Genomic DNA, 60,948 nt, shown 5'->3' on the forward strand with positions numbered 1-60,948 from the left:
GACCACAATTGAAGTGACAGGTAGCTCAAGCAATCTTCCAGCCCTGAGGTTAAGCTGTGGGGGGTTTAACTGATGGTGATGATGGGTGAAGAGTGGCAGCCTGTGGCAGCCTAGTCTATGACTACATAAGTGCAAAATAAGAATTGAAGCTTAGCAAAAGTTCAGTCAGGGAGACTATCTCCTTGCAAATGCTTTCTAGGCCACAAGTGCTGTTTGCTGCTATCGCTAATCTCCACCATCTCATTCTTATCCTCATCACATCCTAAGATGTCAATTAGCCAATCACTTGTAAACTGTCCAACTTTATGTCATTACAGCTCCATGTGACCCCCCACGGCCTGTCAGCTGTGGGGCTGGCCCTCTCCAATCAAACCCCTCAATCAGGAGTTTGCTTCATCGCTGCAGCACCACCATCAACGTTTAAAGGCTCTTGAAGTTTCCTTCCTATAAGCTCACTTTCCATGGTAACACAGTCTATTCTTCCTGTTCACAATAGCTTTTAATTTCACTTAAAGCAGAAGTAAGCGATCCGGTCGTTTTGGCTAATGCGCTGCGCTCCAGGCAGGCTTTTGAAACCGTAAATTACAGCTTAATGTCACAACAGGGTTTCCCGCAGCGCTTTCCTGTTAAGGCGGCCGCCTTAACAACAAAGAGCTGCCGCCTAAACTAACTTCTTAAAAAAATAAAAATGTAGCGATATTCGCGGCCGCCGTCACCCCCCCCCCGTCGGACGAGCGCCTTCATTCATCTCCGCATCCTCTCAGACACATACACACCACAGAGAAGAAGTAAGTGATATATGTGTGTTAATATAAGTCTTAAATAGTTATATCTTCCGACAGCAATCACTTACATAGAGTGTTTGGACCGAAACACGGGTCTGTCAGTCCCTCTGCTCTGCTCTGAGCCGAGGAGAAAACATTTATCGTATCCTACAGTTTTTATCCAATGAGGAGAGAGAACGGCATGCAGGGCTGTGTGTGCAGCCAAGGGACGCCGTGAATGCGGTGACGTAGGGACGAGGACTGTTATGGTGCGTTCAAGGAAACTCGTAACTCGTGTTTTTCCGACCTGTGAAGTCGTACCAGTTCGATCTGGTACGAGTTCACGGGTCGGAAGTTACTAGTGGCCGTTATAGTGACTTTCACAGGTAAAACAGGTCGGAAAAACACGAGTGGGTTGCCTGGAACGCTACAAAGTCGTAAGTTGTGACTTGAAGCTGTAATTTACGGTTTCAAAAGCCTGCCTGGAACGCAGCATTAGCCAAAACGACCGGATCGCTTACTTCTGCTTTAACTAACACATTTTCTGGGGGAAACACTGCACAACTTACGACTTTGTAGCGTTCCAGGCAACCCACTCGTGTTTTTCCGACCTGTTTTACCTGTGAAAGTCACTATAACGGCCACTCGTAACTTCCGACCTGTGAACTCGTACCAGATCGAACTGGTACGACTTCACAGGTCGGAAAAACACGAGTTACGGGTTGCCTTGAACGCACCATAACAGTCCTCGTCCCTACGTCACCACATTCACGGCGTCCCTTGCTGCACACACAGCCCTGCATGCCGTTCTCTCTCCTCATTGGATAAAAACTGTAGGATACGATAAACGTTTTCTCCTCGGCTCAGAGCAGAGCAGAGTGACTGACAGACCCGTGTTTCGGTCCAAACACTCTATGTAAGTGATTGCTGTCGGAAGATATAACTATTTAAGACTTATATTAACACAAATATATCGCTTACTTCTGCTTTAAAATCTTCTTATTTCCTCTTTCATTCCTCTCAAAAGTCCCTACTGCCACGTCGCTAATGCACTTTATTTTAATTCGGTTTAGTATCTGTTCTGTGGTAAACTGGGTCTTGCTGGACACCTGTCGTGTAAGGAGCTGATTTGAAAACATGTTTGGTAGAAATTTCAAATTGGAATTTCACAGTCATCACAGTGCTGAGTGGAGCTTTCCTTGAGTTTTATATGAGCTGCAATTCTGGGTGCGTTGATAAATAGCAGTTTCATACAGAGCTGAAATCAAATGCTTTGCAAGTTAATATTCTGTCCCTCTCTGTGAGCTCTGCTCTGTACTGTGAGGTGACAGTGTAAACTAAATGAAGGATGGACGAGAAGAGATAGTGTAAAAAAAAAACCAAACATTTATGTCCACAGACTGCATTTTCTGGTGACTTGATTTACATGGTATCCTCGATTTTCATCTGTATTCCATATAGATTAGTTGTCGGTCTGTCACGGTAAAGCAAGTTTTTTTTTTCCTTCTTTTTGTTGCTCCTGCTGCTGTGGCGATGGCACCTTTTGAAAGAGATTCAGAGTCTAACGGATGGACACTTCTGAAATTCAATTAAGTTAATCTGGCTTGCAGAGCATTTGGAAAAGTGAAAGGTCTGTTGGAATGACACCAAGTTTGCACCACGGAGGCATTTTTAATGGAGTTTTACACTTAACAAATAATTAAAAAGTTCAACTAAAGATAATGAACAAAGAGTGTGACGCACGTGGAGAGGAAAATAGCAAAAAGTAGCGCAGTGCTTGTGTGAACAAAGTCCATAAGGATTCTGAAATACTGAAGTACTGCACTGTGTTTGGTGTTCTTCCTCTGGCACCAAGTAGCTTTAAATTTACATGTCACTTGTCTTTTTCCTTATAAACTTGATTTTTACAACACAAAAAGCTGATAAACATCCACAACTCAGCAAGCAATACCAAGCAAAAATTTGTCTCTTTTTTTTAACATTGATTTTCTCTGCTGGAGTTTGGAAGATAGGGAGAGTCGTGCTGTTTTCAGGGTGTGTTAGAGTAAATTAAAGGTGCATTTATTTTCTGGATCAGATGAACCCATTAATCAAGTCTCTAATTAATCTAACATGAGGTGTCAGTCAGTCAACGACCATGCAGAATACACCTGATGTATGTGATGATGCCAACTGTTTAATGGATCAAGTTTTTTAGGTGTAAAGATCTGCTGTTTTGTTAAAAGAGATTTTGAATCTATAGTGTTTGAAAACCAGATTTCACATTCACGTTTTTGTTTTGTTTGTTTTTTTTTGTCTTTTTTTACATTTAGCTACATTTTAACAAAGGACCTTTCATTGCAGCCTATTCCAATTCAATCTTAGTGATGAAAACTGTGATGGAACCGCTCTTTTGTTAATTGTTTTTCCATCCAGCCTTTTCATTGTGAAGCCTCTCACAGCCTGGGCATGGTGCTAGTGGACATGCTCTTTTATTGTATTCTCTGTAGTTATTGAGCGTAAATAGATTTTTTTAAATGTGCCCTGCTACTCCCTGTGAACAGCATCGATTCACAGGATCAAAACTGTGACTGGCAGCACTGAAACTATAGGCAAACACAAGCACGCTTCGTTTTCAGTGCAGAGAATATAAATGGCGCTATGTAAATCTATTCACTGAGCCTTTGGCTTGCACCAGCTGTCTGTGGCCAGGGCTCGACAAGCCTGCAGTCAAAATTGTGAATGTGTTTTTTGGTGTGTCTGTGTGGTTTTTTGTTGTTTTTGTTGTCTTTCCACAGACAGCCAGCCTGCAAAAGCTTGTACTGATATAATTACACTTGACAATCCCATAAGCATCTTATGTCATCTCTGCTGAAAACAGAAAAACACTGGACTTTGAAATTATGGAACATCATCGGATACAGATACACGACACCATACAACTCATGTGGCTTTTATGCAGCTAGAGGTAATCCACTCTGCTGGTTTGATATTGGAGGGGCCACAAAGGGGTAAAAAAAAAACTAAATCATAAACTGTAACAAGTCCTGGTTTTGTATTAGAAGTTTGCATGCACGACAGTCTTTCCACTTATCCTTCTACTGAACTGTCATGCTTTCATTGCTCCATGAAAACACCAAGTCCATGCAGATGATTCACCTCAGGAGACTGTGCACCCTGACGCTGTGAATAGAGATTAGTCTGTCTGAGTAACTGCTCCGTGTAGGAAACACAACATTTTTAAAGCGACCTTGTTTCTTAATGACACTTTTCAAACTGTTGATACCAAATGGCCACTTTTAGTTTGGTAGTGCCGTTCTTTTTACCGTTGGGCACATGCTGCGTTGTGCTGTTACAAGGTCTGACATTAACTACAGTTTACTAAAGACTAGTCCATATTAAAGGCCATAAATCGTTAGTGCTGCAGGTTATTATGACCTGTAGTTACATTTTGTTGTTAGGTCATATCTAATGGCCACAGTAATGATGACAAAGTCGACAAAAAAAACAACCTGTACATATGGCCATGTATTGTTTTTGCTCAAAAAACCAACCAAGACATCACTGTTATTAGAGTAACCATGGCGACAATTGGTACACCACTTTGTTCATCGTGGTAACCATGACAGCTGAAGTTGTCGCTGTTTAAGGGGATGCTCCTATGGATCGTATCAGTGGCTTGAAGAAAACGACCCGTGTGATTGTTTTGATTGGAGATCTCGTTGGCTCCGAACGACTATTGTATTTCTACGGTAACACGAGTTGTTAGAAGATGTGACATCTAACTCCCACAAGCGCTGTTCACTTCCAGCCAGCTCTGCACACGTTTCATTGTCCTGCATTTATGTTGCAGCTGGTGTTCAGTTTGGACCAATGACCGTAAGACAAAGTTAAATTTTAGGTGAACTAAAATAAACCAACACTGACGGATTGAAATGTTCTCAAAATGTCAATATCCGCCTCGTCGTGTCAAAGCCGGCGGTCCATCTTCAAGTATTGTGCAAGCGCCATGTGAACCGTTCAGAGCGAGGAGAGATTCAGATTTATTGTTTAAGTTCTCCTCTAACTTCCAATTTGATCCCCTCTGAAGTCATTTTTCTTCTGGTCTCAACTCTCTGCTGCCCCGCTGCTCCTGGACATCTCTGTTGACTCCTTGCAGGTTAAAAAATGTAACGTAGCAGTGAACCTGACCCTCCACAAACAGATATTGTATTTCACATCAATATTTGACTTAATATCTGATAGTTGTAGGAAAGAAAATATTGTCATACATGCTACACTGTAATTGTCCTGACACCGGACTATTTTATTAAGCACTAAAAGATAATGGAGGGGTATAATTTGGGCAAGTTTTAGTCTTTTGGCAGGTGATATGGAGAATCACAAGCTGCTCATACAGATGTGACATAACTAGTAACGGAGCAATAATGTTTCCATTTTAGCTGTCATCCCACTGACAGTTGGAGGCAACTGAACAAAGACTTTCTGCAAAATGACTCTTATACAGCAGCACAGAGATTTAGAAATGGAGCAATTTCAGTTTGAGTCCCAAGGCAGCTCCTTTTAGGCGTCCTTGGGGAGTGTGTTCACAGTACAGATCCTTCTGTTAGCTTTAAAACACATTGTACTGTATCTTAATAAAAGTTTAATAGATGTTTAGGGTGATATTAAAAGCAGAAAGGATGTTAAGTACAACACTGTGGCTTGTGCAGCTGTGCATCTTTTTAAATTGTGGTATTTTAGGCTGAACCTATGTGTTAGACCAACACATGGGCATTGCTATCCTTAAAAACCACGCTGTTGACAAAGCTAAGAGTCATTTATCCATCTTGATGGTGTTGTAATCAACTTGCCTCCTTGAGAAGGGATGGAGGGATGATGTGCCTGGGATCCCCCAAGGAGGGCCAACATGACCAGGATGATCCTCTGAAATTGATGTAAAGAAAGACATCCTGACTTAGTGATCGATACGATTGAGAGCTGCTAAAATGAGCAGATAAGACCACTGATCAGATTGGTACAGTAAGAACTATTTTATACCAACAAGACATCAAGTACCACGTTACTGAAATTGAAATTCAAAAGTTCTTCAGCCATAGCCTATACTCTTTTTTTCTCTGCACCATGTTAAACCTCAGGTCCTTCAATTACAATCGAAGGGCATAACCATTTTACACTCCAGACAAATACTGATTACATTGGGGTGAAAGGTGAGGTCTTGGTATGAAATAGCCTTCTACTGAGCTAATTTCCCCCCCGGGAGGTGTGAGTGAGTAGCAGATATCTGTCAAAGATGGACACATTTTTTCTCTCCGGCAGCTTGTGACACTAATCCACATACAGTAGCCAAAGGCATGGACGAGCTCTGGTGGAGGATGATACAGTGACTCTGATATTTTTTTCTTTTTTCCTACAGTCACATCATTTCCAATATGCTGGAACAATTATCAGGACAGTGTTGGCCATTTAAAAGCAACTTGCACTGATTGTGGATCAATATCACACTGTCTCCCTTTTGCATCCCTTTCTACTGATGTTAGCAATACCTCAGTGAAAAAATGTTTTTTTCCCCAGCCTTCAGCAGCCTGATTGTTTGTTATAATAATTTCATAATTGCAATGTACGAAATTATGAAGAATAAAACAGGTGAAAAGAGGCTTTCTGTTTGTCCTTGAAGAGATGGTGGAGTCATCCCACCGTGTATGTTCACATACGTCACTGCTGATTGTGTTTGTGTGTTCTGTCACCTCTGAAAAAAAGGTTATTATCAGTGGTGGAAAAAGCATTCAGATCCTTTACATGAAGCATTAGTAAATTATTATTAATAACAACATATGAACTGCAAAACTTTGTGTATTATCATATGTTAGATCGTAAAGATAATCATGACAGGTGCATTAAATAATTGAATGTATCTGACTCTTACAAATGAACAGGTTATTCATAAGAACAATGTACTAAACATTCATACTGTAGGTTTTGCTGGGCTATATGGCCAGTGGCTAATGTTACCTAATGGTAATAAACTCATGTCATTTTTCCGATTTCCTGTGAAGCATCCAACAAATGTGTATGAGCTAGATACACACTTTCTTAAAACAAGTTCCACTTATTTCTTTTTCACTTCACTTCCACCACATCTCAACCACAGTTTTAGGTTAAAGTAAAGCTTATCCTAGCAATACAAGACCAGTTTAATTTACATTTAAATAGTGCATTATATTTCAAATGGTCACAGAAGAATAAGTAATCATAGTTGCCAAATAATTGTGGAGTAAAAAATGCATTTCATCCCTGAGTTCAGCTGAACTGTGGTGTGCAGAATCATAAAATGAATATTTAAAAAAACATACATTGACTAATATTGTCCAAGGCTACTGCACTTGAGAATTGTGCTTTGGCTTTGTCCTTTTGTTTGATCAGGAAGCATAGACTGAACACAGAAGCAGAGAGAAGTCCACGCTGGCCAGGCATAAATGAGAATGCATTGTATATCCATAGAGAATAAAAGATGACAGCTGAGTGGCCGTACCACAGCTGGCAGCCTGCTCTTCTGCTTTTCCATAACTCACCACTGAGAAAATCAAGTTGGCTGTCACCACTTCCTTTATGATGCATCATGTATATCATGTTTTCACCTTTCCCCTCTTTTTCTAGCAGTGATGCAAAAATGTTTAGAATAGCCTACATCCCCTCTGCAAACAGACACAGCAGCCAAGCTAAGTGCAAACCGACCTTAAAGACACTGAGAGCCTGTGATGTGATCCAGTTTGGATTGTTATATTGTGTTACACCACAAGGTGTCGCTGTGTGCATTGTGGGCTCAGAGAAGTGGGGGCTTCTGGGTAATGCTAGTATCGTTGTGGCTAGTTAAAGAAGTAGCAACAGTATGTTTACGTGTTGACTAACTGTGTAGCTCCTGAATAAAACCGAGCGTGAAGTTACAGCAAGTGAGTCCGTGAACTTCATGACATGGTGTCAGAGTGGTTTCCTAGCCGACTGAGAGAAGAAACAAGTTTGGAGCAGCGGCATCATGGCAAAGTTTCATGCGCCAGAGTCGTTTGACTTCACCCGGCCGTCGGCATGGCCGACATGGAGACAGCGTTTCTCTCGATATCGGATTGCTACTAAACTTGACCAAGAAGACTTTGAAGTGCAAGTAAACTCTTTGTTATATGCTATGGGGAAAGAGGCAGAGCCCATATTCAGCACGTTCGCATTCCCAGAGATGGAAGAAGAGGATTTTGACTATTACGGAGAAGTAGTCAGAAGGTTTGATGAACATTTCGTGCCTAAGAGGAATACTATACACGAGCGCGCATGTTTCCACAGACGCTCTCAGCGACAGGGGGAGAGTGTGGAGGCGTTCGTGAGACATCTTTATGAAATGGCCGAACACTGCGACTTTGGAGCTACAAAAGATGAACAGATAAGGGATCGGATCGTCATCGGGATCGCGGACAGTGACGTGTCACAGAAACTACAACTGGAGCCGGACTTAACACTGGAAAAAGCCATCAGCATTGCTCGACAGTCCGAACTCATTAAAGTGCAAAACGCCCGTGACAGATCGACTGAAAATGAAGTAAGTGCTGTTACAAGTAAATTCAAGAAATTCAAGCCATTCGGAAAGAGATATGCTAAAGACAGAACAAATCCACAGTTTAGAAGTGCAGCAAAAACAGATTATGGAAAAGACTGTATGAGGTGCGGCAGAACGCATGATTATGGTGCCTGTCCTGCAACAGGAAAACGCTGCCGTAAATGCAACAAGATCGGACACTTTGAGATGAAGTGCAAAACAAAGTGTGTAGGAGCTGTAAAGACTACAGATAGAGACAGTGATGACGGCAGTGCGTGGTTTTTAGGGGCTGTCACAGAAGAGGACTATCCTGATGATGACAAATGGCTACAAGATCTGTGCATTAATGGGACTACTGTGCAATTCAGAATTGACACAGGCGCTGATATAACTGTAATATCAGAAAACACTTACCTGAGCCTGCCACAGCGCCCTCCCTTGAAAGCTACTAAAGCTGTTTTCACAAGTCCTGGTGGAGAACTCATTTGCAAAGGCAAATTTATGACTGATTGTGTGAATAAGGGAGTGAATTACACTTTCTGGATATACGTGATGGGAGGACCATTCACCACTAACCTGCTTGGACGGAAAACTGCTATCAAAATGGGGCTTGTGCGCAGAGTGGAGAGACTTGAGTCATATGAGGATGTTTTTGGGGACATTGGACTATTGAACTGTGACCCTGTGAAAATAGTGCTTAGGCCTGATGCCCAGCCCTACAGCATCACTACACCACGGCGTATTCCTTTTCCCATCCTGCCACAAGTGGAAGAGGAGATAAAACGAATGCAGTCACTTGGCATCATTGAGGAAGTAAAGGAGGCGACTGACTGGTGTGCGCCTATGGTGCCAGTGATTAAAAAGAACAAGAAACCAAGAATATGTGTGGACTTAACAAAACTTAACAAAGCAGTGAAACGTGAGAGGTTTATTTTACCCACACTGGAGGACATTGCACCACAACTCTCGGGCGCAACAGTTTTCTCCACTGTTGACGCCTCAAGCGGGTTTTGGCAAATACCGCTCGACACGGAATGCAGAAAATTAACAACTTTCATCACGCCTGTGGGACGATTCTGTTTCCGGAGGCTTCCGTTCGGAATTACCTCCGCCCCGGAAATATTTCAGGAAAAGATGAGCACTCTCCTGAGAGATCATCCAGGCACAGTGGTGGTGATGGATGATATCCTGGTCTTTGGTAAGGATAAAGAGGACCACGACCAAAACCTCAACACAGTTATGCAGACTATTAGAGCTTCAGGACTGAAACTAAACAAGGACAAGTGTCAGTTTGGAAAAACTGAAATTCAGTATTTTGGACATATCATTGGAAAAGATGGCATCAAGCCCAACCCAGGAAAAGTCAGAGCTATCACAGAGCTGACTAGCCCCACTAATGTGACAGAGCTACGCCAGAGGATTGGGATGATCAACTATCTGGGAAGGTTTCTCCCAGACCTTTCAACTGTCATGCACCCAATCAACAGCCTGCTGAGAAATGATGCTGTGTGGAGTTGGGACGTTGCACAAGAGGAGGCATTCAAACAGGTGAAAGCCATGTTGACCACCGCGCCAGTTTTAGCGTACTATGATGCAAGCAAACCAACTGTGGTAAGCGCGGATGCCAGTAGTTATGGCCTGGGGGCAGCCTTGTACCAGGAGCAAGGAGATGGGCTCCGGCCGGTTGCCTTCTGCTCACGGACATTGACAGAGACTGAGCAACGTTACTCACAGATCGAAAAGGAATGCCTTGCTAGTGTCTGGGCATGTGAGCGATTTGTGAGGTACCTACAAGGCATGGAAAAGTTTTGTGTGCAAACTGACCATAAACCACTTGTCCCGCTGATTAACTCATATGACCTCGACAAAGCACCTGTGAGAATTCAGCGTTTGTTGATGAGACTGATGAAGTTTAATGTTGAAGCTGTGCATGTTCCAGGAAAGCTGCTGGTTGTGGCTGATACTTTGTCCCGCAACCCTCTGCATGATGATTGTATGTCTGACACAGAGCACGACGTCAAAGCTTATGTGCAGGCAGTGATATCTACAAGACCAATAACAGCTGATCGACTGGATGCTATCAGAGAGGCTACGAGCCAGGATGCGGATCTTCAAGCTGTGGCTCGCTACATCAATGCGGGCTGGCCTGCAGAGGTATCACAAATACCACACACATTGCACAAGTTTCATGTCGCCAGAGCTCATCTATCAGAAGTCGAGGGACTCCTTCTGTATGATGACAGGATTGTTGTTCCTCTCTCACTGCGGGAGACTGTGCTCTCTCAGATTCATGAAGGTCATCAAGGCCTCACCAAGTGCCGCAGGAGAGCAAATATGTCGGTGTGGTGGCCAGGTATTGGTAGAGACATTAATGAACTGGTTAAAACATGTGGGTTTTGCCTGAGAAACAAACCTACACAGAAAAAAGAGCCATTAATGACCACACCACTGCCACAAGGTCCATGGCAGAAAATAGCAGCAGACATTTGTGAACAAGATGGTAAACAATATCTCGTTGTTGTGGACTATTATTCCCGTGATATTGAGATTGCACATCTGTCGACCATCAGCAGTCAACAAGTTATCACTCGCCTGAAAAGCATGTTTGTCAGGTGGGGGATCCCATTGGAGCTGATAACTGACAATGGCACCCAATTCACCTCAGGAGAATTCAGAGAGTTCAGTAAGACATACAACTTTGAACACACAACATCCAGTCCACACTATCCCCAAGCTAACGGCGCTGCAGAAAGGGGTGTGGCTACAGCAAAACGGATTCTGCGCCAGCCAGATCCTCACTTGGCCTTGATGAGTTACCGTGCCACTCCGATCGCTGCTACAGGTTTGAGCCCTGCCCAACTTATGATTGGTCGACAGCTGAGGACTACAGTTCCCATTCTACCTAAGCAGCTGAATCCGAGTCCAATAGACTACAAAACTGTCAGACGTAAGGACCAACAAACTAAAGCTGCCTATCGCTTCTTCTATAACAGACGCCACTCTACACAACCATTACCTGCACTACAGCCTGGTCAGAGTGTCAACATCAAGCTTGATGGAGAGAAAAGCTGGAAAACTCCTGCAAAAGTCGTTGCTAAGGCACCAGAGCCCAGGTCTTATTATGTGCAGACGGAGCAAGGCATGCTTGCCCGCAGGAACAGGAGACACATTCAGGTGGTGCCAGAGTCACCTGTGCCACCTACAGCAGTAGAGACTTGTGACTTAAGGACTGACTCTTCCTGTGACATGGGCCAGGCCTCGATTCCTCCTGGTGCCCTTGTCACTGCAACTCCTGCTGTGCCTCGCAGCCCCAGGTCTACTCCAAAGAGGACCTTGGCTGGGAGAGCAATCAAACCACCTATCAGGTTCAGAGACTATGTTGAAAAGTGAAGTTATAAAAAAAAAAAAAAAAGAGGAAAAGAAGTAACAATGTTGATTTCCTATGTCATGTATGGGTTAAATATGTTTTGAAAGAAGAAAGAAAAGAAAGGAGACATATGTGAGGGCATGTAAAATGCTATTTTTGTTTATTAAGAAATATAGGAAATGTGTTTGAGTTTGAACATTACACTGAACTGTTTTGACATTAATATAATTCATTTTCAATTAGAAGTTACAGTTAAAGTATTAAGTACTTTCTCACAGAGCTACTTTAAAAGGGGGAGATGTGATGTGATCCAGTTTGGATTGTTATATTGTGTTACACCACAAGGTGTCGCTGTGTGCATTGTGGGCTCAGAGAAGTGGGGGCTTCTGGGTAATGCTAGTATCGTTGTGGCTAGTTAAAGAAGTAGCAACAGTATGTTTACGTGTTGACTAACTGTGTAGCTCCTGAATAAAACCGAGCGTGAAGTTACAGCAAGTGAGTCCGTGAACTTCATGACAGAGCCTTTAAGCAAAGAGAGCTCCTAAGCTGCCAGACCACACTGAATGCTGGAAAATGGGGTTTGGCATCGATTATACAAACGAATGCTTTCAATACTGACAAGTAAAAAGCCCACTATAGTAAATAATTCCAACCAATCACCACAGAGCCAAGTGCCTTTAACCATGTGTATGGAAATATATCTCTTTTGTAAACCACACAAAGCCTTATAAAGTTCATGGTACAGCAGGGAGAAAAGGCTTTTGTGTCATTCACTGTCCTCCGGAAATATGAGCATATTTATCACTTTAGCTGGTCCTTTGACAACGAGTTTCACTGAGGTAGACTGTCCACTGGAGAGAAAAATGATACTATTCATCACTATCGCATCCTATAACTGTAGAATAAATTACTTTAATTATGTAAGACCAAAGACATGAGACAAAAACATACTGATTCAACAATGTGACTAAAATGCAGTATTTCTCTGATCTTTGGATTCATCATAAACCCTGAGCCCCATGCGATTCTTCTTCCTCAGTGTTTTCTTTTTCCCTGCCTTCAATAAGGTTTAAGTTCTCAGTTTGCAGTTCAAAATGTCAAGGAGCTGGATGAATCGAGAACTGATTGGTAGCAAAAGTTATCTTTACAAGATTTGTACACAATGTCAGAATGTGGAGACGCATAAAACTAGATGCAATTTGACAGTAAAAACCTGAGAAGCAATCTTGAGATAAAGAAAAAAAAAGGAGCTCTGTCTTGCTGTTACCTTTAAGCTGTATTGATCTGGGTCTCAGCTCAAGCTGTGTTACAACAACTGCTATCACTGCGCTCTTTTGTGTCTCTGGTCAACTAATGAAAAACTCTGCCACAGACATCCTCGTCATTTTTCTCCATTTAATTCACCCCATAATTGAGTGTCACATACTTGACCCGAATCGGCAACAGAATACTCATTATTTCCTTTTGTTTGCAGATAACAAAGAGGCATTTCTGCTGTAAAATATCTTTGTGATCACCAACAAAAAAAAAAGAAAGAAAGAAAGAAAGCACAGGTTTCCCAATTCCCTGTGGCCAGGATCAGCTGGCAAATATCCTGCCTGCACACAGTCTGCATGTGAATCATAAGGCAACAATGCCACATACTACGCTTAAGCTCCCACCTTCACCCTGGGTTAAGGCTTTTTTTTTTTTTTTTTTTTTAATGGAGGCAAGAAATGTTGCTTAGTGCTTTCGTAAATGGCAGCCACAGTGGGAGGATTGTGTGGTCATAATAGCCGAAGTTACAATGGTGACAAATGTATTGCAATGTTTCTCTCTGGTAATTGTCCCCAGCTATTGTCTAACAAATTAAATATGGATCCACTTTGAAGGAAAAACCCTAAACACGTTTTCTTAATAACATCAAACCTATTCATTCCTCCTTTCTCCTGGGCATATGGAACAGTTTATACATGTTAATAATTAAGTGCTTATATTCATTGGATCTTCAGTGTGGACACATGCAGGCAGTCACAGATGTATTCAGTAGCAAAAGACTCTTGACCTTAATAGGATAGAAATCCTTTGTGGGGGTCCTTCACATTTCCATAGTCTGCTAGACTAATACATCACCTTAATGGATGAAGGGGTCAAACCTGTTATAATGCAGTCAGGTTAAAGAAAATATTGATCTTCTTTCATCAGCCGACTTAAGAGATTGTCTTTTTTCAGCACTAAAGCTGCTCTTTGTTTTTTCATTTCATTTCCAAACCTGAATTTGTAAAAGAACAGGTTGCACAGTACTTTATACCTCTTGCACTTTGTCAAATATTAAGCATTTATTTTTTTAGATGTATCACATGGTACTTGTCAACATGCTTTGTCCCAAGCAGCCTTATTATAATCTATAGTATACAGTCGAGATGCATGGGAATAGGTGTCAGCATGATGCTCGAATGAGACTTGAACCATGACGGGACCACACAAGAGAAAATAACCTGCGACGTCACAAGAGAAAATAATCAGGGTTCTTCATGTTGTTTCATGTTGTTGTTGTGTTGTGCTGTTTTCTGCGAAGCCTATTTTTCCATCAATATTAATGGGTGGACTCATGCAGGGAAATGCCTCGCAGGGTGAGCTCAGCCAGTCACAGGGACCGAAGATGTGGCTGTGCTGTGAGGTCCAGTCAGCTGGGAGCGGAGGTCGATCGAATGACAGCATGAGAGTGGGACTGGTTGAAGATGGAGGAGATGGACGTTTGATGTTGTAGCCACTAGCCCAGGATGGATGATGAGAGAGGGGTTGAAGAGGTGCTACAAGGGTCAGTACAGCAACCTGTTGTCCCCTGTCACCATCTTTCTCTAATTGTCTTTATACAAACCTGCATAAAGTCATCTGTCTATTGGATATGGATTTCCACATCTTATTTTTTGATAACACCTTTCTCATCTTTATGTATTAGCAATTATAAGAGGATGTGCTTGTGTAATTTGGGTAATGGGCTTTTTATCATGAAAAGCAGGCAGCTGTTTTCGTGAGCTCCTCTATACGTATATAGCCTATCTCTCGCTCCTCACAAATTATGATGTTTTATCCCCATATTATAATAAAGAGTAAACAACCGTCCTTCTCTCTGTGTCTTAGTGTCATTGTGGTCCATAAATCAAACCATGTATTACTGTCACAGGAAATGCAATGTGTTTGTCACCTAGCTGAGCACTTAGCACAATTGTTCATTAAGTATGTGTTCACTAAAGAAGCATTTGACAGCGGATCAGTTTGATATATTGCAGGGAGCGGAGGAAGAAAGAGCAGCCAGTCCACAGTGAATATAACCACGTCCTTCCTGTTTGCAACGTTCAATCAGATCACAGCTACTCACATGATGGGATAAAACCAGTTGTTCTCTGATGTGTTTTTAGAGTGTGATTTATTATTTACTTGTGTAGCCTTATTAAGGTGTTGAAACACACAGTGTGGATGTCGTCAGGTGCTGTCTAATGCTAATGTGACCAGTAGAGGTCCTTGCTTTAACAGACAACTGTTCCCCGGCACCACGACATCAACCTCTAAAACATTTTTTCTTATTGCATAGTGAAAAAACACATTATCTCTCTTTGCGTAACGCTTTTACAGAATTGCCACACGACCCTTAACTTTTATTTTTGAATATTTGACAGTCTTTGGAAACCAAAATTATAGACCCTTTCTGATGTTGTTGTTTTGAGTTATTTTTTTCTTGACCTTGACTTTTTCTCATGGTCTAAAAAGAAAATATTAACTGCGTCCACTTCCTTCCAAACTGCCTTTGTTGTCACCACCAGCAATTACAGGACTTGAATCTTTAGATAGCCAAATCAATGTAATTTGTAAATATAACTAAAAAGTCATTTTAGTGAATAACAAGACAAAAATATGAAACAAATACATATATACAGTATATATATATTTGTGGAAGGTATTTATGTAGCTATTTCTATATTCTGGCTACAGCCCTGCAGAGATAGGCCTATAGGAAGTAGGAAATAGGCCTACAGTATGTCACGACCACTTCACCAGTTATCACGAAGGAGGAGTCACCGAGACAGCAGTTAATTAGCGGTCTTCTTCTTGCTCTGTCGTGCACCGTCCTCCCCCTTCACCCAGCAGCCCGCCCGCCGGTCGTGTGAACTGACAGCCCGCCGGGACAGGCGGTGTGGAGTTGTGAATGGACGAGGGGCGGGACCAGTGCAATCAAACGGATGGAGCTGCTCTCTCCTGCTGGAGGAGCGCGCACAGAGAGGAGCGCAGTCCGATGGAGCGGCGGCAGCAGCGCTAAACCTCACACATCTGAATTCACACTCACATCCTCTGCACACATAATACACACATAGCCGCCGCTTTCCTCTCACACACTTGAGCAGGTTTACAGAGGAGTTTTGTCAACATCGAGGAATCTTGAATAAGAAAACTCTGAAAGTAAAAACAGGATGGATGCTTCACAGCTGTCCCCTCTGCTGCTTCTGCTGCTGCATCTTCACCTGCCAAAAGTAAGTCTCTGTTACTCTGAAATCTTATTTCAATAGGCTACTTTAAGGTTGAACAGAAAAATATATGTAGGCTGTACTTATATATTTGTTCTTTGCTCTTGATCAACATTTTGAAACAACTGCGTGAAATATTATCATGGGGAAAGCAGAAGGAGCTGTTGCAAACCTATCTATCTATCTATCTATCTATCTATCTATCTATCTATCTATCTATCTATCTATCTATCTATCTATCTATCTATCTATCTATCTATCTATCTATCTTGATAAAATGTAAAAAGGTTATTAACCATTTATCATCATAGGTTTGCCATAAGTCTTTAAAAAATGTATTTCCTACAGTGATTTTTAATTATCTAGACTTTTAACTTGTTTAATCGGGCATTTTATTCTTGTTTTGTTCAGAGCTGTCCTTGTCCCTGGCGCAGCTACATCTTTTCCTAAGCCATGTGGTTTTTATGAATTCAGAAACGTACAGTATATTCACCCTTTGTCCTCATCTGAGTCAGTATTTGTGAAGGTGAAGTTTCTTCAATAGCTGGCAACAAGACCAGTCTGCGCTTTACTGCCATGAGAAATAACATCAAGCAGTCAAACTGATTCAAATGAGACTCTTCAGATCGAGGCGGCGTTGCTACAAATCTGAGTAAAGATCACAAATATGATTCATGCTCAAATTCAGATTTTTTGTTCTGTTAAAAAGCAGATGTCACTTCAACAATCCCCCCAATCCAGTCCCTTTGGATTGAATTTCCTGCTTTTCTATTGGGCTGCTTGTTATGTGAAACATTTCCATAGTGAATGAAATATCAACTTTTATCTGATTGTCTCTTTTCAACTGGAAATAGATACAATTACTGAGTGTGATACTGATAGACTGACTCAGATAAACATATTTAATTCAATACTGATGATAAATGAGCCTCTTGTGGCCTTATGTCAGTATACCACCCTCTAAAATATAGTATTTATGAGCACTAATATGTCATAGACTGCAGACACTGTCTCCCAAAGGTATGTGCAGTAAATGAACTCGACTAAATTCATGACTTTGCAGAAAATAGCTGTATTCTCTCTGGGTTTCGATGATTGGATTTGAATGTCTTTGAGCATTGATACCAGATATGTCACTGTGCAGTGTTGCTGCAGGCAACTGAAGTGACCACTGAGGGTCCTGGATGTTAGTCCTCTGTGTTTTCAATTACACATACGTCTTAAGATACTGTATGTCTTGGGAAGTAAATGAACAACCAACATGGGCATATACAAAACTCCACCTGGTAGCAAGATAAACTGATTCGCCTCATTTGTTTTTTCTTCATTTGGCATGTCATAGACTCTTACGCCTTATTTTTCCAGAGATATTTATCTTTATTAAGAGATGTCAGAAATGTTTTGCCACTGTTCCTCCCACAGTTTTGAGAAATATATGAGAAAAAATGAGTATGACTCTAAGAAGCTTAACATTTCAGATTATGATAATGGTTATGTCTTGGGTGGATTTTAGTCATTTGACAGTCAGCATGGCTTTCTTTCATACCTACCGGTGAAGCTCCTTCCAGACAGAATGACTGTGAACACTGAAGTGACTATGTGAAAATTCATTCCTCCTCACCTCTGACAACTCTCAGATGTCTGGCCCACCCCGCGGCTTTCAAAGATCCACCAGATACGTCATTGTTGACATATTTTAGTGGCTCTTAAACGCACCAGTGTGGAAAACATTTAACGGTTTGCTCGTGTGGTCTGATGTGCTACATGTTCTAGGTGGCTGCTTCACAATAACACAACCTGACATACGTCAATACATCCAGAGAGGAAATGTGGTGGTTGAGAGAAAAGTGAATGTTAATGACTCGATGTCACTGTTTTCTGTTTAATATATTGCAGAAGGAGGGTTGGGGGTAGCCTACAACCTCTCCTGGTCTTCTTCCAAACATTAAACTACCTGACAGAAACTTTTTTTTAAATGAATCCGTTTTATAGGAAAAGCTGGACACTTACTTATTTGCTAAGCTATTGTGCTGATGAAATCAATACCACTGAACATTAAGCTTGAGCAGGAGGTTGTTGTTTATCTTACCTTAGCTAGTTATACTGATAACTTCAAATAGCAGCAGTTCACTAAATCATGAAGTAAAGCTACAATATGTTTTTACATTTTTGTTTGTGCACAGATCAAACGATGTTTCAGTTAGTTTTATCAGAAAGTAAACAGTTTCTCTCCGATGCCAGTCTTCATGCTCACTAAGCTAACTAACTGTTAGTCGTTTGTTAAAAAAATGAAAGATATTAGCTATTATTATTCAAATCATATATTGTATGATGTTATTGTATTAATTTCTAGCTCATGCACGGACATGATAATGAGTGGCGATCAAGATAGTGTTGATCTCATCATCTAACTCTTGGACAAACAAGATGAAGCACATTTTACAAGATAATTCTTGAAGACATTTGAAAGACGATTACTTCTACAGCAGTTTACACTTCTAGTCAATATTGCACTTCCTGTTTTGTTAAAGTTTGTTTGGCTGGAAAAGTTAATATTTACCCCGGGTCCAATAGTGCTGCTTACTGATTATTCAGCCTCATGCTGTAGATGTTGATTTCAGAACAGACACAAGTTTCCCTTTCATTTTCCTGTCAGCTCTGCTCATTTTTTATTTGATCGTTATCTTTTACTCAAACAAGACAAAGCTGGCAGCCTTCCTAAATGACAACACTCACTAAAACCTTGAAGCAACAGTCTGCTGGCCTTTATGGTCAACTCTGCGCTAATAAACTTTAAAATCTAATAGGTATTTTTACAATGTTTTACACATGGATACTCCTATGTGTGTATAAGTTTTAAGAGTTCATTTATTATTTTGGTATTGTCATTTTGGCCCATCACTCAGTTTTCGATACTATAGGAATGTTTTTTAGTATCCTGGACTAGAAGACACTTAATATTCATCTCCAGCATTTGAGTTTAAGCATAAATCAGTGTCAGGACCCGTCCCTTCATCTCTTGTATTTTCCTGGATGAGGAAACCTACGGTACATTCAGCCGTTCCCATAAATCATATAGCTACTCTCTGAACCCCAAGCTTGTTTTGTTATCATTGATCTCCATCTTTGTGTATTTTGGCTCTATACACATGCAGGGTTAAGTTAACTAATAAACTATCTCCTTGCAATGAAGAAGTTTGTGCACGTATTCTGTCAGTTTTTCACCCAGATAAGGAACACTGTAGGTTTCTGACTATGTCTGCAGCATTAATGGTTTTCACAAAACTTTTTTTTTTTTGCCTCTGATTTGCATTTCCCATAAGCCAGAAAACACAAAAACAATCCACCCCTTGCATATCAAATTAAACTTAAAATCTGTGCTGTCGGTTGAAATTTTCTAGTTTGAAAGAAACCCCAGCTCTCGCCTCTATCAGATTCTGAAAACTTTATTGATCCCTGCAGGGAAATTGCTTCTCTACAATTACACAACACAACAGTCAATTACGCTAGCAGAAATAAATCAGGACAACAACAGCAATAATTCATGTGAGAACTGAGGAAAGATTACAAATGCTAATGTACAAAAAGTTCAAGGCAGAATCTCTGCAAGTAGATCCAGTGTCCCGTCTCCTCTCACATAGAGGAAATAAACAACCATCAAGGGGCGGTGTGAGTGATATGGTCCCACAGTTGATAATGCTCAGTGAAGAAGCTTCATGGGGTTACTCGCTGCTGTATCAGCTGGTCCCAGGTCTTAACACTACGAATGCAGGGATCCTGTGTGACAAGGGAGTGGCTGAAGTAAACAAAACTCTCTGTTTCGAGAAAAAGTGCATCTCAGATAAGTCACTGGTAAATATTTTAACACGTACAATAAAAGAAGAAAGATAAAAAGTTGGAAAAACAACAAACCCAGCATAAGCAACAGGCCGCGTTGGTGCATTTTCAGTTTTAATATAACAAAATGTAAATGTTCTATGAGAAGCAATTCATCAACATGTGAATCTTTTGAGCTGTTTTCTGCTTCAACAGCCAAAAGTGTTCATTACAGGACATTAGCGCATTTATTTTCTGTTCTGACTTTGAGTTGTTTCAATACAAACCAGCAATCACACTGTCTATACATGTCAAGCCAGTCAGTATATCACTAATCCAATGTGAACTTAGCCCTATTGATTATAAACCAGGTAACATATGCGGTAGCTAATTAGCTATAAGCAACTCTGCCAATCAATTATGTATCTAAGGTGAAAGAAAGCAATTGGATTATAATTTATTGTTTACATCTGTTACTTTTAAATCAAAATGACTTCTAAAAAGTCTGTGTTTATTGCTCAGCAGAGGGCAGCGAAACAAGCTGAAAATCCACATTACAAGTTATATTCAAAGTTTATCGCATTTCCAGTAGTCACATCAGCATTATCAGTTATTTGGACTCAGATCTCTGGCCACCTGATGAATATGAGTCCAATATTTGCCTCTTTTCTGCCTATTCAGTCTTCACAAAGTCCAATGGACAATATCCATCTCTTAATCTGCTAGAAGCTAAAAGCTCCAGCAGCTAGTATAGTAACTTTGTCTGGTTTTGTTTCTTGGCAGAGCGTTGCTGGATTGATGCTGGTTCGCATTTAAATGTAAATGGCTTTGGTCAGGATGCAACAGTGGAGCTGGGTAATTTAATATTTAATCAACTTTTGACAGAATTATATTGTGATGATGATATTACGGCTGTTACCAGGGCCCAAGGCAAAATAATTTGGCCCTCTGATTTAACATAAAGCTTTCTTTAAAATATTTTGTAGCTACAAAAAACACAAAGTTTAAAAAAAAATAGCTAGGGTATATTCCTGCGTAAGTTTAACCCATGGTCCAACCCAACAACAGCGCAGTCTATTTCTCTACGCGCAAACTGCGATCAAAAAGCCACTCATAGCCACAAATACTGCTCAGAACAGCACCAAACGTCATCAACGGTACAAACAGGGTCCCATCACATAATACGAAGCATCAAACATCTGTTAGCTTCGCCTGGTTTCTATTGAAAAGAGACGAAAACAACTCACCAACTCTCCTCCAGTTATACGCTATGCAGCAACTTTCCGCGTCCAGCAGAGAGTCCAGGCACTGACAACACACGCCTGAGTCCGACTGACAGCACACACATCTGGTTTCAGCGGCCATGGGCAGGCACTGACCACACTGACCACTTGATTCCCCCAGGTCCAGCACCTAGACTCCAACGACATCTCTCCCTCTTTCACTTTTCTCCTCCATTTCCTTCAGCTCGTCTTCAGTAAACTCGGTATCAAACGGATAGGGGCGCCCATTGAAATGAAACCAGTCGTCGTTGTTCTCAAACTCCATAAACTCAGCCGTGTTGATGTCTGCTTCACTGTGACAGTCTCTTCCGGCAACAAACGTCGTCCTGATCTCGCGTGACGTCGCGTCTGATCTCGCCTGTGACGTCGCGTCTAATCTCGCGCTTATTTACGTGATTTTCTCCCGCAAATATCTAAAGTTAGAAAGGGCCAATTCTGTCCTTTCCCCCTGTGAACACTCGATAATAACTTTTATAAACTGATAGGCAAGATACATAGGAACTTTGGCTGCATTGCATGGAGTATAATCACACATTTGCATTGAGCTGCGGGATCGCCTCCACGCCAGCGGAGTAAGTAACCTGTAACCATGGCAGCAACAAGCAGACGTCACAACACAACACGACGGATATGAGTTTATGGAGGTTTGAGAACAACGACGACTGGTTTCGTTTCGATGGGCGCATCTATTACTAGTTGAGATCGAGTTTACCGAAGACGAGGTGAAGGAAATGGAGGAGAAAAGTGAAAGAGGGAGAGAGCCGGGGGTTCAAGTGGTCTGTGGTCACTGCCTCGTGGACTCGGGCGTGTGTTGTCAGTGCCTGGACTCTGCTGGACGCGGAAAGTTGCTGCATAACTTAGCGTATAACTGGAGGAGAGTGGGTGAGTTGTTTTCGTCTCTTTTCAATAGAAACCAGGCAAAGCTAACAGATGTTTGATGCCTCGCATTATGTGCTGGGACCCCGTTTGTACTGTTGATGATGTTTGGTGCTGTTCTGAGCATTATTTGTGGCTATAAGTGGCTTTTCGATCGCGGTTTGCATGTAGAGAAATAGACTGAGCTGTTTGTTATGGTGCGGTCATTGCTAAAGTTGCTACAACTAGAGAAGCTAACTGTTAGCGGACTTCATCTCTCATCTCTCATCATCTCTACAATTTTATTTAAGGGTGTGACTGTGTACACGTGTAAACGTACGGGGGTACGGTGGTCGACTCTGAACGCTCACCGGGCAGATCTCTCCAGTTACGGTGCGGTGCGTGTCGGGGGGGAGGGGGGCGGGACGAATCCGCCGTCCGGTCTCCTCCGCTCCGGTGTAACACCGGCACGGCGGCTGCAGTGTCACCGGCTGCGCATATCAGACTAAACAAAAATAAGGCTATAGCAACCTATAGCGGTCCTGAAGCGTGTACACGTGTACACGAAAAAAAATGCACAGTGTACACGTGTACATATTTTCGTACACGTTCACATCCCTAATTTGTATAGCCCGTTCTTACAAACAGTTTGTCTCAAAGGGCTTTACATGGCATCGTAACAACATCCTCTGTCCTTAGACCCTCACATCGACTGAGGAAAAACTCCATGGAAACCCTTTTAACAGGGAAAAATCGGAGAGGGGTCAGGGTGCGTTGGACCATGGGTTAAACTGAGCAACTACCCACCTGACCTGTAAAAATATCCAGCTAGTTTTATATGAACAATACTTTTACTTGATAATAAGATTACAGTGCCGAAACAGTGTAAGTCACAGATAGCCTACACCAGGTAGCAGAATATTATAAGTATTACATTTTCTGTTTTAAGATATTACCCTCCCCTCTGAGGGGCTTTTGGACTCAAATCCTCTCTTGAATGCTCCACTATTACGTTGGCCAACAATCAATCTCATGGTAATCAAAAATAAGGTTACCAAAGGGTCTAACCAACATGAGATTTCCTCCTCCATCCATGTTGCGGTGCACAGATAATGTTGGCAGATTAATCTTTTGCCTCCCAGCCAGTGCTGCTGCTATAACTTGAGGATATGTTGGATTTTCTGCTGTAATAGGTTGCAGGCAAAGACTCCTGTGAGCAAAGTTCTGTGGATTATGATAGTGTCAGGACGACCTCATCCATGTGGGGAGAGAGTGAGCAAGGCAATGAGTTAAGCTCAGAAAAGGCAGTGTGGAGAGGTGGAATGAGAGGTAGGCTAGTTTGTACTGTATGTATGTCTTTTTGTGTCATATTTACATGAACACCAAGAGGTTGTGGCAGGATACACTGCATCACAGCATTGGAGGCTTTGCTGCGCCGTTACAGGTCAAACAGCTGCACTTCTGACTGTAATGGGCTAAACATACAGCAGCACAGCAGGAAACCAGTCCTCTCTACCCTGAGGCAACTATTAAAAGAAAAAAAACCTACATGAACCAAACAGACAGTGAGCACTTAATTACACATCCACGTTTCATTTTTTACATAAATACACTATGATCTATTTTGTACTGTTTCTCTCTTAACTTTCTACTTGTTATTTTAGAATTAATTAATCAATTATTGTCAATTACACAACTGAGTATTGCTCCCATACATTTGCCACTGCTATTGTGTGACCATGGTGGGTGTTAGTGTGTGAAGTATAGTGCTATATGATCTTTGTGTAAATGTGGCTGTTTGCTTTTAAATATTCCTACACAATTAGACATCACAGCACATTTGTTTTTATGTATTTATATCCTTGTTTAAACAATGAACACAGCTTACAGCTGAGTATGTACTGCCTCATTACACTGAGCCATTACACCATGTTGTATTGTTGCTGTCACTAGGTGCTGTTTGCCTTTAATGGAAGTTTAGGGTATTTGTCATGTCTGAGGTGCACCGCAGCTTTTACAACAAATATCTATGGCAGCTCAACCTCTGGACTAAAAGGGGCATTTGTGGCTGACTGATGGGGATCGTTTCATGTTTGACAGGATTGTTGCAGCTTGTGAAAGGAGAATGTAAAGACATCTGTAAGGACGAGTTAAAGAAGATGAGTTGTTCAGTTGTATAGTAAATACTTCATGTGCTTTGTGCTGCATCACCCCTCAGACTGTGACCTTTACTGCCTGTAGTCATGTAAGTGTTGTCACTTTGGTAGCTGGGTGCAGGCTGAAGCTCCGTCCTGGGAGTTCATGAATACACTCTGCCTCATATGGGACTTCTCCCCCCCCCCCCCCCCCCCTCTCCTTTTCTTCCCTCTGCCTCTTCATCTCCACTGACCTTCTCAAGCTCTTCGCTGCTCCTCTTACACATTTTCATTGACCCACCGGTTCTCCGCCGGCAGCTGTCAGCTCACATTTTTCAGCTTTTGTTGACACAGATGAACAATTGCGGTAGATTACTCAGTGGCTCCCTTCTCCACTTCCTAATCCATTTGCATGATAGCATCTATTTGCCAGGCAAGAGGGAGCTTTGTTTGGATTTCAGACATAGAGAACATTTCTGTGTGTTTACTGTATTATTAGCCAGGGGTTTGTTCTAATAGGAAAACACAGCATGAAAAGCCACACTTGCAGGAATGTGATAAAGGGGAAACTAAAATATTTATCAGCAATTTTTCGACTGCGTTTAGCCACTCCACCAGCTTCGATCTCACTGGATATGAATTCTGTCAGAACCGGGCTCCGGTGTGATCGAAGCATATTTGATTCTTGACACCTAAATGTGCTTTTTTTTTTCTTTTCTTCCCTTTTCCACAGGTGTTATCGGTGCAGATGTGCGACGTGGTGAACGAGATCGAGCTGGAGAGGGAGCGCTGTGAGAATAGCACCTCTGGGAACGTCACTTCAGGTCATTCTCTGAAACATTTTCCTCTCTCTGGCTGTTTAGTGTATGCAGCAGCAGCAGCGAGGGGGAGGCTATTTTAGAGGAAATGGGAAACAGTATGAGTAAATAAATAGTGAGCTATAAGGTAATACAGTGTGTGGGAGTTCATAGATAGAGCACAGTTGTAGCCAAGCCAGAAATACAGTCCACAGGTTTCCTAGAGATGTAGTTGAATTAACCTGACTTTAACCTCAACCAAGTCTCACAGTCACAACTCACTTCAAGGTAAAAGAACCATAGTGGGGTCGGTGTGAGTTGTCGGAGGGCAACAGCCTTGAGCAAGCAGTTGAAAATCAAACGAAATGTAATGTGTTACTTTTCAAAACCCAGGAGAGAGTCCACATTTCTAGTTTTAACGCTTATTTTTGTCAAAGTTTCGACTGGGACAAATTACACCCTCAATATTTACATTTTATATATTTAGGGGGGGGGGGGGGTCAACTCTTGTTGTTTCCAAAATTGTTTCCTCACTAGTTTACTTTATCGCAGATGTTTTCGAACAGCGTCTCTAGATTCTGCCTGAGGCGAAAGACGGTTAAGGGACTTTAAAATCCAAAGTGCCAGTTTCCTCAATATGCATCAAAATTCACACTCCGTCTCTGAGTCATAACTCTGCCAAAGCTGAACACACAGAGGTGACACACATATTTTTAGATTCAGTGTGACTCACCCTTTTTCTGCATAGTCTGAAGAAAAGTCCAAAAATCTGGCCTGAAAATCAGCGAAATAAGAAAGATGCTCTAATAAACTCTTGAACTTGCCTGGAAAGTTATCCGTTAACTATGGTCTGTATGCACATCACATGTGAGTGTCAACTTTTTATTATCTTTCTATAATTAATTTCTGTAATTATCTATCAATAATAATAATATCAATAACATGTAATGCATCAGATAAAGCATGTGTAGCCTACACATTTCTTTTTTTTTTTTCATAGAAGGAAAGTGAAAGATGGACACCGATAGAATCATGTATGGTATATTTATATGTATGGCTTACATACCTTGCATACCTACAGCATTTGTAATTCTTCTGCAAATAGATGAGCTGATAGACAAATTAATTCACCTTTGGGGATTACTAAAATAATCGTATATTGCTTTCATATATTCAGAGAGTTGAGCCTCAGTAGAAGAGCAATTTCAATCCGGACAGATTAATAAGGATGAAGAGAGACTGGCTGGAAAACGGAGTAACATTTATTGTGCAAACATAATCTTTTGGCGCTTAGACGCCGGGGAGTAGATCAGCGTAGTGGTGGACTGATCTAGGGAAGCGAGGTTTGCATCTGAAGAAGATATCCCCCCCGGGTCTAAACACTGGTGGTGGTAAGTAGCATGGGGCCGCCTGCCGAGGAACCTCTGATTGAAAATCCTGACGAAGACAGCCGGTATGGAGGTGGTGGAGGGGTGGAGGTGGGCTGAGAGTTTAGTTGAATGACAGCAGGAAGACAGCAGAGAGGAAGAACACTTTTAAATTTGAAAGCTAATGACTGATTGGTAGAAGAGAGAGGAGACGGCAGACTGTGATTGGATGAATTAGGTGATGAGGGAGGAGTGAGAGGATAGCGGGAGAACTGGGAAGAAGCTTGGATGTGAGCTTAATGAGATAGTAGAGTGATGAAGAATATGAATATAAAGCTAAGTTTTAAAATGTCCCTCAACAACCAAATAAAACCAAAGCTAAAAACCTTAATTTAATTTCTTCTCTGGCTTACATTTGTTTGACTTCAGTGACCTCACAAACTGTGAAAAACTCATCTGTTTTAACTTTGTTGGTATCTCAATTTGCTTTCACTTAAGTGAAGAATCACTACACAAGCTGTGTATATAATGCATTAAGTGATTATACATGAATGGCTTGCATAGAAACTGCTTTCTCCTTATCTCTGCAACGACCCTCATTTCTCATTTCTCTACTTCCCTATCTGCTTCCTCAGCAGGAAGGTAGTGGAAGCTGCTTTCAGAGGTTGTGTCCCTAATAAATGAATTAGCAGTGTGCATTCGTGAGAACCCATACATTCACATCAGATGGTTATACAACATATTAAATATAGAGAAAAATGAATACGTCAGGACCTGAGACACAGAAATAACTTGAGAGATTATTGTACTGACTCGAAGAAGCTGTTTGTACTCTGACAGAAACTGTGTAAAGTTTTTAACTTTGCCTCTGTTAGTTTCTGAACTTTCTGTCTATCTTTCTCGGAAATGCTCTGTTGCTTGTGTTTTTGTTATTTCACACCGTTGTGAAGATTCGCTCAGGTGTCGTAGGTCTGTGCACACTGTTGTTGTTCACTTACACTTTCAGAATGAAAAGCTGCAACTCTCATTTCAAACATAGAAACAAGTTTAAAAAAAAGATTTCTAGCAGGGTGCACAAATGCAACAGACTGAAAAACTGGTGTGTGATTGTCCACTTAGTCACCCCCCCCCCCCCCCCCAAAAAAAAAAAAAAAAAAAAACCTTATCCCAGCTGCAGCCAAATAAACTATCGTGGACAAGTTACGTTTGTTTATGTCTTGGTTTACATTATGTGAGAGGAGAAGAAAATAGTGGTTTAGTGATGCAGGTTTCACTGTTTAGTCAACGGCTAATGGGAGACAGACTATAGAGGAGTTTGTCCTTGTGCACTTTGTCTTTGTTTAGGGAAATGACAAACCACCTGATTATGTATTGATTGAGTCAATACTCTCTGTTTTTCTAAATCTGTCAAGTCAGGCACCATTTGACTTTCTAAATGTCTTCTTGAAGCTTTTGAAGCAGATTGAATCACCAGAATTTTTTCCCCCTTGATATAGTACTGTATATCTTGCCTGTTTAAAAAAAAAATATTTGCAGCATTTAAATGTTGTTGATATGATATGATGCCATGTTAATGGTGTCGTCTTCTTGTGGCAGGTTGCCAAGGCATGTGGGATATCATCGCCTGTTGGCCTTCAGCCAGTGTCGGAGCGGTGGTAACAATAACCTGTCCCACGTACTTCAGCTACTTCAGTGACGAGCACAAAGGTAAAATCATCTCACTTCAGTTAATGAAAGTATTAAAAATACAGCGCATGTCAACAGTTTTTTTCCTCTTTTCTTTTTTTTTTAAAATCCACAATCACCCCATAATGAGAAACTTAAATAATTCATAGTTATTTATGTCCTATAATTTAGTTTATCTTGTGGCCTACAGGACCATTTTTGCCACCAGCTCAAGGCTGGTCAGCTCATTTATATATTTATTTTTTTCCCCGTCACTTAATATTTTTCTGTGCTGCGTGTATTTTGAGCATTATTGAAAAGTGTATTTGCATGCGGTCGAGCCTTTGGGTAGATCCTGATGATGAAATGTGTTGCTGGCATGCAAATGGGCATTTAAATTCACCAAAGTGGTGGTTTCACCATCTCCTCCTGTGGGCATTAGAATATTATGTGAAACCCTGCAGAAAGCCCAAGGCAAACAACTCAGAGAGAGTGGATATTGATTCATGAGTCTCATAAAGAGCTTCATTACAGCTTTGTTATTTGCGGGACTGATGCGTAACATTTCAGAGATTTCACCATGTCCGTACTGTTCCCAGCAAGAGACAGAGACTTCCCTCCCACAGGCTCCAGCAGCGCGTTAGACAGCAGCGTCATGCAGAGACAATGCTCTCATCCATAATAGCATTGACCCTGTGACATGCGGTACATTAAAAACATCTCTCATTCAAGAGTCTGAGGGTCTCCAGGTGCGTCCAACCCAGGATCAGAGTTTATCCAGGTTACTGTAAACAGTGTGTAGTGTTTACATGAGCCAAATGAAGGGGCAGATTTAAACTCAGCCACAGATCACAGTGAGGGTCTGAGAAAACAAGCAGGAATCCAGGTCATCCTCAAACCTTTGTTTTGGACCAAGCACAGACACAGTGATCAGGGAGGAAGCGACGCTCCACCAACATGAGATAAGAAAGAGAAACATCACAAAGTTTTGTGTTTTGTTCTGTTTGTTCGCGATTATGAGAAATTGAGCCTCTGCTCTTCTGTCTGATAAAGGACCCCCGGACTGAGAAGTTGCGTGTTTTTGCGCTGGTTTTGAACTGTTTCGGACGTGTTGCAACTTTTTCCGATAATCTTGTATTAATTTCATGCCTCTTTGTGTTGATTTTGTTTTTGTTTTTGTTATTGTGTGTCTTTTTGTGCTTGCGCTTTGATCTCTTTTAGTTGTTTCTGTGTCTGTGCTAGTTTTCTGGTTCTTTGTCGTAGTTTTACATCTGTTCTGTGTCTCTGTTCTCATTTTCGTATCTCTTTTTGGTCATTTCACCCTCTTTTTTGTATTTATATGGAGTCTCTTTGTTGTTGTTTTCCCTGTGGCCCCTTTGTGGTTATTTTATGTCTGTTAACCGAGTGCTATATCTTTCAAAGAAGAAATATTAACAGTCACTTCATACAGAGGCTCTGGCCCTGCAGCCCCCTGACACCACCCTGTAGCTCGTTCGCTTATATATCCACGGTTCTGTCTCTTTAACAATGAGCCAAGGTTTTCCACCAACAGCTATCTTCATACAGTAAATGTTATTTATTTGACAGTGTATTGTTTTCTTCCTGCTATGTTTTAGCACATCAACATTTTTATCTTTTTAATGACCCTTTGTCTAAAAACAATGTAGCTCAACTTTGTGTGTTTGCCATCTTTCTCGCTTGTGTGATCCAGAGTCCTTTGTTTTGGATGTAAGTCTCGCTATTCACTTCCATTTCTTTCAAAACAATATGTCCTTGTTTATCCCCTGCACCACATCAACTCCTCCGCTGTCTGTAAATTCCTTTGGACCTTCAAAGTTGTTCTCAATACCTGAAATATCAGCACTTCACCTCCCTGATTCAACAAACTGGATTTTCTGTCTCAACTCTCATGTCACAAAATTTAAAAAAAGAAAATTGTCAAATCGTTGTCTTCACTGGTCTGTTTGTCTGCTGAATCTCTCCATTGTTCTCAATGTCAGTAGAACAATTCATGCTTTTTTTGTTTGTTTGTTTTTACTACAGATCAGTTTTTTGTCATTTTTAGAGACATTCACTGTGCACATACCAATACTAAATGAATGGACACTATTTGCAGCTGTTTCCAGTCTTTGCCTCCTTTCTAAAACCAGTTTGTCTTGATGAATTTTTGTACTTTTGTCGAGCTGGTGCTCCTGAACCCTGGTATATCTTCGATTCGGTCTGAGTCTCAGTGTCCCAACCTCATTTTTTATCCAGTCTATTTTACTTTTCCTCCTCTTTTCCAAAACTCAAATCATCTTGAGATGTAAAACCACCATCTCCCTTCCTTGAGTTGATAGGAAAAAGGAAAATGACATCTTGATACATCAGACCTTCTGACCTATTACTATTTTGGTCTACACCTACTGTATTGAAGCATTTTTATAGTTACTAATTTTGATCATGTGTAATCTCATCTCATCCACAAACACAAGCTGGATGTAATGGCAGTTGTGAATATAAACTTATGACATGTTTTGAATTGACTTTAATTAAATATTGAGTTATTAAATTAAACACACATCACAGTAGGGGTGGGCCAAAATATCGATATGACAATATATCGCGATACTTTATGCCGCGATACGATATCGATATTCAATATTTAAATATCGATTTTTTTTTTTCAAAAAAAAAAAAAAAAATTCAAAAAAAAAATTTTTTTTCAATTTTTTTTTCAATTAATAAATCATGTTTCAGACCTAAATCCAATTGAAATATGTTGTTGTAACTTGCACTTGTATAAAATGGCATGGATAATTTGAATTACATTGTTTTGACTCAGTTTGTCCCATGAATTATCACTATCGTCTGATGTACATACAACTCGGATTTTAAGTGACACAGATATCGTGATGTATCGTGGATGAAATTTCTTGCAATATATCGATAATCGCAGAATCGCTGTACCGTGATATTATCGTTATCGTGGGTAAAATATCGTGATAGTATCGTATCGTGGGGTACCTAGTGATACCCAGCCCTACATCACAGTGGGGCACCCACTGGTTTTGATCAGCATGAGCACCAGTTTGGATGTTGATTTGGTTTTCTGTGATGTTCCTGACCCAAACTTTTCCTTTAGATCCTTTTTTTTCTTCCCCTCAGAGTCATTTTCAAATCTGTGCTGATGGATATCCATTTCTTATTTTCAACACCTCTGGGCTTTTTACCTCCTGCTTTTTACCTGCTCCTCTTGTGCTGCTGTCTGTATGTATGACCCAGCCAGTCAGTGTTCATTCCTGCCCCCTGACTGAGAGATGTGCTAATATTCGACTATTGACAGTAGCACCGCTGGGTACAAGAAGATGGGGCTTTTACTGGTGGGTAACCAGTAACACACTGATAGATATTACCTCACTGCGAATTCTGCATGTACAGACCATATACAAACCCTCCAATGAAATGAATAACATAGTAACTTGGGCAGAAATCTGGCAGTTCAAAGAGATTTCATTGGGCTTTCACTAATAAGAGGTGCATATTTGTAGAAAGACCAAAATCTCAGGTTAGTTTCTGACTGTGTAAATTGAATAACCCCTTCCCTGAGCATGGCCCATTGCTCCTCTGTTTTGCTGGTGATTTAGCTATTTTTTCTCCCTAAATCTTAACTTAATCATGGTTTTAGGTAAAGCTTAACAAAAATTATGAATTATTATATTTGTTTGAATCATCCCCTCCCTCCTCCAAATAAACAATCCTGCCAGCACCTTTAAAGATCACAAGCGAACCATTTAAATGTTGTTTGTTACACAAGCAGAGGTACTAAACAAGGTATATGGTTTTGAGTGGAGGTATAGTGTGAGTTTTAGAGTTTTTGTTATATTCAGAAAGGGAAAAAAAATCCTTCACACTCAGTTATGCTCAGTGGAGCAGAGGAATGAAGAGGACACAACAGTCTTAATATTTAGCTAAAGGACTTGGAAGTGGTATTAAGTATTAAGGGATTGAGTGGATGTGTTTATTTCTTTAAAGTCATTTGCTGCCAGTGTTTTAATGAAAACTGGACTAATACCACTTGGGTGACTATGAGGAAGCTCAAGTTCACTTTCCATGCTGATGTCATTTGTCAAAGAAGTCTCTAAAGTTTTAACTACAACTTTTAATGAATTTTGTCTGTTTACCAACTAAAATCATCAACTAAAAGTGGGTGAACACTTTCACTTTGCACAGATTGTGGGTGTGAGAAAAGCTGGTCCACCACCTCTTAAACACGCAGTAAAATTACAATATGGTTCCTACCCATGTGATTTTTTTTCTTTGTTCTCTCTCTGGGAGTAATGATGCACTCATACAGGCATTATCAACTCAGAGAGTCCAGCGGCAAATGAGAGACACAGGGAAATGTGACACTTCAAAGATGGAGGATCCTCTTAAAACCCCACATGTACTGATGGCAGCATGACAGAAACTCTTTGTACGGCTAGCAAACAAAAGATTGTGTAACACTTAGAGATGTAACGTACATTGAACTACAAAAACTAAGTGTATGGTAAAAAAAAACAAAAAAAAAACACTTCAGCTTCAAACAGAATTAAAATTGGCACCAATGGCCATTTGGACTGATTAGACTTAAGGTCAAGAGCATGGAGGCCTCAGACCATGCTCTTGTTAAAAAAAAAAAGTCATCCCTCCATGGTGAATTATCATTCTTTAAAGAAAAACTTATTGTACCAAATCTCTTGCTTCAAGAAAAGTGGGCACTGACTTTAAAGTCACAATTTTTTTTTAATCATGACGTAAGAAAGTCCACACACTCTCAAATATTCTCAAAACCAAACCTCAGCCAATCAGAAGACAGCAACATGTTGTTGTTGTTTTTTCTGACGAGTAACTTTCTCTACTATGTGTTGTAAATTCACATCCACAGAATCTGCTCAGGGACCACAAAATAAAAATCAGTGTTAAGTGGTAGTTGTACCTCCACCTGCACGTAGTGGAAACTGCGAGCAGCAAATCCAGCAGAGTGCTAATCAGGTGGAATAACATTGTATTTTAAGATCAAGTTGAAGCCTCTATCTATGTTCTGCTTTGTTCATTCTTAAAGTGAAGTTCCAATTTACTTAAAACTTTTAACTCAGACAAATTGAATCATATTAAAATAAATGATATAAATTTCCTCAGATTTCACCTTCACTCTCAAAGAGTTTTTGATCAAAACCTGTTTTTCTTTAATGTACACCTCACCTTGTCACCACAGAGGAAGGTGTAGATTTTAATATCGCACTTGTGAAGACTATAATTAGATGAAAGGTCTGAAGGGAGGGTGGTTGGTTGCTTTTCAAATCTGCCATATGTAACGTCGTCCTCGGAAAATTGCAGACATTGAAGATGAAGCCGAAACTTCAACAGCTACACATGAACTTTACTTTGAAACCAGCCGACTCTTTGTCAGACTAGGTGGAGTGGGTGTCTGCAAATGTAGGGAAATGTCACTTTGTAATGAAAATCTTCCCCAACTCTCTGCTCCTCGTGCACATACACATTGACAGTACAAGATCTTTGTGACCTTTTCCTGATATTGAATTGCAACTCTTTTTGTGCGCTCCACATCTCCACTGTCACTGAGATTTAGAAATATATACTGTGTATATATATATTGAGGGTTAGGGTTAGGTTGCTTTTTTTTAATCTGCATCTCACCCTTTGCAATTCCTTTGCCTTTAATCAGGAACATCAATAAGGAGTAATCGCTTTTACCTTGATTCACCTCATCTCTCATCACATATTATGTATGAAAGTCATTTTCACTCCCTCTTTTCTAACATAACGCTGCATGGTCGTGATAAGCAGTTTACCAATTAGTTTACTTCTCCCTTCTGGGATCAGGGTTAGACCTCCTGCCCTTCTGCCCTGCCCACTAAGATCATCACAACCACACACACACACGTAGTATTACTAATTGAGAAAGATTACAGCTGGGAGGGCACACACCCTCTCGACTCCCATCCAAGTGATTCATTTTGAAGCTGTCACCATCAGGATCTGTTTTTGTTCCCATGCTATGACCTTAACTCTTCTGGCTTTGCCTGTCTCCCTAATCATAACAGTTTCTTATTTTTGCTGTGAAACTGTGAAATTAACATGTTTAAGCTTACAGTAACAATTGTAACTGATCATTAAGGTTCAACACTAGAACATACAAATGAAATGTCTGGAAAACATCAAGTTTATATCTTCAGATTATTTCAGAACAAGCTAGACACTATATTTGTACCAATTAGTATATGTTTCTTTGCCAATCCACACTCAAGGCTGCACATAAGCAGACATCACAGCAATTAATCTTTCACTGCGAGAGATGACGATGGCTACATGTTCATCTCAATGATTAAGCATTTCGCAGCCACATCACAGCATTAATCACAGCAAAACATACAAGTTGAAAGGAGACATTGAAAAGCCAATTCTCCTCTTTCTTAAACTTTTCTCTTTATTTATTTTCATTGTATTTTTGTATCTATTTTGCATTACACAGCTTTATCCTTCATGCAGATTGACAGATTCACGCTGCTGGTATCTCAAGTGGCTTTACTGTCCTGAACCAAACCAAAACTTAAATGTCAGTTTGGTGTTTTTCTTGCTGTTTTGTTTTTTGGATTCAACAAGGATTTTTGTTTGTTTGTTTGTTTGTCGATGCTGCCCAATTTCTTTGAAACAATTACTGGGGATGTTACTCTGGCCCTGTTCATCTGTGGCAACATCAAGTCACAGTGTGCAACCGTGGAAAACCTTCAGCACTGGCAGGGAAAGGGAATCTGACAGGGTGCAGGTGTTCAAATAGTGAAAGAAGCACTGGATCTGTTTTGATAACATAGTTGCTAACATGTGTGAAGGACGGGTCGCCAGCACTGGGTGTGGTAGACGTCAAAGCAGCAGCATCAGAAGTGACTTGGCTGAAAGTGATTTTTGAAGTTGTGGATTTTCACATTTAGTGAAATATTTGACTTGTTCCAAGTTTGGTGACAGATCTCGCTGAGCCACTTTGCAGCACCCACCTGCCTAGAGGACATAACTATGTTACCCAGGTGTCTAAGGTTTGGAGGCTGCTGGGATAGAGTAACTTAATGGGCGCTCTGTGGATTTCTAGAAACTTGTTATGAAGATAAACTACCTCATAAAAAGAATAACACAGTGCATGCAAATAGTGGTGAAATTTACCCTGAAACTCGAGGAAAATAAACTGAGACGGCAACAGCTTGAGGTAAACTCCTCTGGAGAGATGCACAGACATGGACTGAAACTGTAGCTCGGGGATAAATCTATCTAAATCCACAACTTCGCAAACAAAAGTAAAGCTTTTCATTTACAGGGCTATTCTGTTCTCTTTCTTTTTTGTTTTACTTTTATTTCTTCATGTCTGACTCTCATACACTAATGGGCCCTGATGGCACGTTGATATGTCTGCTGAGATTTCACCATTTTGACATTTCCAGGTTAAGAGGACACTTGTAAAGTCTGACTGATATGACCAGGGGGAACAGAGTGAAGTGAAATATGTCCATCTGTCTCATGTATTTACTCCGATCTATGTTATATGATTGATCGACACTATATGCATCGGACAATCGCATTGCAAATTTAGCATCTGAATCATCTGGAAAATGACAAACATAAGTGTACATTTCATAGGAAGGGTATTTTAATGCTTACCACATCAAGTATTGAAGATAGGCTACTTATGTTGTTCGGGTGTCACATTCGCAGTGTTGCCTGTAATCAAAATGCTTGAAAAACAGTAATCTTCTTCTTTTGAGTACATTATATTTGGATAAGCAGAAAAGAAAAAGTGTAGTAACAGGTTGGAAACAGCCTATATTTTCAGACGAACCGTCCAAAAACACTTTCATGTTGCTGAACTCGGTTTTCCAAATTGAAAATGCCACATTTGAAATATAATGAATGAAAAAAGAGAGCTTAAAAAGCATGTGTCTAGCATATCCTAAAATTATTCACATTCTCCAGATGGTCAGTGTTTAGTGCTCGGGTGATGCCCCGACTGTTCATCTCACATCAACACAAGGACACATTTTCAGTGTGACCAGTAATTGGTTTTGTCATCAAACACCTTCAAGACTAATGATGTTCCCATTAGTCTCAGATGTACTTCAGTTCAGTTAGAAAATACCAGCATGCTAACGAGCGAACATACACCTGCTAGACATTTGCATGTCGGCATTGTTATTGTACCAAAACTGGTAGCACATAAAGTTCTGCTGAAAAGGCCAAGGTATCCTAACACTTACATTTCCATGTGTCTTTTCCAGGATTTTTCTTTTTTTTTTTGCTTGTATTGAGTTTTCAGGCAGACAGACGCTGACAAATATTCATTATTCAAAAAAAAGACAGAAAGAAAAATCAATACCCAACAAGCTGATGTCATTTCTGTGCAACACCGCATGTGAACACTTCATTTGTCTAATCTAAGAAACATGTCTGTCATCACTCATGCTACACTATGTCTAATCAATCATTTCTCTCACCTGAATCATGAGGGATTTCTGGGAAGTCTGTCTCTCACATCAGTACTGGGTGTGCTGCAGTCACACACTGACAGCGTTTTCAGAGGTGGTCAGACAAAAACAAACAGGGCTGTTGATAGTCACAGATAATTGGACGGAAAAAGATATATTTATATGCCCTCTGCTGCTTATTCACTAAGGGCACAGTAAATCACAACAGGGACGACCTGAGGTTTACTTTTAGGTGAGAATTGTCAGCCTCTGTAAAAACACATGACGTCTCAGGTGACCATGACTCGGCTCACCTGGGTCATCCTTTTTCTCTGGAAATGGCTTGTCGCCAATGACAGAGTTTCACTTTGGCCTTTTCTGTCACACACAGGAGAGTGTAGTGGCAGCTGCGTGCACGAGGACCTGCATCATTTAGGACATAATTGGATGAAATGTTGTTCATGCATGAGAATGCACAGATTAAGCTGTTAGCCGTAGTAATGAGACTCTCAGAGGGGGCAGTCCTCCTCTCCTCTCCTCTCCTCTCCTCTCCTCTCCTCTCCTCTCCTCTCCTCTCCTCTTCTCTGTCATTTCTTGATACAATATTGTTGGATCTTCTCTGCTAACAAGTTAAATATTAATAAAACAAGCTACCTCAGACAAATGGTGCCAGAATTGTAAAATCATTTCTAAAGATTTTAATTAAATGTGTCCCATGAACATCAGTCGTACTTTGTGGTTAAAACTTGATCTGGGGAGTATCAAGCCATGCTGCACATGTGCACATGAAAACAAAAACTTTTTTCTTTTTTTCTTTTTTTTTTTGAAAAAAAGCAATTCAGGCTTTTACAAGCTGTAAAAAGATTAAATCTGTTCAAATATTCTGTCAAGGATATTTGTCTGTCTGAAACAGCCTTGAGTTCAGGAGCAGTTATTTTGCTTTCAGGTGCTTTTCTTGTCCTCACCCTTCTTCCCCCTGTCCTCGCATCCGCAATATTCTGCAATGCAGAAATAAATCTGTTGAAAAGAATGGTAGCATACCATCTAGACTACAAATGAACACAAAGTCCATGGGCCTGAAAGACGACTTCACATCTACTTTACTCAATGTTTCATTCAGTAGCCTCGGGAGGATTCAGCCCACGCCTTCGACAGCACCACTTCCCAAAAACCTCCGAAAACCTCTTTGGTGACAGCAGAATAAGGTGGAGGATGTTGGTTTAATGAGACTGATACTGTGGGTGTGTGTGCAGAAAACTCGCACATCCATGAAAGTGTGTTTAGTTATTAGAGGAAAGGATTTAGGATGAAATGAGAGATGCGATAAGGAAGGATTTACTGACGTCATCCCAGCATGACGCTGAAACTGCAGCCACAGCAGTTCATAAGAAAATCACATGACCTTTTCTCTGACTGAGCAAATAACGACCTCCTGCTGCTCCACGTTCTTTCCTCCGCTGCTGATTACCTGCATATGATAATGTTTGGTCCAAATCGACTACATTTACACTCCCTGAGCAACTTGGCTGTCTGTGACATTGTGGTTAAGGTCTCATTCAGGTTAAGCTATTTACATGAACCTTTGATGCCCCACAAATGAATAAACCATGAATAAATGCCATGAATAAACCAAATACCAGACTATTTGTGGTGATCCGTTCCCAGAGCATTTCAGCTGCAATTAAGTAGAAACATTCTCTCCTTGGCTGAGAAATAGTAGGTTATTTCTAAAGCAGGGGGAATAATAATAATGAATGGGCTGGGGTTTTTTTTAATTCTATGTTTAGCAATCATATATCACTATTTTTTTTAATGAAATGTACCCTGCCATTGAGCAGTGATGCAGAAGACAAGATAGGGTTCACGATGTCAGTATCTATTACAGCCTAGTGCTTCTCTGCAGGCACAGGTAATGCACAAGTCAATAACAGCTCACATTAGTGGGAGAGAGTGGTTTCTGGAGCCTGAGGTCCTCGAGCTGTTTCCTGTGACCTAACCAGTGTATGAGGTCAGCCGCAAAGTCACAGCATGTCACACAGAATAGAGTGTTACGTCAATTTTAAATTAAACAAGAGTTGAGATAAAAGAGAAATCTACAGCCTGGGTGGCCCGCGTGACCTCTTTATGTCTTCTCCATCGACAGGTAATCTCTCCAAAACCTGCACGGCAAACGGCTGGACGGAGATGAGGCCTATCGACATCGCAGTGAACTGTGGATACAATCTCAACAGCACTAGCGATGATGTGAGTAAACCGCAGTAGTCCATAAGACGCAGCGGGATAGATTCCTGATTTTCCTTCAGCGACACAGTGGAAATCAAATGAAGAGCCAGTGGGCAGGAAGGATGGGTTGAGAATGTCTTTATTTTTCTCTGTGGGTGGGTGCTTTAGGGTCTATCAGAGAAGTGGCTGTACTGGCTGCTCGTTTCACGACTCCAGCGTGTCCCCCATGTGTGTTTCTGTGCCTTGAATCCATGCTTTTGTGGTGCGTTTCTCATGAATTCTTTCCACTGACTTGGTTATTTGTGACAAAGACATCACATATTAGGGCTAAAAAGTAACACAATGTGTTGGTGGAATCAAAGTCAGGCATCCTCAGGCGTACGAGCAAGGATTCAAATCAGAGGATATTTATCATTTGCACCTTCTAGGTTTTATGAAAGGAATGTTTTTTTTTTAAAGAAATGTGTTTATTTGTTTTCTTCCCAAGGTCTAGATCACATGGTGCTCTTCTAGATGTGGTAGAGTTACAGTAGCTTGCAATTATCTTTAATTAGTTTGGCCTAAAGAGTAGACACATTGGAAACAGCTTGCCTGGCTTTGTCCATGCTCAGAAATATTAATACCACCAACTCAGGGGTTTAAAAAATTAACATCCTTTCTCATATTTGGACATAAAAAAATAAAAATTGCAATTTGCAGTCTACGTAAAATCATCTGAGTCTGCATAACATCTTACTGTGTACAGATTTAGCTACATTTTTAACTACGCAGCTTCCCTTTGCCTCAGTGCTAGGCTAAGCTAATCCTGCTCTTTCCATAACCAGCAGTAGCTGAATAATTGTTTTGCCACTTTTGAGAGAGCGGAAGAACACTGTAAACACGACTTATGACAAATATTCACCTTTTTATTTGAAATGGCTAACTGATTAGCAAACATTTGCTTATTTTCATCCTCGATCCAGTAGATACAAATAAACAGTATTAATTTGGGGTTGTATTATTCTATCCATGGACTTACACCTACTGACATGCAGAGTGCAGAATAATTGAACTCCTGGCAAGGGAACAGGTGAATTTCAGCAATGTTGAATAGTTCTTAAAATTGTTATTCAAAGAATCCACTACCTTAGAAGGACAAAATAATGACCTCCGCGAAATTGAATGTACCAGTAGGCTAAGTCAACATCCATCTGTATCCACTGTAGCAGCCATTGCCTACGTTTCTGAAGCACAACACACTTGATTTTCATTGACAAGGCCGGGTCAGTTAGTAATTCCTGCCTCTGTTATCAGGCATTATGAGTCATTAGAGGTTATTCATGTTGCCTTCAGGGGCAGGAAGGGAATAAATGCATCAAATGTTGGTCTTATTTTGTTTAGTTTATATGCAGAGAAAGCTAATCTTGTCTGTGTTGACAAAAGTGGAGCGGGGTGTAGAGTGGATGTGCAGTGCCGGGTGGTAAAAGCCTTGGTGGGCAATCTGCTCTCAAAGCCTCAGAGGAAGGAAGCTAAGAGGGACCTGGCCGCTGAAGTACTCTAAAAGGAATTTGATGTCAATCTTTCTGCATACTTAATAAGTCCATGTGCCACAGGATTCAGGGCTCTTCATCTCATTTTCATCAAGCACAAAACATACAGTGCCATGACAGTAACGCTGAGGCTACTCAGAAAGGATTTAAATGTTTCTGACAGCAACTGTTGGTTGCCAGATGGCGTCCAGCCATAACTTGCTGAAGATTACAATGATTTTCATTATATTATAACAAATAAGAAAAGGTTTTGTCCTCAACTCTGGTGTTTTACCTTTTTACTTGTTATAATAATATAAACACACACTCCACATCAATGTGTTGAGAATAGTTAGAAAATAACCTTTTCCCTTCTTTTCCAGTTCCTCTTGAATCATTGTTGGTGGCCTCTGAAAGTAAAACAACACATTCTGGGTGTTTTTTATTATAGGGTGGCTGTAATACTCTCCTCTGGTTAAAATTGAATCCGGGTTCAGAGTTCAACAGGCTCGACACTGCGACTGATGTGATAGACAAAAGCAAATTACATTTAAGAGAATGAAACTTTTTATTTTGAAATAATAACTGGACATTATCCCAGAGGCTTTGCAGAGACACTGATGCACTGGCAAATTCAATCGGTCTGATTACATTTTACAGTGTGTAAACACAAAATAAGCTCTCAGCCATTTGTGTGTCTGTTTTCATTTTTTTGTATTGATACAGTTTCTGTTTTTTGTTTTTTTATAGGGCAAGTTTTTCTGGCAAGTGAAGATTGGTTACACTATTGGCCACAGTGTTTCCCTAATCTCTCTTACCACCGCTATAGTGATCCTCTGCATCTTCAGGTAAGTAGAAATACAAAACTGCAAGTGGTCTGTTGGTTATTTCATCAGAGACCGTCACCGTATCTGATGTGGAGAAGCTTTGAAACAATCTTTTTCTTTGCTTTTACTGTTGACTCTGATTATAGTTCCTCACACTGCAGATAAATCTATTTCCTGTCCTGATGTGACCACTTGTCTAAAAAAAAAGGGTAAGAGGATAGACTGAAGAGGAAACAGAAGCACTGCTGCAGGACCATTGTCCTACTGCGCGATATGATATACGCAACATTTCACTGTCAAACATCAAACACTTATCACTGTGATTTGATAATCTCTGATAAATGCGGCCCCACACCCGAGCAGAACGAGACGGCTTATGTTTAAGTCTGAATGAGCAGAGGAAAGATACAAATACTTTCTGAATGAAATTAATTGTCACTCAAATTTGATGAACCATGGTCTTTTGATGACGCACGTCTGCCGTGGTTTGGAGATTATGTCTCAAGTATGGTTGGTTTACCAGACACTGATGAGTCAGGGCTTTACTGCAAGCTACAATGACTGAGATCACAGCTTTAGAGTGCCGCAATTTCACTGTAAAGGAATCAATAGTGACTCACAAAATACTGTAGATGTGTGACAAAAATCTTTTTATGTGTAAAAGGAGACGGGAAGTCTACGTTTGTACACACATTTATCTTTGTGTGCTGCGTTTAGTCACCCAACACTCATAAGTATTATGCTCTGCTTCAAAAAGCCACTATACATGAACTCAGAAGCTGTGAAATAATTTCTCTTGTTACATCAACTCTTCTGTCTGCACTCACTGCATCACTTTTAATTCATAGCCAAGGTAATGTGATGTAACAGATATGTTCCTTCTTCGATTTTATCATCGCATTTGCTTCTATACACTTGCTAATTTCTGTTCAGGGTCACTGCAGGGAGGAAAATAAAATATGTGTGTTATTTTTCACTGCTGGTGATACTGTATAGATGGATGTAGCCTCTCTGACATCAGCCATAGGTTTTCTAAAGAGGGTTAGGGTAATCGGTCCCTCCTCTTTTCTTTTCCCTGGAGGACAACCAAGATAGGGATCTCCTGTTTCTCTAGTAGTCCATTATGTGTTCATTTGTTTTGCTGATATTGATCTTTACGTAGGTGGTTGTTGTAGCACTAAGTGACAAATCTCCCTATAGGTCCTAAGTACTCCACTGTAATGGTCTTTTAAATGGGAGACAGCATATTTCTCCCGAGGAAATATTTGCTGTAACCAAACATGTCAATATGGGTTCTATTTTGGCAAAAAAAAAAAAGTATAGTAGACTGTAATTGCACAAGCATGCAACCACAAAGCTGTCTGTGTCCTATATTCTGCGTCTGCCACTACAATGTTTATGTCTGAGTTGGTCGTTTAAGGCTACTTTTCACGTTTGGCACAGTCCCCGAGCATAGTGTGAAAGTGTGACCACCAGAGAGTTTTCTTTGCTCTCGCGAATCAGTGCCACACAGCGGGCCCAGGTCAGGAGAATAAAGTACCAATTGAAAGTGTGAAATAAAGGCAACCAACAGATTTGAGCCTGAAGGAGAGTTATGACAGGCCAGTGGGAGGTGAGGGTTGTTGAAAGACAATAGGGAGGGGAGTCACACCTGTTCCTAAAAGACACCACAGATGTGTCTGTCAGATTTATACGTATATGGTCTTTTGCAATGAAAGCCTCAACAAATCAGTCTTACTGGTAAATCTCTTATCAAGATTGTAACGCTTTAGTTTATACAGTATAGGGCATCTGTTACCTGTGTACATGTGAATTAACATTTAGACATAGACTGGTTTTCTGTGTCTTCAGGCGTTAAATGTGTTGTAATTGTCCTGTAAATATATTTATGTTACTGCCAGAAATTATGAATCATATTTAGGTGTAGCATTAATACAGGGCAGCAGGAATGAGTTCTAAAACGAGTCATTGATAAGATTAATTCCTCACCGAGAGGAGTAAGAGATCACTCACAGATGAGATGCAGTATGTTTCCACTATGTATTATTCATAAATTATTGAGCTGAATCAATGTACAGTGTGTGAACTGAGAATGAATTGTTGCATATCTATGTAACTCTGTGCATGTTTACATATATCCATTTAATCTAGAGTGATGAATATCTCCAGGGATGTTATGTGGGCTGTTTAAATTTCTATGAGCTCAATATAGTGTGCAATTAGAGTTTTATGTTGTGTCTGATTAATCCCACAAGTACTGGGCTACATAATGATTAGACATGAAAATAAAACAATTCACTTGTCAATTAAAGCAGTAAAATATTGAATTACTAATGAACAACAATCAGACAAAATAAAAAGAATAAAATAAATAATGATAATTATAACAAATAAAATGACCTCAATACTGAAACTGATTTAAAAATATCTATATTTTCAGCTCCTCTTAAATCCTCCAGTGATTTGGAGCATAACAGCTGAAAGCAGCATCGCCAGATGTTTTGTTCTGTTAGGAAAAAAAAACAAGACAGGAGGATCTGAGGGTCGTTCCAAGTTCATAATATTAAAGTATCTGTGAGAGATGGTGGTGCAAGGCCGTGTTATGTCTCATAAACCAACAAAGGATTTTTTAAAATCAAACCAAATCAACCAAAACTAACAGGTAAAAACGTAAAGGCTTTAAAACAGGCGGACCGTGTGCTGTCAAATTGGTCTTTAGTCAGTGGTCATTTAAATGAATGTTGAATTAATTCTAGCTGATGTATTTTACTGTGTTTACTTTGAGTGTGACAATGGTCTGCCATGTTAGTCATGAAAGGGTGCAGCATCAGTCTGTGTGTGCTGCTCAGGGAGAGAAATGGCCTCACTCTGGAGACGTTCTTAGATGATTAAATGCTGTCATTCATTCTTTGTGCTTTCAGCGATGGAGCTTTAGAGGAAAATGTTTCTTTCTGTGCACCAAGGTGTTTCATCTCTCAACAGGAAATTATACTTGTGGTAAATGTATTGATTCTCGGCTAAAAGGAGAAATAATCTCTGTTGTGGGAAATTACAGTCTGTGCTGACCAGTAGCCTATTGTACCTGCACAACACTGGCATAATGATAGAGATTAGATCCCACGTTTGCACTCAATGAACAAACAACAAACAGTTTGTGATGTTTCATCACTTTTCATTCTGAGTCCGAACCGCTTAGACTGTGATTCCATCCAGGCACAAAAATGCTCCAAATATCTGAAACTGACAATAAATGGTCACATTTACACAGCAGCAGTTGAAGAAAACAAACATTTAATCAAATAACTGCCACTATTTTCAATCAAATAGAAATTTGGGTAACAGCATCTAACTATTGGTGTATCGAATAGCTGTGAACGAGCTCTCCTGGCTGTGAGATAAGGTTAGATGAAACTTTGGTGGATCCAGAGGGAGACATTAAGGGATTGAGCTCATGTTACATTGCAGCTGAATATTTTCCCGCCTTGGGAACAAGATCCATCGACATAAACAAACGAGCTGAGCTAATGGGAGCCTCGACACAACTGTCTCTCTCTCTCTCCCTTTAATCGTTTAATCTTCTCAAGCATGATAATGTAATCAAGAAGTATTCAAAAACGGATGCTTGAGGATTTCAAAATGTTTCTGATTAGCCATTTTGAAATCCACCTCTCTTATCTTTATTGGTGAGGTGTGTGAAGGACCATAAAAAACATTCATTATGCTCTAAAGCAGATCCAACCACACAGTGACAAAGGGAACTAAGAGGCTTAATTATGAGCTAATTCAGTCTGTGATTTGTGTCATTTTAAGCTATTAGCTCCATGGACATTTGGTAATAAGCATAAAAGGCCCTCTTTATTGAATTCAAGTGTGTTTTGTCTCGTGGTTTGACTTGCGTTCTTGTTTCCATACCATGTGTCCTAGGAAGCTCCACTGCACGAGGAACTACATCCACATGCATCTGTTTGTGTCGTTTATCCTGAAGGCCATCGCCGTCTTTGTCAAGGATGTGGTGCTCTACGAGGTCGGCGAGGTGGACAACTGCTCCTCGGGCTCTGTGAGTTAATCGTTTGCTGTGGGTGACTTGGGGATTTCCAACGTGGTGTCCTTGAACTTTGAAAGACGTCAAACTCTCTGAGAAGCTCAGCAGGTGAATGCTGAATGTTCATGGTTGTGCAGAAGTGCGGAGCCGCTTGGTTAATTACCCCCATTAAACCAGATAATGAGAGATGTCAGCTCAAATGGGGATAAAAAGACGTAATAGTTTAAAGAGACAAGGAGGGAATTGAAGTGCTTTTGTGAAGCAGTCACTTCAATTATCACACAGACAAAATCAAGGTAAAGTCTAGTATTATCAGATGAATCATTTACAGTAATTTGAGCTTCAAACACAAGACAATGTGACAACTTTCAGTATCCACTAGAAGAGCCAAAGACTGATGATAGAAAGTTTAGTCGTAGATGAGATTTACTGAATATTATACTTAAATTTCACTTTTCTCCTAAAGCCTTAAGACTTAAAGAAAAGTTCGAGATGTTTTAAATAAAGAACCTGCTCACGTTCAATTCATCTCTGCGAGAGACAGCGAGTTAAATCCAGACCTGTTAGTTTAACTGCCAGTTAACGTTTCACTTTGCAGTTAAGTGGATTAAGGACCAGTATCTCCAGTCTTTAGTCTGAAGTAAGAACATGACAAAAGAGTCCTCCTTTCTATTATTGAATCAAGAACAGGTCTCCAATGAAAAATCAATTCTGAATCATACGTTAAAGAATCACAATCAAAATTGCATTTTGAGGTCCCTGCATATTAATATCTTCACACTGGCTCCCTGTCTATTTTAGTTGTAATTTAAATGTTTTATGTTGTTTGTTTAAAAGGCTCTGAATGGTTTATCACCTCTGTTCTTTCTGGGCTGTCTCTTCTGCTACACCGCTACACTCTTCCACTGCCTTAGATAATCGACCTCAAGACTTATTTGCAACGATATAAACTAAATTTTAATATTGTTATAACATAATACAACTTTCAGGTATCCACAGTTATTAAAGAAATAATAAGATTTTATACCACAACAATGGTGTAGTTAAAAGTTTTTTCATTTTTTTTTTCTAAGAGAAAAAAAAATCTAAGACAAGCTCAGAGCAATCTCATTTTTAGATGGGGATTGTAACACTTTAATGGTTATTGATGATGGAAGTACGCCATGAGTTATTGGCAGCAGAAACAAGAGACGTGTTTAATATTTTAATACGAGACCTCGTGGGATGCCAGAACTTCCAACAGGCATCCTTAAGTTGGATTTCACCTCTATGTCTCTCAAACAAAATGTAGATTTGTAGAAAACAGAAAAAAATATACTGATATGAAAAATGAATGTTAATTTCATCATTCAAAGCTGCACTTATTTGAGGTTTACACGCCTTTTCTGCTTGGACTTACATCAGACGACAGTGTACGGATGTCTCCCGGTCTTCAGTTTTCTATAAAACCACCATCAGCAGACATACCACTGAACCACAGATCAGTGGGCCCCTGAGGCCACAGTTAGGCCTGTGAACATGAAGGTTTACGCTACATGATGTGGCCACAGAGACGAGAGGAGCCTCAGATTGTGTTTGTTAGCGAGCTTTCTGGCCATCTCAAGTGTGTTAATGTAACTATTGTGTTGACAGGAGCCAGCTGCTGAAAGAGACATTATAGAGACAGGTTTGGTGCAACACAGCTCATCAAAGCCCTGACATTATTTCCATTACAACTGCTGGATCCGATGTTGCGTGAGTGTGTGTATGTGTGAGTGTGCATGTGTGGGGGTTTTCTGCATGCTTGGTTCATTACCCCTCTTGTATGGCTGCATGTTTGCCTTTGTGACCTCTTAGATTAATTCATGATATAAACACTGTGGGGAAGCTTGAAACAAAAAAATGTATTATTTAAGGTACCTGTTTGCTTGTCAGTGCGTGTGTGTGTGTGTGTGTTTCTTGTGTTTTTCTAGTGGCAAAATATCTCATCATCCATCCACATGCTACAAATGGTCGGCATTTTAAAAATGAACAGTGAACATTTGTACTGATTTGCACACATTAGATCAGCAGAAAGGTTCACACAGTCCATCTGGATCCACTTCCCTCCCCTCAACATACCAAGAGGGAATTCATTTATATAGGCTACCAAATTCCTGTCAGCTTCACTGCCAGCTGCTTTAATGAGCTGTCCGAAACTTTACCTCTGTGCTGGAGAAGTGGATCCAAACAAAACAAGACAAGGAAGGTACATTTCTTGGCTGTGTAAACCACTAACCCAGGTGTATCGCATTCAACAAGCAAACTCACCATCGTTTGAGACGCAGAGCTGCGTGAAATTCTCTGTCAACATGCCCGAAGAACACGTTTTCTCCACTTAGGGGAAAATGTTTCTTGCATCGTTAAGCAGGTCCTAATATGGTCAGTAGAAGAAGTAAAAGTAAAGTATAGTAAGAGTGAGTAAGAACATGAACCACTGGGCTCCCCATGATGCCAGTTAGATGCAGACAGCACTTCTCATCTGGGCAAACAGTGGAAATCTCTCCAGCCTCCTTCGCTGTGCTCACAGAGAGTGGTCTAGAGTTTTCTAGACTCTCTGCAAGGCTGATAAATTAATGTCTATGAAAAAAAATCCCATATCATACCATTAATTGTTATTTAAATGTTCTCACTACAGCATTATGTATGTATATTCATAGCATATCATGCTGATGTTATTTTTTTCCCTTTAATAACATAAAATAAAAACCCAATTGAATCATTGGTAACACTTTATTTTAAGGGGTCCTTGTTCCTGTGTATCTACCTAATTAATTACAGTGTAATTACCTATGTAACCGTATGTAATAACACTTGTAATAAGAAATGCTTGTGCAAAGAGAGAGGCCACTTTGGCATTTCTTATTACAAGTGTAACAAGGACCTGTAAGTACACGAAAATACACTATGTATTTACAAGGTAAGTACATGTTGTTACATACGGTTACATAGGTAATTACACTGTAATTAATTAGGTAGATACACAGGAACAAGGACCCCTTAAAATAAAGTGTTACCGAATCATTTAAGACCTTTAGCAAGAAAAGTTATATAAACATACACTGTATGCACAATTTTGTCATTAAAATAATTCAATTTGTGCTGAAATGTGTGGACAAGACTTGTATTTTTTACATGACCTCCATTAATTAATTACAGCTCTTTAAAAAAGTAGTAATACTGCCATGTAAAAGTACCTCTATACTGTAACAAGTTCAAGTTTGGCATGATATTAATGAATATACAGAAGAATTAAATGCAAAATATATTTTAAAAAACTGGATTACATAGTATATTATAACCACAGGTGTCAAATAAATGTAGCACAAATGAGTGAAAAGCACAATATTTCCCTTTGGAGGTGTGTAGAAGTGTGGAAATGATACAACAAGTGTACCAGAGTAAATGAAGCCATATTCTCCAATGAGGTACAACCACATGTCAACACTCAAACGGCACAACATGTACTGATCCCGGGGAAACTCTGATCAGTGCACTAAATGAGAAGCTGTGTGACGTCTGTGCTCATGTTTTCATGAAGAGCTCCACTCGTCTGCAGGCGCTCAGCGTTGCACTAGAGTTCATTTTTCATGTGACACGTTTCAAGTTGAGTAAAGAGGTTGCATCTTTTTTGTCCTGGTTTTGTGAGAGAGGAGGAGGAAGAAGAGGATGAGCTTAGTTTAAGAAAAAAAGGCTTTAATCACATCTTTGTTATCTTTACATCTGTGCTCAACTCTCCACATTTCTCTATTCACAATGCGCAGCAGTACACCCCTAATCACACGCTGTCCTTTTCCCTGCCCTCCCATTTCAACCCATGTCTCGCATCTGGTAAATGAACCTTTTATACATGCCAGTTTTTAACAATAGCAGCTCCCAAAGCTACCCCTACTCTGCGTTAGATGAGAGCAAACTGAATTTTGAATGAATTCATCCTGATGGAAGGTTTGTGTTGTTGTGCGTTCAGCCAACCAGAATACAGCTGATCGTGTTATCCTGCATGGTTGTTTCAGCTTTCCTCACTTGTATTGTTCCTTGCTTAAATATCTGCTGGGACATTTTTACACTGTGGTGGCTTTGCTTCTAGTTTATATCTCTAGTGTGCTCTAATATCAAGCATTTTATTAGGAATAGCATCCTATTACAGGGTCGTGCCTCACTCCATGTTGTTTTTCAGCTACACATTCATGTTGCAAATCTTCCGCTCCACCAGATCCCAAAGATGTTCAGCTGGATTCAAGTCTAGTGACTGGAGAGATCGCTGAAGTTCACTGAACTCATTGCCAGACTCACGAAACCAAGCTGGAAGTTGCATTAGAAGATGGTAAATTGTGGTGAATATTTGATATCGAGGGGCTCAAACCTTCGCTACACCATCACCAGCCTGGACTGTTGACACCAGGCCATGGATTTATGCTGTTGAAGCTGAATTAATCAGAGAGATCCATCAGACCAGGCCGTGTTTTCAGTCTTTCGCCTGTCCAGTTCTGTTGAGTTCTGCTAACCCTTCGCCCACCGCAGCCTCAGGTTTTTTGTCCGTGGCTGACAGGGGTGGATCCTGACATGGTCCTCTGCACGTGTTGTGAATTCTGAGATGCTTCTCTGCTCACCACTGTTTTGAAAGAGTGGTTATTTGAGTTACCATATCTTTCCCCAATGCTGCAGCCGGTCGGACCACTCTGCTCTGAATCTTTCTCATCCGCTCAGCCACTGAAGTGGAGAGGTTTTTTTTTCTGTTTTGTTTTGTTTTTAGCACTCTGGGTAAACCCTAGAGATTGTTGTGCATAGAAATCCCAGGAGATCAGCAGTTTTCAGAAATGCTCAAACCAGCCCGTCTGGTCATACCACGGTCAAAGTGACTGATATCACATTTTATTTATTTATCCCCCACCCTGATGTTTGATGTGAATCTTCACTGAATCTTCTTCTGACCCGTATCTGCTACTCTCATTTTCTGCTGCCCATTGTTGTGCCACACGATTGGCTGATCCAAATAGTTTCTAATAAGCTGGTCATCCTGAGAAACCATGGAGCTGCTGTAACTGTTAACTTTAACTTTAAAACTTTAAAATATGAACTTTCAAAGTCTCTCTCACAATGATGAAGGCATCTCACATGTTCATGTCCAACTTCTGTGCTCCAAATACCAACATTACATTCATGAGTCCACTTCATTGAAATGCTACTGCAGAGAAAGCATTATGGGACATTTTTACATATATTTTTTCAGTGTATGGTAGCATTTAGAGAAGATTTACATCAAGGCTCAGAGCTGTAATTATTCAGGGTAATTTGCAATCAGATGCACAAATGCTTGTCAGCCGACTTCATGTGCTGCTCTCAGTTTGCTGAAGGTAGCACATGTGAGACACTGTGGTTGACGGTACTCTTTGTCCCTCCCTGCTGTTTGACTTGACTGTGTGTATGTGTTGGTGTTGCAGTGCTTGGCTGAAACACAAAGCAAGAAATTAATTGCTTTATTTCAATGTTAGAAAACAGAAATCTGGTTCCAAAGGAAAATAAATCAAACTACCGGTATACATTTTTACCTTTTTCGCTGGAGGGAATAATTTGGTATTTCATTGAAATCTTGTCTCACTCAGCATGTGTCCAGTCCACCTGTGTATCTCAGAGGATAATTGTGTAATTTGTCCTCTTGTGTATTGTGTCCATTGCCAGGTTGGCTGCAAGGCAGTGATTGTGTTCTTCCAGTACTGTATTATGGCCAGTTTCTTCTGGCTGCTGGTAGAAGGCCTTTATCTCCACGCATTGTTGGCCGTCTCTTTCTTCTCCGAGAGAAAGTACTTCTGGGCTTACATTCTGATCGGCTGGGGTGAGCAGGTCCTCTTATTAAGCTTTTATACGCTTCTCTCCTGTCCACACACCAACTGTCCCCTGATGACGGACAGCAGGTTGTGGCCCATGTTGATGGAATGTGATAATAACCTTTATATCTCTTGTTAATGTACCCAGGGGGTCCAACAATTTTCATCACAGCTTGGAGCACTGCGAAAGCCTACTACAATGATGTGGGGTAAGAAAAACACCATAGGAATTTCTAACTTTTCATTGCTTTGATTTGCAACATCATGTACATGAATTCTGCTTTATGTCTCACCAGGTGCTGGGATATAATAGAGACCACTGATGTGTTCTGGTGGATCATTAAAACTCCTATTTTAGCATCAATCCTGGTAAGGTTACAAGCCTGAAGCACCTTTTTATCACTCAACCTTAATTACATCAACATTTAGGCACACTGAGCTCCCAAGTCAGACTTTTCCAAAGTAAAACTAATTGCCAGTGAGAGAGAAAACATCTGTGTCAGTTACTATCAATCCAGCTCAGACTTAACTGTCAGTGTAATTTATGTGAATGCTTTTGAGCCGCAGATCTTTTTGGTAGTCCCACTGTATGCCAGTGCAAATGAGAGGTTAGTATGACCTTAAAGTTCTCGTTTCACTTTGGAAAGTCAGCAGAAGAATCTACATCAAGCTTATTTTTTGACTGACAGGTCATCATCCACTTAATTTTGCAGCATCTTCATTGCTGTCTTTTGCTCCATTTTCAGTCTGAGCACAGTGACAGCCTCCACATCTGTAGACAGCTGCGCACAGAGGGGTTGAAGACAGGGATGTTCGTAGATGCACAAAAAACTGTCAGACTTTTAATGCACTTTGGGTGTTCAAAGACTAGTTTGATATTTTTGGAAATACCCTTATTTGCTTCTTCTTTTTTTTTTACCAAGTGTTACATCAGAAGATCAATATCGCTCTCATACCTGTGTGTTAAATATGGAGCTGTAGTCATAGGAGGCAATGAGCCTGACATCAGAGGAAAGAGCTTAGCCACTATTTGCCAAGGAGAAGCATGTTACACATAACGCATTACATTATAATTAGTGAGGTTTAGAGGCTAATAATGATGTTAAACTTAATAAAGATCAAGAGAGCTGAACTACCCTCTGGCTCACACTCTTAATTCAGTGGATATTTAGAGAAAATGTAACTGTTAATTCTCTTGCTGCAAGTTATAAGAAGGTTGAGACCATAAATATGAAGCTAAAAGCCAGAGCACAAAGGCAGCAGTAGCAAGTTAGCCTAGCTCTGTCAACGGCGGAAAAACACCTCCAGGGATACACTGCACAAAGGCAAATAATTACCTCCACAAAACTACATTTTATCAGTTCTACACTTTTCTGTACGATTTTGTTTGCTAATGAACAAGATATGGTGTTTATTAGTGAGCTTCAGACGTGCTGCCGGGTAGATTTTGTTACCTTTGAAGAGAATCTGGCTGCCTTCCCCTTATTTTGTGAAGATATAACCTAACAGGCTCCTGGCTTCATATTTAGCATACACACTTATCTTAAAATAACATATCTTCAGAGAGAATAAAAATCAGTTATCTGCATTGGTTGAGTGCGTGTGTGTGTGTGTATGTGTGTAAACAAGTGAAAGCAAGCAAATCTGTAGATGTGAGTGCAGAGTGATAAAAGAGGACACTTTCAGAGAGGTGTGAAGAGGAGGGTAGAGACTAGTTCAACAAGCATGACTGGAGAAGCTACAGTGGAGCATGTTAAGTAGTGACAAGAAACATGATTATAATTCAGGAGCTGCATCAGTATTTTTGCTTTATTAATGCCGTGTTTTTACATGATGTATACATAGAGCCAGACAGGCTGTCCATTCTTGCTTCGTAATTACTCCATAGACATGATACAGTAGTGGTATTATTGATATTTTATGTTTGCACCACCAGATTAAAAAAAACAAACTATATGGTATACATACATACAATACAAATTCTCATCTGTCACCGATGTCTGCTGAGGTCCTGCTTTGTCTGTTGCGGTTTCCTTGCAGCAGTTGTTGACGAAGCAGGTTCAGTTATGTTATTTCACATTAGGATCAGCATCAGCGGCCGGGTTGTCAGATCACTCTGTCTCTTTCTCTCTGCAGCTGCTGACTGATGTTTGTGAGTGCATGGTGATGTGAGTGATGTGTTGCCGGTTCAGAGGTCCCACCCAAATTAACAATTTAGAAATGCTCATTTTCCCACAGGGCAACACCACAATCCAATCAGAGCAAGATGAAACTCAGCATCTGGCTCCTGTGAGCTGAGCTACAGTATGAGCTCCTCAAATCCATTTGATAAAACAATGAAAACAGGTCGAGAAGAAGCAGCGACTTTCTTTAGAGCAAGTCTTCTGTTTCCATCTGGGATTATCATATAGAAAGAATATAATAATTTTGAGATATATTTCACTAACCTGTAAAATATCCCTGCAGTACTGTATATCATCCTCACAGTTAAATTTCCTTTACAGATGAACTTCATTCTTTTTATCTGCATCATTCGAATACTTCGCCAAAAGATCAACTGCCCAGATATCGGAAGAAATGAGTCCAACCAGTACTCGTGAGTGTGATTTCTTGTCTTTTTCATGCTGTAAAATAAAATATTCACCACCTGAGATAAGATGAAATATCATTGATCAATCTAAGGACATTTGGGAATCCTCTGCACTACTGTACTTTAACAGTTTTCTGTATTGGGATAAATTCAGCCCACAATCTGTAAAAGGGAACTGCATTCTTAGAGTAAATAAAGATGATCTTGAATAAGTAAAGAAAGCTGAAATTAAAAAATATATATTTGTCCTGTAGGTACAACTGGTGCTATATATATAATTTTTTTTTCTACGATTCCCTTTAACTCTTTTATATGCTCAGAGCAATAAAGGATGACCAATCCTTTTGGACTTCAGAAAAGAAAAACTAAGCATGTGATGCTGCGAACACTGTGCTCTCCCCCTGGCAGCTGCTTTATGCAGATACAGTACAGCGCTCTGTGCGTTTAAGTGATTTTTTCCTGTGTTGGAGAGCCAGCTGCAACGCATGAGCTATTTTCCCACTGACATTTTTAATGATGCATTTTTCCATCTCTCGTCCATCCAACTCCTCTGAGTTGAAATGTAAAATGAAAAGTACTCTGGAGTTGCATTTCATTATTGTGATATGTAGAGACAGATTGAAAATTGGCTGCACTCAAGGGAGAAATGTGAATCTGTCTTTTTTTTTTTTTTCCTTTGTCATTTCAGGAGACTGGCAAAGTCAACGCTGCTTTTGATTCCACTATTTGGGATAAATTTTATTGTGTTTGCATTCATCCCAGAGCAGGTGAAGACTGAGCTGCGGCTAGTTTTTGACTTGATTCTGGGGTCATTTCAGGTATGATATCAACTTTTTAGAACAAATAATTACAAAAACAAAAAGCTACATTTTACATTTTGCAAATTTCATTTTTAACTTGTTTATTACGATTCGAATTATATGCCTATCATGATATCAAAGTTATTTAAATTTAAACTTATTTTACTATCGACACCCTGGCAGTAAACTGTGACATCTCTCCAGGATTTTACTGGATGGTGCAGTGGCGGTGTTACCTTTTTAAGCCCCTGGTGTTATTTCTGTTCATCACATAAGGATGAGGAATGACAGCTGCGTTACTGTACAGGCCACTATTGCTGTACATTCCTGCTATTATTCTTCTCATCCCTGCTCCTCATTATTGTTATAAACTAGAAATCCTATGGTGTGTTTTGTCTCATGAATGTGACAGGTTGCACTTGATTCAGCAAATTCCTGACAAGACACGATGAACAGACTTCACTTGAAATTTCTCCATAACACAAACAATAACAAGTCTCTTATTTACGTTTTTCTCTCCCTGTAGGGCTTTGTGGTTGCAGTCCTCTACTGCTTCCTCAACGGAGAGGTACGTATGCCCCTCGCAGTAATGTAAACAGTTTACACACACACTGTTATGTCTCAAGATTCCCATGCAGAGATAGCCCACAGTGCTGCCGCGGTAATTCCCAGAAAAGTTAGTTTCTCTGCAGCTCCCCTGGTGCAGCATTACACACACACACACACACAGTCCCGGAAGGTGGATAGAGCTGTGTGTATGCACCACCACCGCTGGTCTTTCCAGCCTTGGATCTCCTTGTGGTATATTTTCTATGCTCTGCATGTGAGGGCTGTAAAAAGCACATCCTTTATGGCAGGGAGCTATTCAGTGATGTCTGCAGAGGCTCTCTGTGGACAGATTAGTTATGTTCCCAGTGCTTGGCCAGATTGAATCACAGTGATGGGCTGGATGGCAAGCCTTGACACTACGCTGCCTGAATTTTAATCAGGTGCAATTTTCAGGTGTCTCAAGAGTGATATACAGTCCACAACAAAACACATGACATTATATTATCAACAAAAGACTGAGATTACAGAAAAAAATGAAAATGAAACCAAACAAAACATAAACATATTGTGCAGGAAAGAAAACTCATGACATTTACCTAAATGACATAAAAGAGGGTTTTTGACAACAATAACGAACCTCCTGTTGAGCATCTGTCCCGTTCACCTCACGTCCCTCTGTGCCCACCTCAACTCTCCTGCTGCCCCCCAACAGGCGTGAAGGACATTAGATAACATTTGCAATGTTAATGAGGCATGAAGATCGTGCAAAGAAATCACAAGTTTATATGAGAGGTTAGTTCTTGTTTCAGTTTATTCAACTGGGCTTTTAGGAAGGTGTAGGCAAAGAAAGGTTTTGGTGAATTGTGGGGAAAGTGGAATTCAGTTTTTGGAGGTTGATACCACCAGGAACTAAAATATCTGGATATAGCCTATTGTTATATGACTGTTCAATAAAAAAGAAAAAAAAATGTTGCCAGTGTACTGTAGCAGGTAATTGCCCATGCACTCCCACACACATGTATGCTTTATCTCCATTGTCCACACAGGCTGAGATTCACTTAACATTATCACAGTCCAGAGATGTACAATGAGTGTAATTTGTCGCAGACCGGTAGCTTTGCTTTCTATCATAAACGTGGAGAAATGAATCTCCTCCAAATAAAGACAGAAAATCCTGTCATTGGCCCCGTTCAAATTTGGTAATTACATCCATCTTGGGTGATCCAATCTCGAGTGGAGGTGTGAATGCACCCGAGACACATTAACGACGTAGTTGAGGTCCAATTACTCAGTCCACATTTAGAGGTGGATACTTTCTAGAAAAAAAACTTTTTTTCAGAGAGTTTTCAGAGTAACCGAAAAGTTTGGGTCAATGTCTTTCCCACTAATTCTACTGAGTGGATGAGTAACAGTTCTATTTTTAAATTTGTCTCCTCAAACTTTGTGCATGTGCAGTCAGTGAGGTACACTTTTAATCTATGACGTACTTTGAATGAGGTTTGAATGGAAAAAAGATCTTTCGCAAAGCTTTTCAAATCAGTGCTTTGCAACAAATTTGAAAATCGGCTTAGTGTAGACATACATCCAATATAATAATGATGTTGCTCTGTACAGTAAAACCTGCCAGATTCAGAGCAAAAAAAAACTCCTTCGTCACTCCTCGGTGCCTTATCACCTTGGTGAGGCAATGCTAATGCTCTCTCTACTTTCATGCTGCAGAAGGTTCCTTTACGTTTTAGTTCACTCCGACTTACCTGAACGAAACGTAATCTTTATGTGGGAGCTTATTTTTCATATTGCTTCACTTAGTTGGAAATCTTTTATTCTTTGGGATTTTTTGTGGAAGCTTTTAATGTTTCTTCTCTGTCCTTTATCTCTTCAGTTGTGGTTTCTGTTGCAACACCAGTTTTTCTACGGAGTTGTATAGAATGCATTACATCTCATTTTACTAGACAGGTGTTTTCTGTTTGTTTTTTCATAGAAAGACGTACAGTACATGTTCAGATGTGGTCTGAACAACAAAGCTCACATTTGTAGAGGCAGGGTCAGAGTCAGAGGGTGATTGGCAGGTGGCTTGTAGAGTGAGTACAGGCTGAGAGCCCTTGGATCAAAGCGTTCATAAGAAGTGTCTGTTAACATTTCTGGTTGGAAAGTCAATTAAACAACTAGAAAAACACAACAAACAGACGTAACAGAACTACAAAGAGGCACACGGGAGCTACAAAGAAAGGCAAAACGACTAGAGACAGATGTAGAGAAAGGCGCTAAATGACTAAAAGTAGAAGTGACACAACTACAAAGAGACACTTTTTCACACTCTCTCTCTCTCTGTCTTTTTAAATGTGTCACAATTATTCATTTTACAGATACGCCCCCTCCCCTTCTTAAAAATGGTTGTGTAGTCTCCCTGCTTCATTGGTTACTCACTTATACAACAGGCACAAGGCTGCATTGTGAATCCCAGCAGGCTGTATAATGAAGTGTTACCCAGACAACTTATTGTTTGAATATACGTCACAGGTCCAAGGAGAGATCAAGAGGAAATGGCGGAGGTGGCACCTGCAAAGATACATGAGCTCAGACACCAAATACCAACACCCGTCTATTGGCAGCAGCAGCAACAACTTCAGCACCCAGATCACCATGCTGACACGATGCAGCCCAAAAACCCGCCGAGGTTCATCTACCTGTCATGACGACTTATCTAGCATTTGACTCGTACAAACAGTGATACACTGTACATGCTGTTCAAAATACTCATGTGCCAAACATCAAGCAAATACAGCAAATGTAAGCTCTGGAATAAATAAATTAAAAAAAAGATAAAAATACACTCCCTCATAGTAAGCAACATCCACTCGTGAGGATGGGAGTGTACCTGTGACCATTAAAGGACAGTGATGAAAAAAAGCAACAAAAATGACAAATAATACAATGCTTTGCAACCAGATCTTCTGCACATTTGAATGAGGATCATTGATTTTTTTTTCCTTCATTTCATGACTGCGCATGTACAGGTGGATTTATGAATCATCTTGTTATGGCTCATTTGGTCAATTGATATTAAGTTCCCTGTGTGCTCAGACATTAGACAAAGCAAATGTCACATATTAATGAGGTTAGGTGAGGGATCCAAATGCAAACTGCACCGGCAGACACATAATCTGATGTAATTATGTGCTGATTAAAAATCACTTAGTGGATTCCTGCAGCCTCAAATGATCAAGGCTGGTGCAAAGACACAACCATTCGAGGAAATGGAGCTGATGGTTTTTAACAAAAAGATCCTGTTATTTATATTCTAAGTGTGTGCAGTGAAATGCAGGCAAATAAAAGAAAGTACAGGAAATGCATTATGGATGTGTTTGAGTAGCTACTTGCTGTGGCAGAATATATGTTTAAAAGCATTTTTTAGGTGACCAAAAAGAACAAAACAGTGTGCAACTGTGTGTTTTCCTCACTTTGAAGGAGGACAGGAAAAGAAAGACTGGCTGATAACCAGTAGGACACTTTATTTCCATACATGCCAAATGGTTGAGGCTTCAGACCAGGTGACCAGTGTGATGCTGAGCCACAATGATGGGTTTGGAGTATAAATGCCCTTCTCTGCACTATCACTCTCATGAGAGACTGATTGCCCTTTGCCTTCCATTTTATCAGTACAGCCTTCCCTCTTGTTGTGTGTGACTCTGAGCCTGTGGTGAGGTTCGTGTGTTTTATCATTTGAGGCACTCTGGCAGTTTTGTGCTGATTGCTGACAAGTGCCTGTTTCAGTATTTCAAAGTGACACTTTCAATCTCATCTTCATTGGCTGTGAGGCTGCAAAGCAGCTGTGGAGAGGGAATGCCTTTAAGCAATTCAGTCCTTGAATGTTTACATTTACTTGTGCAGAGTCATTTACCATTGTACAGTAAGTATACAGTGTAAAATATAATAAATTACTATGGACTGTTTGTGCCATACTGATTGCATTGTAGCTACAATATCAGTAATATGTCTCTGTAATTGTTTTCGTTGGTGTTATTGCAACATGTGACATTGAATGCTTCACCAGGAACATAAAACCCTCTCGTATAATCTTGTTTACGTACCAGTCTGTGTTTTATTGTCACGCATAAAAGCAAAAGAGACAACCCTGCATAACACTTTTAAATAGGGCTCAAATTCATAACACAGAGTTAGCAAATGCAGTTTGACAGGAACCTTTATTGGTGATGCTTTCATATTCTGATGTGAGCTTCAACTCCTACACCCTTTGATTCTGAAAATTGTGAAAAATATTTCCTGAATCCTCCATTGACATATTGACATGTCAGGTTCAAACTCAGCAGTTGAATGAAGTTAAACCTGACAACAAGTATGTAAAGCAAAGCAAGGTGACAGGGATTACCGGCCGGGTCGTGACAGTGCTGTCACTGTTCTTTTCATCTTACAAGGTTAGAGACCAGTCACTTAAATGCTTATGCAAGAGGGAGCGTTCAGTTCAGTTCAGTGTTGCCTGTAAAAACTGTCATCTGAACCCACTGACGACTTCACTGGTCAAAACACTAAAGGTGTGTTCAATGCAAAGTGATTTTTCACACTCTGTCATTCATGCTAATGTTACTATTTTCTTGATCTATTGTTACGCCAAAATCGTAGCAGTTGTAACAGCTGAAAACCTAGTTAGCACTGGACATGCACCATCCATATCATTGGGAGTCTGTGTTCAGCTCTGCTCCGACTTCACCAGGAGCTCCACATCTTTCTATTGTTTCCCTCCAGTCTCTCTCTCGCTCTCTCTTCTGTTGCCTCTATGGGTATGAAGCCGTTTCCAAAAAGCCCAGGATATGTGCAGATTTTTCAACAAGTTTAAACAATCTTCAATTTGTTTTTGTTTTTTTGTGTGTTTTCCTCAATGACAGTTGAGTTGTTTTCAGTCATGCTGTCGCAAAAATTAACCTCCCTTAGTCTAATGCTACAGAGCATTTTAAGAGGATTGGCAGTGTTGATCATAGAAATTAAAAGGAGGAAATGAAAACCTGTCATAATGAAAGTCATATCTGTTCATCACCTATCTTAACGAGAGCATTCAATGCATAACCGTAAAAATATAAGTGTTAACTGATGAGCTTGGTGAGGTATTTGCAGATATTGATACCTTTAAGCAGAGCTTGGCTAGCGGTCTCTGTGCAAAGCTAAGCCATTTGCATCTGCTCTAATTCCTCGGAGTCATTAGCCACCATTGTCCTGTGCCTGTTTTCTGACGTCAGTAAAACTTTCTGTAACTGTGTGAATTTGTTTGCCTCATGATGATGGCATGATATTTCTACGTATGAAAAGCATACAGTATTTCAAAACTCAGTCACAGTTCTTGCTAAATTACCTTTTAAGTGTTTTTGTAACTGAGCATGGTTGTTGTGTATCAGTGAGTGAATATCAAAAAGGGACTTTACCAACAATCAGTCTAATGTGCACTTAACTATTCAGTATTTAAGTAGGCTATGTGTATTATAGATTTGTTTATTTGCAAACCGGATATTGTGTGGTGTATATTTAAGAACTGAGGGTTTATTTCTTTGGTTTGTTGGAAGTGAATCATATGTAACATTGGTGCTGTGCATACCATTGTGAAACTGTAAATGTACTGTAAGTATTTATTAGCTTAAATTCACAGTTGTGACCACATAAAGCAACTTTTTGTATATGTTAATAATTTTGTTGTATGTATGTAAAAAAGTATTATCTTGGCAGAAAATTGAACTTGCCATACAAATTTGACATTGTTTCACTCAAACTGAATAAAGTAAATTATTTACAAATATACAAGAAAGTAGAAGTTTCATTTTCTATCCTCATTCTCCTTCTCCACATCATAATTGTGTATTTTAGGTTGAAATGAGACGCTGCACTCCAAAAGTTGTAATTACCTCAGTGACTGCAACATCAAACATACTGTTGCCTAATTGAAGCTAATTTTCAT

The 60,948-nt window shown here is 40.2% G+C and overlaps 1 protein-coding gene across 1 annotated transcript; it reads left to right on the forward strand.

The window, feature by feature from the left end:
• Window positions 1-25,021: 25,021 nt before the first annotated feature.
• Window positions 25,022-60,634, forward strand: vipr1b (vasoactive intestinal peptide receptor 1b). Its single transcript, XM_083995158.1, has 12 exons — window positions 25,022-25,107; window positions 28,044-28,154; window positions 38,748-38,848; window positions 41,086-41,183; window positions 45,087-45,219; window positions 50,902-51,055; window positions 51,196-51,256; window positions 51,344-51,416; window positions 53,552-53,643; window positions 54,326-54,455; window positions 54,964-55,005; window positions 57,507-60,634. Exons 1-12 carry the CDS (start codon window positions 25,032-25,034, stop codon window positions 57,699-57,701), a joined length of 1,266 nt encoding a protein of 421 aa, XP_083851284.1. The 5' UTR covers window positions 25,022-25,031; the 3' UTR covers window positions 57,702-60,634.
• The last annotated feature ends 314 nt before the right edge of the window (window positions 60,635-60,948 follow it).

Source organism: Trachurus trachurus (genome assembly GCF_905171665.1).
Source record: "Trachurus trachurus genome assembly, chromosome: 20".
NCBI lineage: Eukaryota > Metazoa > Chordata > Actinopteri > Carangiformes > Carangidae > Trachurus > Trachurus trachurus.

What these genes read in the sequence shown, in the direction of transcription:
- vipr1b (XM_083995158.1), top strand. Translation starts at nt 25,032, where the DNA reads ATGTGCGACGTGGTGAACGAGATCGAGCTGGAGAGGGAGCGCTGTGAG. An exon ending in TTACATTCTGATCGGCTGGG is followed by an intron (nt 51,056 to 51,195) that starts GTGAGCAGGTCC and finishes TAATGTACCCAG; the next exon opens with GGGGTCCAACAATTTTCATC. An exon ending in GCCTACTACAATGATGTGGG is followed by an intron (nt 51,257 to 51,343) that starts GTAAGAAAAACA and finishes ATGTCTCACCAG; the next exon opens with GTGCTGGGATATAATAGAGA.